This window comes from Cyrtonyx montezumae, unplaced genomic scaffold, assembly GCF_038088225.1.
Source record: "Cyrtonyx montezumae isolate F1298 unplaced genomic scaffold, pur_monq_1.0 scaffold_3, whole genome shotgun sequence".
Classification (NCBI taxonomy): domain Eukaryota; kingdom Metazoa; phylum Chordata; class Aves; order Galliformes; family Odontophoridae; genus Cyrtonyx; species Cyrtonyx montezumae.
The window spans coordinates 133,254,485-133,326,573 of record NW_027072034.1 but is presented as its reverse complement, the minus strand read 5'-3'; the positions used below and the strand labels follow the sequence as shown (position 1 = coordinate 133,326,573).

At 39.7% G+C, this 72,089-nt stretch overlaps 2 protein-coding genes across 2 annotated transcripts; one reads left to right on the top strand and one right to left on the bottom strand.

Annotated features, from left to right (window-relative positions):
- Positions 1–2,420: 2,420 nt before the first annotated feature.
- LOC136052949 (arg8-vasotocin receptor-like) lies at positions 2,421–4,580 on the bottom strand. The gene is made up of 2 exons (XM_065743446.1): positions 3,671–4,580; positions 2,421–2,620 (listed from the first exon to the last, which is right to left on the bottom strand). The coding sequence occupies exons 1-2, from the start codon at positions 4,578–4,580 to the stop codon at positions 2,421–2,423; spliced, it is 1,110 nt and encodes a 369-aa protein (XP_065599518.1).
- Positions 4,581–21,637: 17,057 nt separating this feature from the next.
- On the top strand, positions 21,638–53,870 carry PNPLA8 (patatin like phospholipase domain containing 8). Its single transcript, XM_065743437.1, has 10 exons — positions 21,638–21,759; positions 22,623–23,833; positions 24,295–24,444; positions 25,643–25,794; positions 26,617–26,711; positions 31,170–31,341; positions 34,993–35,050; positions 38,375–38,569; positions 51,751–51,946; positions 53,006–53,870. Exons 2-10 carry the CDS (start codon positions 22,718–22,720, stop codon positions 53,278–53,280), a joined length of 2,409 nt encoding a protein of 802 aa, XP_065599509.1. The 5' UTR covers positions 21,638–21,759; positions 22,623–22,717; the 3' UTR covers positions 53,281–53,870.
- The last annotated feature ends 18,219 nt before the right edge of the window (positions 53,871–72,089 follow it).

Below are 72,089 nucleotides of genomic sequence, written 5' to 3'. Positions count from 1 at the left end.
TGAGGGGATGATAACCTGGATCTGCAATATTCAATCCAATTCATTTGCTAGAAAAAAAATAAAAATAAATAATAGCAGGAACATCAGCTGTTCAAATACCACCTGATGGAACAAAAGGAGAAATGTTCGTAGCCTGTAGTTTGAAATGGTACTACAGACAATTTTTCTGTTTAGCAGGAGGACTGATACTCAGGGAAAAAATGAGAAAGAAAGCACTTGGGAATGTAAAAAATCATTGTTTTATAACATTAAAGTCAGTTAATAATTTCTTCTAGGTAGATTTGGCATTTCTTTTAGTACACGATCAAAATATCTGAAATATTGACACTTAATATTGCTCTAAGACTTTTGTAGAATGTATTGAGCTGCTGTTATTTGAGTAATTAAGCTCTGACAAATTATTTATGAAGTAAAAAGTATCTGAGCAATGCATAAATGTAAGAAGTTATATTTTTTGACAATCAGAGGCCAGAACAGATGAGGTAACATCAAATGTCTCCACTTCAGTCTCTGGACAGTACTGTGACTTATGTCAGCTATAGATCTGGATGTCTATTTGAAATAGTCTGAATATCTCTTTTCCTTGAATATATATATTTTTTTGAGGCTTTCAGTGTGTTTTTCTGCAAATCTAGTAGTGCCAGGTCACAGGTTAATTCCCTGAAGCCTTTCTACTTACACCTCCCTTTAACGCTTGTATTTTACTATGTAACTCACTGTAATCAAAGGAACCAGAAGGACAAAAAGAAACTTTAATCCCTGGATTAAGTCAAAAGGGAGAAGCTAATTGAGAGTTTGTTTGTAAGAAAGTTCTAGAACATGAATGGTTTAATACAATAAATATCCTATTGGTAGACAGATTACCTCTTGGATCCTCCCAAATAAGGACATTATCATTTAAGTTAATAATTGCTCTAATTTGGAATATGTTTAGGGGTATCATTAGTGACCATTAATCAAAGAGAGGGGTAAAAAAAAAGAAAGTAAAAACAAAACCAAATCCAATTGCAGAGTCATTCCATTCCTGTCTAGCTCTGGCACACTCTTCACCCAACTTCTTTCTCTTCCTTCATACTGGAGCCTTATTCTAGCATGTTGGACTGCAGCACTGTCTTCTCCTACCTGAAGGAACAGCAATATTTGTTTAGAAATTCTGTCTGCTCTAACTACATGAGGAATGGAAATGATACAGAGCTCAGTATCAGCACACAAAAACTCAAAGTATAATTATTCAATCAGTATTTACTCAGAATAACTTTAAATACAACTTAAAGGCTATCTGAAAAACACTCATATCTTTTCCATTGAAATTTGAGATAGCTAGGACTCATGAAATGAATAGCAACGACAAAACATTGATATAATGTGGGTAAATGACGTGCAAGCACTGCCAAGAATCTCTGCAATTGGGTCTTTGTTCTCACCTGAAATAGCATTGCTGATATTCCTTCCATACTGCTCTAATTGGAATTCAGACACTGCAAGGAGAAATAGCTTCCTGAACAAAAAAATCAACACACTAGAAATGAAATAGAGTTTTGAAAGAGACACAGATTTATTTTTACCATAAAGGTGAAATGATTGAATTTGAACCTGAATGGGTTCTAGCACGCTGCCAGTAATCACAATACCAGAACAAATGGGTTTGAATACAACCTGCACAAAAATATGCAGAATACCAAATAGAAGTGTACACCCATGTCAGTAATTTCTATTTAAGGCATATATATGTGCGTATAGGTGTGGAGAGTTTCAGTCAACAAGGAAAGCAGGGAAGAACACACCCTGTATTGATGACTACGTAATACGAAGCCACAAACCTGGAATGTCACCGAAGTACATTTGAAACCGAAATAGGTGTTCTGAGCCACAAGGACACTGAGTTGCTTTCCACAAGAGGACATAAAGCTGCTCAGCATTTTATAAATGCACATAAGGAGTGAATATAAAACAGGCACTAATTACAGCTGGCAATTGATTTTTCTGACTTTCTGCTGCTTTCTCAAGATTTGTCATGCTGTCCCCCAGACACATCAGAGTCACAACCAATTCAAAGTTCAGTTGAAGCACATATGTAAATCTAATTATGTCAGATTCTTTTCCAACTTTCTCCCAGTTTCTCGGTCAGGTTGTAAAATTTACATCTTAGAGATCCAGAATCATAGAAGTAGTAAAGACACAGAATATTCAGGTTGCCTTTCTGTATCTTCATCAATCTTCACAGGAATTCATTTTGATAACACAGAGATGACTGAAGTATTAAGTCAAACTTGCACAACACAGAAACTTCTACTTACGCTACAGAACTACAGAAAAATATATTTTTAACAACAAAAGACAATTTTACAGCTTCAATACAAAATATTGATATGTCTTGTGAACATAGAAAATGTAACAGAACAACAAATAACATTCAATATTTATGCATAAGTAGTGTTTTCCTCGGGGTCTCTGTCTACAAGATGAATACTTCCTGTGACCACTGACTCCTCTTGAGCTGATGTGTTCTCCAGCTGCTTATTTGTGCAATATGGAATGTGGCCACAAAAATACATGTAAATCCATGGGTTGGTGCAGCTATTTAAATTGCCAAGAAGCATGATAATGGTGAATGCTGATCCTGGAAGGAAATAGTTAAAGGAGTAATAGAGTAAATAAAACATTTACAGAACCACAGAATTGTACAGTCATACAAGTAAGTAACATTTTCACTGCCTGATGCTTTCTGGTGTAACTATGCATATGTTAAAGTTACAGTAATATTGGGAAATCCTCATACATTCAATGCAGTTTATAATTGTGTGAGTTACAAAGCATACCGTATGCTTTTCAGAGTTAAATAGTTCCATATAGCTCTTTGTTTGGTGTAGCTGCTTTAAATTTAGCATCAAATGTTAACCTGCTAGAGAGGTAGAGGCAGAGATATAGATATTGACATAAATCCATGTAGAGTAACACCCAAATTCACACAGAAAGATTTCTGAAAGATCTGTGTTGTTTTTTTTAATCTATATATCTATTTTATATCTATATATCTTTGAGTTTTCAGAAGATGAACTTAAAGTTACATACAGAATCTGCCATTCACAAAGAGCCAATAGTACAAGTCTGACAAGATTAATTCTGTTTTAGCATGGTGTTCTTTCATATCTCTCCTATCCTTGCTTGTTTGCTTTATAAATAGCCATTCCACAGCTTAAAATCGTTCTATAATGCAACACAGATATATCATAAAAATCATTTAAATATTAAAGTGAAAAAACAGATTTCTTATAACACAATTGCTCCATACTCTAAGAAATGCTTATTTTATTACTCTGAATAATTAACTAATTCTTTTCACCTCAAGAGCCCAAAATGCTGCTGCTATAATAGCCAAAGCCCCTAAAAGTCTGAAGTCCTGCCACAGCATTACTTTCACTGTGCTGTTTCTTAATCTTTGAATCTTTCATCACCCAAAACACACAGACAAAACACCTGCTTACATGATGTTTTCATAACATAACACATGAAGTTCTCTATATGTAAATCAGCATAGTAGGTAAACAACACATAAATCATACTCAAATGCTATTTTAACTTTTACACAAAAGCAAAGTCCACATATGAAGCAATATAGCAATGGGCTAGTCTGCCACGAAGCTATTAAGAAGGATGGAGAGTTTCTTACCTTCAGTAATGCCACTGGGGAACCACACAGACCACAGCTGTGCAATGAAGAATGGTGACCAACAGAGAACGTATGCAACAACTGTCACCACTGTCATTTTTACAGTCTTGATCATAGCCTTTGAAATACAGTTCACACTGCTGGCTCGGGATGGCAGGACTTGCTTCTGATTCGTTACTTCATATTCATTCTGTTTTTTCACGTATATATTTCTTTTGATTATTTTACAAATCTTAACCTGGCACGTGATAAGGATGGTCGAGGGAATGAAGAATATGACTATAAAAATCCAAGTCACATATGCCTTTGGGCCCCATGGTTGAATAAATTCAGCCCAACATTCAAAGATACCTGGAGATATTTCAGTCTTAGAAAAAATAAATACCTGTGGTAGGCTAAGGATCAAGGATATAGACCAGCTGGTGCAAATGGGAATGTTCCACAGAGCTCTCTTCTTTTGGAAAGTGACCATAGGGTAGCAAACTGCTTGATATCTGTCCACTGTCATGACCACTATCATATAAGTAGAGGCAAACATACCTAGCAGTTGTAGATACTTGATAACTCTGCACAAGAAATCTGGCCCTATGAAAACATCTGTAATATCCCATATGAGTTGAGGCAGCACTTGAAAAAAAGCAACCACTAAGTCAGCTATGCTGAGGTGCAGCATGAATACATACATCCTAGAGAGCTTCTTTCTTCTTCTCCACAGCACCAGAATGAGAATAAAATTGCCCACAGACGCTGTCAGAAATATCACCCCCAGTACAGCAATTTCTACTTGAGCTAATTGCTCATCTCTTTCCGGTCTTCCAACAGGATCTGACTTATTTGTCAAACTCAGGAATCTGTGAGGACTTTCGGTCTGATGTGTGCTATCCTGAATAGGAAATGAAAAATTCTTCATAGTGCACAGAAGCTACTCCCAGTAGCTGCTACTTGAGACTCAGGATGAAAGCTGTGAGGTCTGTGAGGTGCCAGCCAGCAACAAACCAGCACAGGTTCAGGTTTCAGGATATCTTCAAACAAATCTCCTCCTGCTCGTGCAAACTAAAGCAGTGGACTTGTGTCTCAATGAAATTCTGCCTCTTGCTGGAGTGCAAAAAGCCTTTATATAGGCTCTGAGTGGAGCCTTATGTAACTCCGGAGTCATCAAGTAGGCTGCCGGCACTCGAGCCAATAGCAGCGTGAGCCACACAAGTGGGCGAAAGACATAAATAAAGGGAGAACTTCACAGGCTCGACATAATTAAATTACTCACTTCAGTCAAAAGCTTAACTTGTAAATAGCTGTGGCCAAAATCATGCTTAAATGATATTACTCTAGGGAGCGCGTTCAAATATTTTTTATTCAATGCAGAAGTGTGTGCTTCAGCTTAATCAGAAGGAATGTTTGTACGTAGATGGAAAGTTAGGCCCCTGAGCTCAGATGCATCATAACTGCAGTCCCCTGGGTTCCTGGGGCAAGAACACATCCTAAATGCAGCAGAGACACATAAATACATTTTTCCAAAGTGGTTTGTTTTGTTTTGTTTATTTGAGTCACCTGATTCTGAAAGAAAAAAAAAAAAAAGCTTTAACTGCCCTAAAAATAATGCTTTTATATCAAGAATTGGAGTTTTAGGTGGTTTTTTTTCCTCAGTAAAATAAAAAATAACACATGTAAAATAGATTACTTAAATGGGACCATGAGTCTACTCAGAATTTCATATGAAAAGAAGTGAAAATTCAGTGGAAAATTAAACTGACTAAAAGGTCTTCACAATAAAATACTTTTCTATGGTGTCTATTCAATGACAGTGTTAAAGGCTGAGAGTCATTTTTCATTATCTAATCCTTTTTATTTTTGTGCAGTGGGTTGTATCACAACCATAAGAGTATCATTATTCTTTCAGTGTAACTTTTGCATATTGTTAGTGGCAGATAAGAATAACAATACTGATTTAATTTCATTTGTTCTCCCCCAGTCTGTCCTCCCAATCACAAAAAGATGGATTTAATAAAAAGAATTAATTTAACATGAAAGATAACACATATTTGTACACAAACTTTTCTGAAGATATAGCACTTGTATCCTTTTGGATAAGGTCAGAAGAGTGGTAATTTGAAGCTTTGCTGAAGAGGAAATTGATTAGGTTATAATTCTGTCCATGCTACAGTGAAGAGCACACTATACTTAGACACTGTAGTACCTCTATCCTGATTTATCATTGTGATCAAGACTGTGCTATAAAAGCAGCTAGGGAATCACATGAACAGATTTACATCTCTTTGGCACTGATGTTTTCATCAACAGCCAGGTAGGGCAAAATGCACAAACAGGATGCTGAAAGACTCCAAAGGTTTGTAGACACAATGCCATTTCTTTTTTCTCCGTCTCCTTTCCCCTTTCATCCTTCCACGGGACTGACATTGATACCTCAAGCAAGGGTAAGCTTATGAGAGCAGACAAAAGACAAGCAGAACCATATCCATAAATTTTGCCATTGACAGCAGCTATTAGTATCCACAGCTCAGATCTGTCTGAAAACTGCTGCAGCTGCCTGAGTCTCTAACAGCTTCTCCCTATCATCATGTTGCAAATACTATGAATCATAATCTAATACACCTGATAATTTTTTCCCCATTGGATGGTTGTCTGTAACACACTCAGATTCCAAAAGATGCTTCTTTTTATTTTCTACCCAGTCCCTAATAGATCCCAAGTAGTGGGATGCAGCATGACAAGACTGTAAGGAAACAAATACTTTTGTCTTTACCCTCCACTCAGTAACTTTCACAAGACCACAGTCAGAGAATGTTAGTCAGTTCTGGTTGCAAACGCTGCTGCAGAGCAGGCTGGCTGATCTTTAACTCTGCCTTCAGGTGAAGACAAAATTTCAGGTGTGTGCTCCAAGATCATTTATCCTGACCTTACTCCATGAGTTAACAAAAAAAAAAAAACAGGCATGTTTTTTGTTGTTCTAGCAGGCTGAGTAAATACCTACATCTAGGCAGTGTTAGAGCTAAGTGGATTGAAACATGAACATGATGAATAGAAAATAAAGCGCAGGGTTGGGTAAAGAAGATAAATTCACACTTTGTGATCTGAAAAATTATCAAGGAATTATGTCTAAAAATACTAGAGCATAAAACAGAAGTCACTTCTGGGATGGCACTGGAAGACTAGACAGAATATAGTACCATTTGTACAATTTTCACAATGCATTATGTATGAGTAGACATATTTTGAGCAAATATGCTTTTTCACCTACACCTAGGACAACAAGAACCCTGGAAGCACACATATCTTTGGAGGTTTACATGTGGCCTCAGCACCCAGAGCCTGGGCTGCACACACGCTGCAATAGGTGCCAGACCCAGAACGTGGACACGAGCTGAAGGGCAAGCACACTGCAACACATAACCTTTGTCATGTTTATAGAAAGGGAGGGGCCCTACTTGTACAAATTGTCCTAGTGATGTAAGACTCCACTCCATCTTGCATATAATTAGTTCAATATATGTTAATAGTTTCATAACTTCATAATCGCGCTCTTTCCAGTCTTTTCAGCCACACTAGCTGACATTTAGGATAATGTTATACAGAAATTGATCCCACTCTGGGAATATAACTGTCTGAGTAAAGAAAAACAGAATAACAGATGAAAATGTTTAAGCAGTCTTAGCTGTTCTTTTACTCAGATAGTTCTTTCTCCTCTTGCCCAGCTTCGTTTCATTCCCAACCGTATCTGTCCAAGTTAAATTCTTTCCCTAAATTAATTACTTTCAGTAGAGTGGGAAGGCACATTGTAACCAACTTCTGACTTTCTCAGTGTGGGCTCTCATCTAATGTTTGTGAGGTAGCTGGTAGGGAGGGATTCAGCTCACAGATAAGACACTTAAATGTAGGTGTCTGCTCAGAATTACAGAATCACATGGTTGCTTAGCCTGGAGGGCCTTTTTTCCAACCTCTTGCTCAAAGCAGGATCAACACTGTGTTCATACTAGTTAGCAGCTGTCCGGTCACACCTTGAAAACCTCCAAAAACAGGGATCCCACAACACTCCTGGGTAATCTTTTCCAAATACTTACTAATTGTCATAGTGGGAAAGCTTTTCTTCTGTCTCTGTTCTGCTGGGTCTTAAACTTAAATCTTGCGTTTTGTGTCGGTGAATGTTATGATGCAGATGACATTCTAGCTTGTGAGAAGATATATGCTTGCTAGACAAAAGAAAAGGCTCCATGATGTGGAAGGAAGGAGGAACCTCTTAGCAGACAGGATGGATGCAGCATGCTAGAGGAAGATTTTTCCAGTGCTGCGCAAAAGCGGTGTTCTCAGAATCTGATTAGATTTGATTTGCTCACTGCCTATATATATAGTTTTATCTTCTAGACATCAGAACACCTCCATGGCCCCATGCCAAGCTCCCTTACGCTCATCAATATATTCCTGTACGGGGACTCCAAAACTGGTGGCAGCATGAAGAGTGCTGAGTAAAGGGGAATAACTTTTTCCTGACCTACGGACTACATCTGAGGTATGTACCTCAATTCTCATCGCATCCTAAACAAACAAACAAACAAATACATAAATAAATAAAAGAAAATTAAGCCTTCACTTCAGTGCTTAAACACAGGTTTTGAGTACTCTTTGAATTGCCCTAGTGACACTGTCCACAATTTATTTAGAATCATAGAATTGTTTGAGTGGAAAAGGCCATTTAAAGGTCATCTAGTCCAATTCTGCACTAAACAGGGGCATGTACAGTTAGATCAGCTTGTTCAGATACCTGTCCAACCTGACCTTCCATGTCTCCGGGGATGGGGCATCCAACACCTCACTACCCTTATTGTAATTTTTCGTCCATATATCCAACCTAAATCTCCCGTGTTAGTTTGAAACCGTTTCCCCTTGTCCTGTCACCACAGACCCAGCTAAAGGGTCTGCCCCCTTCCTTCCTGTAGCTCCCTTTTAGATACCAAAAGGCCACTATTACATCACCTCAGAGCTCTTCTCCAGGATGAACAGCCCCAGCTCTCTCAGCCTATCCTCACAGTGGAGGTGTTTCATCTCTTGAATTGTTTTTGTGGCCCTCTTCTGGACGCACTCCAACAGGTCCTCTCCTGTACTGAGGACTACACATATGAATGCAGTACTCCAGGAGAGGTGTCTCACCAGCACAGAACAGAGGGGCAAGATCACCTCGATCACCCTGCTGGCTATGCTTCTTTTGATGCAACTCAGGATACAGTTGGCATTCTGAGTTGTGAGAGCACATTGCTGGCTCATGTTCAGCTTACCATCCACCTGTACTCCCAAATCCTTTCCAGCAGTGCTGTTTAATATTCTTTCATTTCCCGGCTTGTTTTAGTAGTGGGATTGCCATGACCCATGTGCAGGACCTTGCACTTGGATTTGTTGAACCTCATCAAGTTCTCCTGGGCTCACTGCTTGAACCTATCCGGATCTCTCTGGATGGTATCTCATCTCTCAAGTATATTGACTGCATCCCACAGCTTGGGATGTCATCCACAAACTTGATGAAGTTTTGATCTCACTGTTGATGTCACTGATGAAGATATTAAAGAACATCAGTCCCAGTAGAGATCCCTGATAGATGCCATTCATCACTGATGTCTATCCAGCCATTGACAATAGCAACAAAAATGCTTCTAAAATCATCAGTTGTTTCATCTCATGGTAGGCATGAAATACAATTTGTTATTAAATAAAACTTGTGAACACAATACATTTCCATTCCTTTATTTTTGATTGCATAAATTAATTTTAAAACCTTACTGTTTAACCAAAGATTAAGTGGAAAACACTGCTGTCTGCTTTTGATGTAAGAAACCTGAGTCTGTCTCTTTTACCCACAAGATTCTGTAGATCTGAAGAGCTAGTAGATAACTGCTACTGAATTCATCAAGTCATGAAAACCAGTTCATTACGAAAATCAAATGTTTTCATAGTTGGCTAGATCTTTAACAGAATTTTGAAGAAATAAAACATTATTTCCTTAGTGGTGATGCCATCCTATTTCTTTTAAAATCTTCAAACATAGAAAACAAATACCTTAGGACCTGTAGGATAAAAAGCATGCATATTCAATTATCAAGAATATGGTATAAACACTTAACTTTAAATGTTTTTATATAGAACAGTAATATGCTCTAGAGGAGACAAAAAAAATTAACTTAGTGTATTGAAATTACTGTCACTCTAGAGAATACATTATAGGAGATGCATTCAGTAACATAAATACATAGATACCAATAACAAAAATGTAACTCATCTTTGGTGTTGTATAATTGCTAGCAGATGGATTATTTCACGAGTACTCTGTCAAGATTCAGTCTGTAATACGGATGCATTTCTAACAAGGTAGATTCATATTTTTCAGTATAAAAATACAGCTAATTTCCAGATACAGCATGTAAACAACTTTGTTGTAAGTCATTTTTAGTGAACTAAAATTATAATCACCATTTTGCTGGTGTATTGGTACAACTTCGTACAGTTCTGGCTTCTTAAAAAAAAATCCTGACACTAATTCACTATTTATATTAATGTACATGGTTATTTGAACAAGGAATAAAGTCATACTCCAAAACTATATAGTTAAGAAGTTATTAGAGAGGATCTATGGAAGTAAAGCAGCCTCAAACGCTACAGTTAACCTCAAGTTTTAAAGACACAGAAAAAAACTTATTGAAAACAGTATTGCAGGCAGCACATGTACAGTCATTCAATAAAGACAGCTAATAATGCTGTTGTCACAACACAATAAGACCCAAAATGATGAATTGTGTCAATAACTCCATTCTTCAGAAGGAACTGAGCTTTGATTTGGACAAAAGAACTTTGGAGTAAGAAGCAGAACTCTTGGGAAACACAAAAGTCAGTAAGTTTAAACAATTCAAATTCTTATCAATATTCAATCCGACCTACATTAAACTATCTCAAATTTTCAAATTAACATTATAATAAATGTGGGATGACATTCTGTTCTGCTAAACATGTATATACACAGAAAGTGGAAATTAAACCCTTCAAAGATCATAAAGCTCTTAGTTGTATGCACACCTATGTTTTGAATGTACACCTGTGTGCACACACATGCAGATGTATGTGTGTGAAAAAGCTGCTCCCTGCACACACAGTTCAGATGCCTTTCACCTTTTTTGAAATTATGTTCAGAGTAGTATGCTAACTGTGTGTATCTGAAGGAAGGGGGAGTTACTTCACTACGATTAATAGCTACATTACAAATCCAGCTTTATATACTCAAAATGTTGGACTGCAACACATCAAATTACTATAATTACTCTTAGGCAATATTTTGGACCAAGACTCCCATAAACTAAGTGCAGGAGGAATTAGCTCCAGGCATTAAAGCTGGAGAAAAACAATAGGTATTGGTCCCCTCTGACTCGTAACTAGATTATTACAGGTACTCAACACAGAACAGTAAAGTCATCTACGTAAATTACTACGTGACTCTTTTTAATCCCTAAGGATGTTATGTGCAAGAGAATAACTTTTTAACCTTTTCCAGTAAACTTAAAACTTTATTATTCACCAGTGCTGACCTCATTCTTTGTGCATGTTTCTGATTTCAGAGCTGTTACTGACAGCAGGGGGTGAAAGTCCCACTTGGCCTGAAGACAAAGTTTGCTAGATTCACATACTTGAATTATGGTGGTAGAATTATTTTCCACAGACTATAGATCATTCTCTAAATAATAGAACAAACTTTAATAAACCGTGCTTAACTGCACAATACTGAGATTTTGCTGGTATTTTTATAACTTTCATCAGGCTACTTTATATTGAGACATAAATAAATCTTTATAATTTAGGTATGTACGCTTCTTCTACAATGTGTCTTTTTAATTTGCAGCATTCCAGGCAGTCTGGATAGCTCATTAAGATACTGAATGGCATGCCAGTTCATCTGCCACCAGAGAAGGATACCCACAGGAGCCTCACTGAGGCTCTGGGCAGAGCTAACAGAAGTGGTGAAATAATGTGTAACTTAGGAGAAGGAGGTCTGGCTTAGCGATTGAATGGTTTTGAAGAATAATGACATGTACTCCTTCAACAGATGAGAAGCTATAAATAGAGTTTTTGAACACAGGGACAAATGCTAAGAGGGAACCTGGCATAAATACCTCAAGACCTGGTACAAGTTTCAGACTTACCTCAGTGCTTAAAATAAAGACATAGTTAACAGCAATGAGTCAAGTTTCTCAGACAACATTGAATAAGCAATAGCAGACAACAAGGACAGTGAATTAATTCCAGAATACCTGAAAGAACTGTGTGTTTTGACCTCTTCCATTCTTGCCAAGAATTTTGTCTGATACTTACACAATTATATCCTCAGCCAGATGCTGCAATAATGAGATTCACATCTTCCAGCTCTTGCATGCTGAAAGATAGCAGAACAACTATTAATGTAATCACAGAGGGCTGAAAAGGAATTGTAATATGACCTCTAGCATGAATCTGAATTTAAACTTCTAAGTAACCTACTGCATTCATAATTACTATGTAATTATTTGATTAATACATTCTTATTTTTAGCAGCTAGGTTTCTAGAATGCACAAAGGCCCTGACCAAGGCCAGAGATGATTGACTATGGGCTGTGGGGGAGCAGGAAATCAAGGATAACTGTAAGGAATATTAAGTAGCAATAGAATCCAATGCCCCAGTGTAAGGATCCAAGTTCCTTTATTTTATGTGGGAAGCAGGAAACTGCTTGGAGGTAGCAGAGCATATAAATGAATTGAAAGGGACATAGAGGAAACCCCAGATCTAGATTCTAATTGAGTCTTAATTTCCAACTAGGGTCTGGTATCTTCATCCACTGAAAATGCAGAGCCTGTAATTCTAAAGGTGTCTTAGAACCATTCCTTCATGGAACATGTTGGGACTCATCTAGATCTTTTACATCGGGTGAGAATATGGAGGTCTGTGGGTAGGGAGAGGAGAAACAGCAGGAAAAGGAGAAAAGAATATTTGTCATTGACAATATATAGTATAAAACTATTTTGAACAGAATATTTGACCAGATGATGCAGGAGAACAGTTCAGTGCTACTTTGATCCTCAGGAAGTTAAATACATATTTCCGATTCTATAAGAAAACATAGTGCTCCTTGATGTATTTGCAATGCAAAGCATAAAATGCTTTCTTCTTCTCCTGTTGAAACTACACAGAAAAGAAGTTTCATGCAACCAAGACATGGAAGCCATAGGTGATGTTTAAAGCTCCCTTCCAACTCCAAATGTTCTATGACTGTCTGAAAATTGGACATAGCTCTACATTCTTGTGGCTAAAGCACACCCATTGGAAGGAGGACAGGCCACACTCCGGTGTTTGGTCCTGTATGTACTTTTTATATCAGAAACTACTGCAAAGTGAGAAGAATCTGAAGAAATCTGATCAGAAGGTATGGTCATCTTCGTAACTGACTTCCCAACCATGAGATAGAAAAGTCATGTACTTTTGAACTTACCTTCTGTATCAGTACATTTACTTCTGTAATTCAGAAAACCTTGATAGAAAAGATTCCATGACAATAATTTGCATCTTTTCTGGTTATAGCTCATCCGGTTGCCTGCACTGCACAGTGTTTCACTGAAGGGAGCCAGGCTGGTACAGAATCTGTGCAGCCACAGTAGCAGCACAAAGAGGGAAACAGCAGGTTTGATTCGGTGCGACTTATTATGGTTCTACTATTGTATATGCACATTGAAGTTTAATAGCAGCAAAGGATGTGCTGGCTACCAGTTCTATAAATATACCACACATCTATGCATAATAAGCAAAGCAAATTTCTGCACAGTAATTCAAGACTGTTTTGTTAGCTAACAGAAATTCATGCATGCACAGAGAGTAAGTGTTGCATCCATGGTGCAGCCAGCATCCCAGAGCCTGCAACAAGCAAAGTAACGTGGTGCTGCATGTCAATGGATTCACATTTTGAGGGATGATTCAGTGCAGATGTACCCTCAGTGACTATGACTCTCCTGATAAATGAAGTGTCAAACACTTCTTTTGGAACATGCAACTGAGAGAAGAATCAGGTAGCCCAAATATTACTGCCCAAAATACTACTGGCTGATTAGATGACTATATAACTCATGTTTAGTACTATGATTTCTATGAAACTGACCTGCCTCCTTAATAAATGTTACTTCTCTATTACTTTCTGAAATTCATTAGCAGCAAGGTGCAAAGCTACACAACTATGAGACTACTGGGCAAAGATAGCTGCCACTGAAAGATTTTATTCAATTTTATTTGTTTAAGCCCTTTTTGGGGCTTAAAGAATTTCAGTCATTCTTTGACAAGAGAAAAAATATAAAAGGGAAATAACTGAGATAAATAAAACAATCAGAAATTAATGTCAAAATGCTTCATTTGATTATTCGCAGTGTTTGTGCCAAAAAAAAGCTCCAAAAATCCAAATGAAAGGAGGTATCCAAGCTGCCAGAAGTATGTGGCCAATAGTCTTCATTCTCATTCATTTGAGAACAGTGTATGCTTATTCAAGTTGCAAATTAATTTTTCAATACTGTATCTGCAAGAACAAGGAAATATTTTCCCATTTTCGTCTGCCATCTAGTGTTAAAAGGCAGAATACCTGCATTTTGTATTTAGAAAGCTCAAAAACCTTGGGAGCACTACGCAGCTTCTGTCTGTTATACTACATTGATGAAAAAGGAACTTAACTGAAGATGTTGATTTAAGCAATTATCTCACATACCATTATTAGCAGAATACTGGTCTACCAACTCATGTTATTTTGCCCTAGAGATCTGAAATATTTGTGTTTGTTCCATAGTTCATGTGTCTTGATTGTTCTGTGCTTCCAGGACACATTTCACAATCAAAAGGGGGAGTAAAAAGCAAAAACATATATACAAATGCTCAAAAGAAATATGTGCTTATAATATCTTGATATTATGTGTACAACGAAAGAATATGAAAATATGTTTTTCAGAAATAACAGCTCGCCCCTGGAAGTTGATTAGGTTAAATTAATCTAAGTTGAAGACAGTGGTCTCTGCAACTGCAATAGCATCATTATCTAAAGGATTACTCAGCCTGTGGGTGTATGGAGATTGCAACTGTGGCTTCGTAGGATTCAATAATACAAAGAGACACAAAGGCTTTATCTTCTAAAAATTTCTGTTTATCACAGACCACAACATTTACACCACTAGGAAGTATGCTGTGATTAGTAAGGTGAATATCTATAGATATTCAAGCTATTACACATATTACAGGAAGCAAACACATACACAATAGAAAAAAAAGAGTATAATACTAATAACTAAATAATAGCAACAATTAAGAACAGTAGAAAGGCAATTAGAGGTAGAAAAATTGCTACTATAGCAGCAGATAGAGATTAGCATTATAGGTTCTACAAACTTACCAGTAATGCTATGGGACTGAATATACTTCTTATAGATTACAAACTTAACAAAGCTGTAAAAATATATTTATGATAGGTTGCACTTAACAAGAATATACTTAGATTGATTACATGGGAAGGCTGCTCTGAAAGTAATTCTTCCTATTTTAATATCTTGGCTCACGATGTCAAAGGCAGATACTTGTGGAAGTAGAGGTTGAACCTTCCTGCCAATATTCTGTTTCATTTTGTTGCCATGCAACAGATGGCAGCAGAGAGGGAGCCTGACAATATTGGATTTGACATGGAAGTGTATATGTCAATAAATTCCTCCATGTGGAAAAAAAATGCTCCCATTGACATTCATTGACACTTACTGAACAGCTATGGAGAACAAACAGTGGATGTGAGCACAGCGAGGCAGTGGGTGGTGAGTTTTAGTGCTGGCAACAGCATCATGAAAGACAAGACATGTTTTGGACAGCCACACGTGGCTGTCACAGCATGAAATGAGAAGTGTCTCCATCAGCTATCATGTGATTCAGCAGATTACAGTCAGAGAATATAAGCCTCAATACACTGGAAACATAAGTGGCAATGCTGGGATACTGCAAAGTTTACAATAGGTGGATCCCACAAGTGCTCGCACAGGATCTGAAAGAATACATTATTCAAGTTTTTCAGGACTTACTGAATCAATACAAGGCTGAAGGTGGCAGTTTCCTGGATTGCCTCATTATAAGACATGGTGCCACCACTATGAACTGGTGTCATAGTGGCAATGTGTGAATTCCCCATCAAAGAAAAACTTCAAGGCAGAACCCTCAGCTGGCAAAGTGATAGGCAGACTTTTGCAATAGGAAGGGGGTGATCCTTCTGGATTTCCTGGAACCTGTACAGATCAGCAGCTCTGACCACTACATAACAGTGCCAACTAAGCTGAAGACTCAAACTTGCCAAGTCAGGCCAGAGAAGAAGACAACCTTTCTCTTGCAACATATTAATACCAGATCCCATACCAATTTAAAGACCATGGAGCACTTTCCAGTCTTGTCCGGACTGTCCTACCACACCTACCATATAGTCTGAATTTGGTGCCTTCTGACTTCCATCTGTTTGAAACAATGGAAGATGGACTTCATGGGCAACATTTTCCTAATAATGATGCTGCCATAGCAGCTATGGAACAGTAGGTCACCTACACTGGTACAGATTTCCATGAGTGTAGCACACAGGCTCTTCTTCATTGATGTCAAAAAAAAAAAAAAAAAAAAAACAAACCACCAAAGCATAGCTAAATGGAGATGATAAGATTGAAAAATAGTGGTTTATAACTGAGAATTTGCTCTATTAAACAGCACTACAGTGCTTTTTGTACCCATTGTAAATTTCATGAAAATAAAAAGGAGGCATTACTTAAGTGACCTATGAATGTACGTATATATGCATAAGATCAACAGTACCAAATGACCAAATCAATCCAAGAAAAGATGTCATTGTCATATCAAACTCAAAGGTTTTAATTAAGAAAACTGATTCCAGAAGGCCCAAGAAGGGGACAAAAGTGATGGATGGTCTCACTTCAAATCTGATCAACATCACAGGATGTGGAGTGCCACAGAGTTTAGGAGTCAGTTCAAGAGTTAGGAGCCAGCTCAGTGGTCCAGTGAAGTTTCAGTCTATTTAAAATAAAAAAAAAATAGAGACACGTGGCACAAATGGAGACAGAAAGAGAGGAAGAGGGAGAAGGAGAAAGCCTTTGATTTTTTTAAATTGTTTCAAGGATGATAATCATTAAAATGAAATTACATTCAATATTATCTGAAATTAGAAACAGTCACTTTTTAAGGGACCAGTCTGACAGAGCTTGTGCTGCTAGGCATTCAATCAGATAGACATAAGCAGACAAAACACTGATAATCACAGAAAAATTCTTGGTTTAAGCTTTCCAAATAAAATATTGAAACAAATGTTCTTTTAAAATAGCACATGTACATTCTATTAAAATTAAAATATATCTCAGAATGTGAAAAATTGGAACATTTTCAAGCTATAGGAAAAGTACTTTAATTGGAGTTTGCCACTCTCAGAATACCTGGGGCAGATTCATCTCCCTTATCTAGAAATCATGCACTTAGTCAAACGGGGTGAATCAGCTCTCCTTTGAATTCTCCTAAGAGAATCCAGAAAATTAGTTCAGTGGAGGCACCTATCTTCTAGATAAATGGAGAACATTTCTTCTTAATGCCTCAATTAATTTGGGAATACACCTTACTTTACTTACATACTTTGGAAAAGAATGTGTTGTATAAGAACCCTTTGTGATTTTATAAATATTTGTGCTTTTAGCTTCACTGAAATTAAGGGATGCAATCTTCATTATTCAACTCCAATTATGTTTTACAATTATTACAATCTGATTACATACAGAGTCGGGATTGTTGACTGCTTCTATAGGAGTGAATCTCAAACAGGTGAAAAGACTGCTGCAATGAAATTAGCTAGGAGCGTGAACAGTAGTGTGAGCTACTGGTGTGTCTGAGACAACAGACTAAAAGCCTGAGCACCATTTATCATGATGCAGTGGAGATGTACAGTGTCTGGAAAGAGTAAGAAAAGATGGAAAGCATAATTGGTGGGAAACTCTTCTTGAGTGGTCACTGACAGCAACATGGATTTTTAATCATTCACTTCATCCAGTTCTGATTTTTATAACTCCAACATTAGTGTGTGTATGGGAACTGTTGAATCACAGCCTGAACCACTGATTGGTCACCTGAGGCGAGCACTGAGTCAGCTGCAGGAGCACGGGTGAAGGCAATGCACCTGTGTGACCAGAAGGGGTGGAGTCTGGCTTCACCTCTCCCAGACCCCAATTAAGGGCTGACCACCACTGGGGAAGGTTCTCTTGTTGGAAATCCTTCCCCTGTGGAGTCCTGGGTGAGCCTCAACCATCAGCAACAGGTGAGCCTTTATTTACTGGTTTTCTGTATATCGTTTAGATGAGCCATACCAAATATACCATCCACCTTCATTATTTTCTGAGGGTTCTTTTGGGTTATTCACCCTACACGATGTCTGTTGTTATACTGTATGTAAAAGTTTTGTATATGATAAACCAAATAACCCAGCTTCAACCACCTAAAACATACAAAACAGTACAGAACAAATAGCAACACTTCACTGTTAACTTACTATGGATCTGTAAGTGCATAAATTATCAATATACTATTAATGGAATGTGGGCAAGGGGTGAGCATATCATTGTTCTGTGAGGCTAAGATCAACTGACTGTAGTCATGGCATGGAGTGTGATGGTGTGACTCCCCCAGCCTGCCATAATCTGACCACCAACCCTTCTCAGGCAAAGACCATCACTGGCTCCAGTCCTATCACTGGTGATGACAGCTGAACTAGGGTCAAAGTGGGTTTGTGGGAGATAGCTTGCACCCCCCAAGTATGGCTGGTATGCAAATCTGACTAGTAGTCAATCATATTACCCTGTAAATAGGGGACAGACCAGAGTCTGCAGAGATCTCCTTGCATGGCAGTGGGTTGCATGTCATGATCTCATTTGTGAGCAGAGACTCAGCTCAAAGCTATTCCTCAAGGTCAAGAGATTCCTTATCTACAATAGATACTTGGTAAGTGACTAATAGTTTCTTGGAACTTCTTTCAAGATTGCACACATAATTCTTTAGACATAAACAGCTGTCTGGAGGTTCTCTAAATGTCAAAGGGTCTCCATGACAGTTTTGAGTAATACTGTTCTCTGTTCAGCACAAAATCAAGCGTTCTTAGCTTCACAAATCTTGTCAAGTAAACTCTGTTGAATCACTACTTCATAGAAATGAAATACGTACATGTTCACAGTTGACTGAATATGAGCCAGCAGTGTGCACAGAGGGCCAAGAAGGCCAATGGCTTGTATCAGAAATAGTGTAGTCAGCAGGACAAGAGAGATTATTGTCCCCCCATACCTGCACTTGTGAGGCCACACCTCGAGTACTGTGTTCAATTTTGGGCCCCTCACTACATTGAAGCCCTGGAGTGTATCCAGAGAAGTGCAACAAAGCTGTGAAGGATCTGGAGCACGTCTTATGAGGAGCAACTGAGAGAACTGGGTTCATTCAGTCTGGAGAAGAAGAGGCTTAGGGGAGATCTTATTGCTCTCTACAGCTGCCTAAAAGGAGAATGTAGCAAGGTCAGACTCTTCTCCCAGGTAACAGCAATAGGATGAGAGGGAATAGTTTTAAGCTGCACTGGGGTAGGTTCAGGTTGGACATTAGGAAAAACTTCTACTCAGAAACAGTGGTAAGGCATTGGAATAGGCTGCTACGGTGGTGGTGAAGTCACCATCCTTGGAGGTCTTCAAAGAAAAGGGTAGATGTGGCACAGAGGGACATGGCATAGAGGGCATTGTGGTGATGGGTTGATGGCCAGACTAGATGATCTTAGTGGTCTTTTCAACTTTAATGATTATGTGATTCTATGAAAGACAAGGCTGAATTGGCGAAACATTAGAGAAGGTGTGGATGCAGAATTTGTGCCTGGGAATATATGAATTTATCCCTTTTTGTCTAGTGTTTAAGTTTTTTTACTGAGTTGTGTGGTTGTTCTGCAACGCTGATGAACCATGGGTCTTTGAACGTGTTTAGACAATGGGTTTGGTCACACTCAGGGAGACCTGTAGGCAAGAATGTGTTTGCAATCATTCCTGAAATGTGAAATCCCTGAATCTCTTCCTCAGGAGAGATATACACATCTCAGTGGTAAAATGGATACCTGAGCTGGTACAGAAAGGCTTATGTGAGAAGGTGTAACTGCTCAGGAAAGTACTATGTACAGATAGAAGGGATCTGTAGCAACTTTCACTGTACTATTTGACAAAGAATAGCAGGATGTGCACCAGCAGTATAAGGCTTAAGGGGGCAGAACCTTCTTCTTACTGAAGTTGCTGGTCTTCTTTTGCCTATCCTTTCTTGCTATAAGAATGCAATCCTATTAAAGCCAGCTCAGACTGTTGCTTCAGATGGGCAAATGCTTCTTATGAGATCCACCTCCATTCACCACCAGGCAAACAAACAAGGAGTTTCAGGGTGTGCACCAGAGCAGACAAAGCCGGATAAGCTACTTTAGCTAACACTGCTAGACAAGAAACTACTTCTGTACCATAGCCAAAAATCTATCAGGACCATGATGCTCTTGTAACATAATAGTAAGAGGCCTTTACATATAAAATGTCATAAAACAACAGGCTTCCTGCAGAGCTGTGTCTGGCACTTCGGGCAGAAGCCATGACCATGTCATCTGCATCACAAATAGTGTGGCCAGCAGAACTAGGGAAGTGATGTTCCCATTGTATGTGGCACTGGTGAGACTGCACCTCACATACTGTGTTCAGTTTTGGGCCTCTTAGTACAAATAGGGCACTGAGTTCCTTGAGTATATGCAGAAAGAGCAATGAAGCTGGAAAAGGGACTAGAAAACTGGAGTGGCTGATGGAAGTGGGGCTGTTTATTCTGTAAAAGAGGAAGCCAAAAGGAATACTTGTAACTCTACAACTATCTGAAATGAGGTTGCAGCACGGAGTGTTTGTCTCATTTCTCAGATAACAAGAGACAGAACATGAGGAAATGGTCTCAGATTGCACCAGATGATGCTATGACTGGATGCTGAAAAGAATTAGGAAGAATGGGGTCAGACACTGGAAAAGGCTGTCAAGATAAGTGGAGAGGGTCAGGTTGGGTGTTAGAAACTAAGGCTCTTCACCAGAAGTTGGTGAGCATGGAGCAGGCTCCCCAGGGCAGTGGTCACAGCACTGAGTGCTGGAGTTCATGGAGAGCTTGGACAATGCTCTCAGACACACGCTTTGAATGCTGAGTGGACCCTGGTGGGCTCAGTGATCCTCGTGGGTCCCTTCCAATTTAGAATGCTCTCTGACTCAGCAAACATTCCAGAGTTGGGAATGTCCTGTAGATAGCTGAATCTGTTTTGACTTTGATACTGATCACAATGTGCAAATGACATACATGCTCCTAGAGCAGAGAAAACATCAGGTAAGGAAATAAGTGTTGCTTTTTAATTAGTGAGAAAGATCAGAAGTAGGGGACAGGATCCTACCCACAAACAAAACACTGCCTCTCTCTTTCAGAACCAGGGTGAGGAGCCCATCACCCCACGGTGACTTCACACCTCCTGCAATCAATGCTGCGCACTTAGGCAACGCCTGGAGAATTACACTTAAGCCAGGTGGAAAGACTGGACTCTGTGCCTCTGCACCTCACACCCCCAACGCCTCTACAAGCTGCCTGAGGAGTAGGCGAAGAACCGGCTGCACCACCACTTCCGAGGGGCGTCCCCCCAGCCGTGCCACAGCTCACGTCGCCCGCATGCGCCGTACTCCGCAGCCTCCACCTTGTCGCGTAAGGCCTACGTCACACTGCCCGCCCTCAACCGCGCCTGTGGGGAGGGGGCGGGGGAATATCACTCCCAGCTGTTTCCGGCGCGCTGGGAGCGGCGCATGCGCACTCAGGCAGCTTCCCCCCGCTGTCGGTGGTTGTTGTCACCGCCGCTCTACTCAGCCGGGAGGCACCCGGTGAGCCACGGCGGCCGTCTCGATCGTGAGGTCGGCGGGTCCCGCCTGGCGGCCCTGTGCGGCGGGACTGACAGGTACCCACCGCCGCCGGCGGGGTCATCTCGCTGCCGGACACGCGGGGGTGGGGGCGGGCCTCGCCGCCCTCTGACGCGACGCTCACGAAATCGTTTCCGCGAAGTGGTGAAGGTACAAACAAAGTACGCCCAACTCCTCCCAGCCTATATCAGCCCCGGGTGGGTGGCTTGCGGTAGCTCTGGAGCGGACGCGGCGTGGGGGGACCGTGAGTAGCAGCCGTGGGCCTGCAGCTGGGCCCACCTCGCCCCGCGGCTTTTCGTAGCCTTTGGGCCGGCGGTCTCCGTGAGCCGTTGAGGTAAATGATGGCTTGCAGCTCGTGAGTCCGTGCGACTCGTGAATACTGCGTAAAGCCCCACGAAAGCTTGTGAATTGGTCGTAGGACAAGAATTATGTGTTGTACTGGCTTTAGGATGGGATTGCTTCGTGGAACCTAACACTAATTTCAACTTTATGACCAAAGCATTGGTGCTCTTTCTGCCCTGAGTGGAATTCCTCAAAGAGGCAGCAATGCGATGTTGTTTTCCTTTTGAGGTTTGTTTCTTTGGTCAGAATCATTTGACAAAGAAGGTGCAGATTTCTGCCTATGGGAAGGACAGGCAACAACTTTGTGCCACTAACTGATTTTGCTAAGGGTTGCATGTTGTTGAAGGTGGACTTTAGCTTTTAAAGAATGTTAGGACTGTTAGTTGTTGGGACTTTGCTACCAAGTGTCCTGAGCACTAGCTGTCACCACCATACGATTATTTCTCTGCCTTTACTGGAGCAGTAAATAAGCTATATCAGCTTTAGCCAACTCTGAGCTTCTAGTGTAACTTGCTGTTTGTCTGATGTTTCCATTATTTTTTTGTTTTCCTTTTTTCAGGTAACACCACAATTTGAGCCTTATTTATTGAAATACTGGGATGTTTTCTGGGATGAAGTAGGCAAACAACGTAGGAGAGGTTTAATTTATAAGTAATGACAGTTCATTTGTCTTTAGATGCATATTTGTTCTTTGTGATTAACCCAAAAAGTCTTTGGTGGAAGCAAAGAAACAAGTACTTCTATTTGTATAGACCTGAAGTCTGCTGGAGGATAAGTCATGCCATTCATCATAGAGTTTTTCATACCAGCGAGCCTCAGTGTAAATGGGCCAGAAGCAGAACATTATGGTATAACAAACACATTTTCAGTCATGACTTCTGGTATTACAGAGTTTCTAAACTTTTAACTTCTTCTTCCAAAGGACTTACAAAAGTGAACAATCGCATGTCACGAATTAAGAATACTATAGAATCTGTTTCAAAGGCTGTGTCTGGCACTCACAGTGAACTGGTTTCACGGATAGCTCGCTTAAAGTTACACTCAGGTAGTCTAGGAAAAAACACTAAATGTAATGCAGATGAAAATAACTCCAGTGTGCATCTGGAAAGTGGTAAACAAGTCTCAGATGCCAGAACTCAGGAGGATTGCAACAGAGGCCTGGCTGCCAAGAAATCCAGTAACACAAATGAAAACGTGGAGTTTGTGTTAAACAGCACAAGTGGCATTAATCAAGATACTCCAGAAGATTCAGTATCTGCTAAAAACCACCTTTTTCATATAAGCTGCCTTTCTACAAGTTTTGGAGAGACTTATAACTTTGTAGCTGATCATATCAACTGGTACTTCCATAATAATTCTGCTATGGATCAAGAGAAGAAGAGGAATGCTTTGTTACAGGGCTCTAAAGGTGAAGCAAAGCTAGATTCATCAGAGAATACTGTAATTAGTGAAGAAAAGACAGTGAACTCAGCAGCTACTGCAGCTCCTGAAACAGAGACTCAGGGTGCCAAGTCAAATATTGCTCTTCCAGTTTCCCCTAAAAAAACCATTGCAAACTTTCTTTCATATCCCAGTAACAGTGTACAAGCTTTTGTAGACAGTTACATTGGTGGTTTGGTTCCCAAGTTAAGATTGGATACAAAAGTTGCTGCTCAGGAAAAGAGTAGACAGCTAGAACAAGAAGGGTCTGAGAAGGATGAGGAGGAACAAGTCAAGGAGACTAAGATTGCTGAAGAAAGGGAAAAGCATCTGTCCCTTCAGAGAGAAAAGGCAAGTCTTTCAGTGTTATTTTTACACATCTATTGTTTCTACATGTATTTTATAGCTGTGTATATATTCATGTGTACATACAGTGTGTGTATATGGGTCATCTCTGTATGCATTACGAGTAGATCTAGCTATTTATTCTTGTAGTAGTTATGCTTTGTAGTAGTGTTATGCTTTTTCATGATTTGTATACTCTAATTTTGGAGTTGTCCTGAAAATGTACCTCATTAGAAGTACTGTTTGTTTGCTGCTTTGTTCCTGTGAGTGTTCTTTACTTATTTTCTGGTAAGCAAAGTCTGTTACTTCTAAGAAGTCCTCACGTGTGTTCTGTAGCAGTCCTGTAGTACAATATGCTGTCCAGGACTTCTGTGAAATCTTAAAATAACCTTTTGCAGTTAGTCATAACAATTTGCACGTGTCTTATTTTAGCTCCATGTTCTTTGTATAACTTTTATCTGTTTTAGATCATAGCAAGAGTGAGTATTGATAACAGGACTCGAGCTTTAGTTCAAGCCCTACGAAGATCTTCTAATCGAAGAGTCTGTATCAGCAGGGTTGAAGAACTGACTTACCATCTTCTGGAATTTCCAGAGAGCAGAGGAGTTGCAATTAAGGTGCAAATAATTATACTTAAAACAAGCAATAAATATCTCTTAGAGGAATTCCTGTGAAGTTTTCTTTACTGCTTTTGTGGGCTAGGCAAATTTTCTACTTGTAAAGACTATGGTGTGAATACTTTTTTTTCATAGCTATTTCTTTAGCTGATTCAAGCAGATCTCTGCAAGCTATCAGTAATTTAGCTTAAGACTCTTAAGATTGTTATGTTTAATTTAGAAGCAAACAGCATTGTCACGTGGATAGATAGTATAGTTTATTCTAGTGGTAGGTGATGGTTGTACACAGTGTTCTGTTTTGCAATTGGCCAGAAGGGAATGTACGGTACAGTTGATCTGTGTGTACAATAGTTGTGATGCTTCTTTACGTGTTCCCTTCAGAGACAGAGGACAGGACTGGAACATAGCCATCAAATAATAAGTTAGAGTAATCTAGTTCTACTTGTTTTCTTTCCTGCATGCAGTGAGTGGACAGGAGGTAGGTGGTAGACTATTCCAGCAATACTAACTAAACCACAGTGCTGCATCCCATGTCTTTTCCTACCAGCCACAGCTTATGTGATCTGCAAAACTGGTGCAGTGAAGTTCTAGCCAGATGAATTACCCTGTCTGGGCACAGGTCAATTATTGTATTGACCTGTCAATGAATTATTTTATTATGAGAGAGTATGCTTGCTGCTCCCACCTTGATTGTAATCCTATGTATCTTTGTGGTGATAATTCCAGATGTGAAGATTAGTCATTGTGAGGAAGAATTTTAACTTTTGTTTTGATTCTCATGTACTACTTCAGATGCACTTCCTACTTTGTCACAGAGTGGTTTTTAACCAGTGAAATCTGTGCTTTTAGCTATACACTGATATGCACAGTACTTAAGTTTCTATTTGGCAAACATGACAATGTCAATAAAACTAAATTGGTAAAATAAAGCAACTAAAATACCAGTAAATGTATAAGAAAGATTCAAATTTCAGCTTGATTTTTGAATTGACAGCTGACTGTTTTAACAGTAATGAGTATACATCATAATATTAGAGGCATTTTTTCCCCTTGTTGGATATAGAGATGGGTTTAAAGCAATTTTCCTCTAATTAATTTACAGCTGTTACTCTAAAATGCAAAACTAGTAAATTTGAGTGTGGATTTTTTTCAGTGTAAGCATCTTGACAAATACAAAGTTATTTCATTCCAACTGTAGGAAAAGATAATCCCATGCCTACTGCGATTGAGGCAAGCAAATGATGAAAGTCTTCAGGCTGCTGTTAGAGAAACTTTAGCAATAATTGGATATACAAATCCGGTGAAAGGCTGGGGAATTCGAGTCCTTGCTATTGATGGAGGAGGAACAAGGTGAAACTTTTATATACTCAGTTTTTTTCTTTTTTTTTCTCTACTGGAAATAGAATTGCATTTTCTCTTTAATTTTTTTGGGCATAAACATACAGCATCCTGGTTTCCATTTCTGTTACATTTGACTACTCAAATTGTAGTTACTTGTTTTTGTGTATGTTTGTGCTTAAATTTCCATGAACATATATACCCCAAGTCTTTAGTTACCTGTGCTCTAATTTTGCATTCATTTTTGTAGCCACCAAGATTTATAGAGATTAGCATCACAATCGTGCATTAAATTGAAAATCTTGTTTACTGAAAGCTATGTTTTGAGGTGTATTTAAAGAAATGTTTTTAGCAAATAATTACTGATTGATTAATCTTCTTCATTAGAGAGAAGAGGTCCATTAAGGGACCTTAATTTTAGAAACCAGTAACTATATCTATACTGTGAAAATGAATCAAGTCTAGAGAGTAAGCCTGAGCACTGACTACTGTCTGTTCTGTGGCTTAATTAGTAGTGTTCAACTGGTTTTATACAGAGCTGAACAGTGCTCTTCAACACAACCCAGGTTAGGGTTAGAGGCAGCATGTAATGGGGCTGTTCTCAGCAGAATGTGTTGCCAAGGTAGTGCTTGCTTTAGTGCTTCTTCTGCCTTATGCAGTTCTTTAGCGTTGGACTGGAAAGGATTGATACAGTATGTTTTAATTCCTTGAAATATTCTCAATATTTAATTTTGTAGATATCAGTTACAATTAAACAAAGGTAGATTTAATTAAGTTTACATAAAATAAAACTACCAATTTACATTGAATGTTGGGTTTTTTTGTGTATTTCAGGGGTTTAGTTGCACTTCAGACACTACGGAAACTAGAAGAGCTCACTGGAAAGCCAGTTCATCATCTTTTTGACTACATTTGTGGTGTAAGCACAGGTAATTGTTAATCCACAAGTTGGAATTTTGTTACGAATACAGTATGAAAATCTGAAATTAGGTGCAAATTTTGATAATTTGCCAGATAGTGTAAGCTGGGAAAGTGCAGGTATAACTTCTAAAGGCTTTCTTTTTCTGGTTCTTGTACATTAAAAATCACGGGTGATTCATGATATACTTCCTAATTCAGCCTTAAGAGAAGGCTGAGAGGAAAGCTCTTTCAACTAATATGAAAATACAGAGGAAATGAAGCAAGACTCTTCTTGAAGGTACACAGTGATGGGGAAAAGTTAAGAGAGATAAACTGGAATATGGGAAATTACAGTTAGGGTAAGGAATCACATTTTCCTTGCAAAGATGATTGGACACTAGGAAGAATTGCCTGGGCAGACTGGAATATCCATTCTTGCAGATACTTGAAACTCAGATGACAAATTCTGAACAACGTGTTCTAGTTGCATCAGTTGTACCAGGAGGTTGGACTTGGGCCTCTAGAGATTCCTCCCATCCTTAGTATTACTTTGTGACTCAGTTGCTTCTCCCTAGGAGGCAAGAAACTCTAAAGATAAGTTTGTTTTAGAAAGATCATCATCACTTCAGGATGTTATGATAAACTAATTACAGTGCATTTGTTTTGTAACTTGAGAGGTGCGTTCAATTATGTTTCTTTAGAAACCCAAATTCTTTTTTCTTTTTTGCTTATCCTCCACTACATTTCACTTCTGAAGTACATTAGCTGATCACTATGAATAATCACATTGTATGTGTTTTCAAAGATGGGAACTGCTTAGTAGGATCAAAATAGAGAAGGGGAGGGTGTTTATCTGCTGGTCAGAATTTGCTTGTAGACTGCCTGTTTTTACCTTAACAAGATTTTTCTTTCTTTTCTTTTCTTTTTTTTTTTTTTTTGTTAGAGACTAATAACCTTATTTAGTAGTGGAAAGTTATTTCTTTTTGAATAATTAGGAAAGTTCTGTTATTGAAACTGTCACCTTCAATCATGATAAAGGTAGTTCACCTCTGATAGAGAGGCTTAGTTGGTTCAATTCCACTACTCTAACTGCTAGTAAATGCTTAACACATTCTTTTAAGCTTTGCTTCCATTAGCAAGTCTTTGTCTGCACTAGTCCCAGGTGCAACAGGTTGCAGTGCATGGCTGAGAGATTGTGTTTGTCAGATAAGAGGGGTGTATCTTACGTTACAGATCTTTTTCTCTGCTGCTCTGCTTATTTCTCTTACTATCCTACAGCTGTGAGGGTTAAGTTTTGCTGCAAATTCAATATCACAGAGTTTGTCTTTGTAGATAACTAACTTGTGCTTCTGTACAGTGATTACGGAGTGTGTGGCAGCCATACAGAAAGTTCCTATAATGATACTGTAATACTTAAGCACCCCCTGCATACTTAACCCACTTGCCTGTTGGTGAACATAAGATCTGGGTCTGGGAGTACCAGAAAATCTTCAAGCCTGTGAAATACAATAATGGCCACTGAATGTTATTTTATTTTATGGAAAACAAGGTTAATGTAAACTGTATACTGAGTTTGTGCTGTACAAAAGTCCAAAGCAAGAAGTACTATTGCTCTGTGAACTGACCTACTGGGAATTCTGTGTTTATCACAGAGCTGTGGAGTGTGGCATCCTTTCATATGTGGACACAGCATTTAACTTGTTCAGGACTTCTTACCTGAGTATTTGCTTGTATTCTCTTCTCCCATTCTGCAGTCTCCAAATGCATCAGTCAGAGATGCTTCTCAATAATCAAGCACTTATAACTCAGTCACATGGAGCAGTTTACAACATCAAGAATATGTGATCAGGCCAAGTGCATGCAACAGTTTTCCATGTGTGGATCCCCTCCAAGAATGTTAATAAGACTTTTCCCTGAATCTTCATGTTGCACTAATAAATAGTGCCATTCTGAAGTGCTTTATGGTGGATTGGATTGTTGATGTGCTCTGATGCACTGGAAAACAGTATGCTTAGAGAATCACTCATTTTACTACCAAGACATCTGAATTGTAGTACTCTGTGGTCACCATTTTGGGTGTATATGAAGTTTGCATAAGAACTTCATAATGATCTCCAAAAATCTTCCGAAGTTAAGAACACTATATGGCTAGTTTCCTGGCCTTTATGGATTTGTAGGTTAGGAGCCTCCTGAAACTAAGTTGGCATTTCTGTTAATGGTTTGGGTTTTTTCCCTTGTTTTCTTTCTAGTTTTAAAATGCTTTTTGAACACTTGTGGAAGAATATGCTTTCAGGAAAACTCATAAATAAGTCAAGACGTGGTATTACAGAGTTGGAATTGACCTTAGGAACCTATCTCATTTCCCAAGAGATGAATAAGCTATGTCTGTTTCACTACTGACAATTGTCAGATTGTGTATTGTAACAGATGTCTTCAGAAACCTCGTTCTAGTGCTCTGTTGTCATTAGACAACAACATTTCCAAAAGGTATTGTCAATCATCCTTTTGCAGTTCAAATGATTTTACCCATGTCTTAAGTCCCCAGGGACAGGGATGACATTGTTTCCTTTCTCTTTGAAGCAGTCTGTGGCGCATTTAGAGGCTTGTATCATTTATTTGGGTTTTCCTTACAGATTACCTTCATACGTGGTGTTTTGTTTGGTCCCTCTTAGGACCAGATACAGCGCTTCAGCTGATGTCTTACTGATGCTGAATGAGGAAGGAATGCTTCTGTTTTTCTGCTTACATTATTGCCTATCTCGTGTCTTATTAGCCTGCTGTATGCTCATGTTCTTCAAGATATTCTCCTTAGCCTCTCAGGGTTTTTTTATTCTCTAAAACATTGGCAGCCAAGGCTGAGATGGTAGCTGGAGTATAAAGGTCTGTGATAAGAGGCCAGAATGTGGCAGAAGCATTAGATGTGTTTCCATCAGTCATCAGGTAGAGCCCAGACTACATCTTTCATTTTTGACTTTACTCTCCTGAGAGTGTCTTGTTACCATCCATCAGGTTTCAGCAAAGCCCTTTAATGGGTAACTCAACTGACAGTATCTGTTTGCCATTTGTTTTCTAACAGACTGTGGCTTTTGATGGTGTTTCTCAGGTGGTAATGGAGAAAATGTTTTTGCATTTGGTATTCCGGCTCTGTGCTTTTTGGGTACTTTTTTTTTCCTACAAGGGTGTTTGGGTTTTTTTTTGCACACACTAGATGGCAGTGTGAATGAGTAGAACATTCAGTTGGAAGAGACCTTCAGAGATTAGGTCTTAACTGCCTGACCACTACAAGGTCAACCAAATGCTAGAGCATAATGGTGTAACACAAATGTCTCTTCAACACTGTCAAGCTTGGGGCATCAGCCACCTTCTGAGGAAGCTGTTCCAGTGTTAGACCACTGGCACAGTAAGTACGTTTTTCTTAACATCTAATCTGAGCCTGCTCTTGCACAGCTTTGTACCATTGCTGTATGTCCTATCATTGGTTCCCAGGAGAAGAAACTGCCATCTTTCCCTGCATTTCTTCTCCTCAGGGAGCTGCAAAGAGCAGTGAGGTCACCTATGAGACTCCAGACTAGACATGCCAGGAGTTCTCAGCCTCTTCTCATAGGACACATCTTGCCACCCTTTTAGCAGTTCTGTTACCCTTTTCTGGAAGTTTTCAAGGACCTTAATATTATTTCATTATGAAGACCAGAACTGCACACACTATGGTGAAGCTGCATCGATGCTAAATGTAGTGGGAGAACTGTCTCAGCTGGCATGCTCTGCAGTATTTAATGCACCCTCCAAAATGTACTTTTCCTTCTTGGCTGCCAGGGTGCACTGCTAGCTCATACTGAGCCTGCTGTCACCAGCACCCCCAGGTCCCTTCCTGCTGAGCTGCTCTTGATCCACTGTTCAGTCCACAGCAACTGCCATTTTACTTAGTGGAAATCGATGCCCCAGTGACCACCCAATGCTCTGTTCTACCTAGATCCTCTTGCAAGGCTTTCATCAATGATTAATTATAAAGGGTTGCGTTCAAATATATTCCAAAATAATCAAAGCTCCCTCCTGACAGAATTTGCTAGAAGTTTTCTTTAATGAATCAAGGAGTTTGTAAGATAGCAAGTAATGCTCCAAGTGTTTTTAAGTACTACAGCACAGACTACTCTTACACATTTCTCTTTCCAAATAAAACAGTGGATTTAAACTGCTTTCTGACATATTTTTTTTGGCAGGTATTAAATCTACAAAACAGAAGACTAGCCTTTGTCAGCATCCAAAATACTGTTTTTAAAAATAGACTCTTCCTATCTTCTAGCTGTTCTTTTAAAAAATTTTTTATTATTTTTTTTAACATGAATTTGGTGTTAGGAATGTCAATTTGACATTGATTGCCCTTCTGTTAACCTATGAATATCTGTTTTGAGAATGTTATGGTAACTAGTAATCCAGTGTTATAATCTCATTATGTTCTATACTTAACTTTTCAAAATATTTATTTTCAGGAGCTATATTAGCTTTTATGTTGGGGTTATTCCATATCCCTCTGGATGATTGTGAAGAACTGTATCACAAGTTGGGATCAGATGTTTTTAAGCAGAACGTTATTGTTGGAACAGTCAAAATGGGCTGGAGCCATGCATTTTATGACAGTGGTATCTGGGAAAAAATGCTCAAGTAAGTTGTTTGCACTTTTTTTCTTGGAAAAAAAATATATAGTTGATTACTACAAGTCTGGCCTTCATTTTTGTTACTGTCTCTTTGGTAAGCAAATTTTTAAAACCAAAAGAAGTATTAGTGTATATAGTCTCACTCATTTGAAATAGTTGTTTTAGTATTGAGTAGAACATTGAAAGCCTTTAATGTAATTTTTTTTTTCAGGAACAGAGTAAGCTGAAAAATCAGTGCACTGATTTCTGATTATATTTCTGAATGCTTGCCATCTACTTGATCTGACTCATGGATCTGCATCAAATTTTACTTAGCCACGTGCTATGTTTTTTTTGCAAGCAGATATAATAACTGAAATAATAAGTTGCAATAGGGGTATTAAATCTTGGTTAAAATCCCTCAATAGTGCAACTATTTCCTATTCCTATAAAATAACAAAAACCTGTCAGAATTGTAATGGAAAAAATATTCACTATGTTGAAGTTGGCAGTGTAAAGGTATATACAGATGTGTTGACAGATATTTGGGGATAAAGGTTATCAGAAGAAATAATTATTTACTACGTGCTCTGTTATTTTCATTCATTTGTATTCATATTGATAGTTCAGTTCTGTAAAATTTGTAGTGTAAGCTGGCACTTCTACTGAAAGAACAGAGATGACTTAATGTGAGGTAAGATGTAAAATGGTAAAAAGCTTATCTGGATAAGTAACAAGTTTCTGATAAAGGCCTGTACTTCCCAAGTTGTAAGCATCTCACTGCTTTGCTGAAGAGAAGCTTCCAAGCATTTTTTTTGTGCTTTTGCATGTTATTAGGAATAAATCTATTGATGAAATCAATATCACTTTTTTCTTCTGAGAAATCTAGAATTTCTTGTTTGCTCAGAGAATAGGTTCGATTCCTAGAGGTCCCTTCCAACCCCTATGATTCTGTAAATTAGGAACCTGCAAAACACTGTCACATGAACTAATTTTTGTATACTTTAATTAAAAGTGAAACTTCTTTGCAGCTACATATAACACAAGGGAAATAAAGCATGCTACTCACGTACAGTACACAAAAGCAAGGCAATTATATTATTCATAGATTATATTAAAAATTAAAATACTGAGCATAAAATCTTATCATAGAATCATAGAATGGCTTGGGTTGAAAGGGACCTCAAGGTTCATAAAGTTTCAACCCCTCTGTCACAGACAGGCTTGCTAGCTGCTAGATCAAGTACTAAATCAGATTGCCCTGGGCCCCATCCTGGTGTTAAACACCTCCAAGAACAGGACATGCACAACCTCTCTGGGCAACCTGTTCCAGCACCTCAGCTCTTTCTGTTTAAAAACTTCCCCACTGCATCTAACAGAAGGGATATTTAGAGTAGTATAAAACTATTCCCTCTCTTCCTGTCACTAACTTCTCTTGTAAAATGTTTTCTCTCATATTAAATTATTTTCAGTCTTGGAAGGCTGCATTGAGGCCTCCACACAGCCTCTTCTTTTTCAGACTTGAACAAACCCAGTTCCTTCAGACTATCATCACAGGAGAGATGCTGTAGTCCTTGGATCATCATCTTGGCCTTCCTGTGGATGCTCTCCAAATGCTGTGTTGGGGGCCCCAGACTTGCACACAGTACTCCAGCTGGGGCTTCATGAAGGCAGAACAGAGGGACAGTTGCCTCCCTCTCCCTGCTGGCCAACCCTCTTCTGATGGAATGCAGGATGTAGTTGGTCTTTGGGCTTCAAGCACACATTGTTGACTCATGTTAAGTTTTTTAATCAACTACAACCCCTAAGTCCTTCTCAACAGAACTACTCTCAAGTTCTTGTCCCAGTTTGTATATGTGTCTGGGATTACCTTGCACTTTGCTTTTTTGAGCCTCATTAGGTTCAGAAGGGCCCACCTTTTGAGTTTATGAAGGTCCCTCCAGATGGCATATCTTCCTTCTGCTGTATCAACCAGGTTGCTCAGCTTGGTGTCATGAGCGAACTTGCTGAGGGTGCGCTTAATCCCATCATCTATGTCTTTAATAAGAATGTTAAGGAGTATCAGACCCAGGGTGGACCCTTGGGGAACACTGCTCATTCCTCGCCTTCACCTGGATGTCGAACCATTGACCACAACCCTCTGGCTGTGAGCTTCCAATCAATTTCTTATCCCCCAAATAGTCACCCTTCAAATCCTTCTCTCTCCAATTTAGAGATAAGAGTTTATTGGTGGACCATCTCAAAGGCCTTGCAGAAGTAGGTAGATGAAATCAGTTTCCTTCCCTTTGTCCTCAAATGCTGTCACTCTATCATGAAGGTAACTGGATTAATCATCCACTCATGCCTTGTATGCCTTGATGTGTCTTCCAGGAGGATCTGTTCCATGATCTTCAGAGTTGAGACTTGCTAGTCTTTAGATCCCTGGGTCCTCCTTCCTCCTTTTCTTGTAAATAGGAGTGCTGTTTCCCTTTTTCCAGACCTCAGGAACTGCTTTCTTATTCTGAGGGATGGAGAGCTCTTCTGCTCTCAGAAAGGCATCCTTAAAGAGTAGCCAACTTTGGTCCACTCCTTTGTCTCTAAGGACTTTTTCCCCAGGAGAAGTCATATTGACAAATGACTGTTAACCGAATTTTGCAATGTTGAAGGGAGATGCTATGCCTACACAACATTTCATCCAGAAAGTAATCTTGCTGAAAATAATCAATTAATGCTGCATTCATTCATGAGGCATATTACAATATAGGTTCAATTTCTGGAAATTACAACTGATTTTTCTTAGATTAACATTCAGAGTGTTGGACGATATTAATTTTCTTACGTATGTTAGTTTTATCTTACTGATTCCTTCCATTACAGTTCGAAGAATGATTCTAACCGTTTATTTTCACTACTTGGTGAAGAAAATCATACTTGCGTATCAGTTTTATAATGCAGTATTGAATTGCATTTTCAAGGAGCACATGGCATATTGTTCTTGTTTTTCTGTTTTCTTTTTAATGTTTACATGAACTTCAAATTACGTTTAAGCACCCGCTCCATAGGCTTTTACACCTTTACTGTAAGCAAACACCAGTCAGAGTTGCTAAGAGATTATTATCTAGCATGCTAATAGCCTCCAGTGTCTAGTACCTGCTTACAGTACCTGGAAGGTTATGTTCTCATTAGTGATCAGAATACAGAATATAAAAAAAAATTGTCTATAAAATGAATGCTAAATGCAAACTGAATTATTGTTATTGAAAATATTCTTCTAAATCGTGAAGGATAGCACATTTATTTTCTTAGTTTTTGTTCTCAAAATGGAAAACATTTACTGTTATTCCTCTTGGGCTTCTTGACAAGGTTGCTGATTTTTTGTATTATTAAATGCAGCCGAGTACTTTGTTTTGCTTTCATGAAGTAGTTGAGTAATCGTGATGATTTTTGGTTATGTGATATAACGTTTTGGTTACGTGAGTAGCTGAATCAAGACCTCAGTCACTTTCAAACTCATTTGCAACACCCTAGGAAGTATGAAGCACTGGTCTATTGAAATTAACTGCAAAAACCTGATTGTTGAAGTGAGATCCAAGCACTGTTTCTTCTAAATGCAAAACTCTTATAAGGGGTTATAAAAACGTCTTTTTTTTCTTTTCATGATAAAACTCATGGAGTGTTTTAATTTCACTTTTATTTGTAGAGAAAAAATGGGCTCAAATCTGATGATTGAAACTGCAAGAAATTCTAAATGTCCAAAGGTAAGTACAGTGTTCTAATGTAAATACTAATTGTATATCCCATGAGTACTTGTTAAGAGTCTTGAAGTATTATCAGGAGAAGAATATTGTATAAAAAAAACAAGAGTACTGATAAGCTCTGCAAGCATCTGCATAAGATAGCCTATGCTTGTGAAGAAATTCTCTAGAAAGTTTAAGTTTCTGTATCAGATTCTCATGTTTTCAGTTAAAACATCTTCTAACTTACAGTATTAGGTTTGTAAGCAGAAAAATGGTTAATGGTTCTATGTTCAGATGGAGGCTGGTGTGGAGTGATAGCTCCCAGGGGTCTGGTCCATCTTGGGATCAGTATGCTTTAACATCTTTATCATTGACATAAGTGATGAGATTGAGTGCACCCACTGAAGATTTGGAGACAGTGCCAACTTGAGTATTACAGTTGATATGACACAAGGAAGGGATGCCATCCTAAGGGACCTTGACAGACTTGAGGTATAGACCCATGTAAAACTAATGAGGTTCAACAAAACCAAGTGAGAACTGTTGCACTTGAATCAGTGCAGTGTCAAATGTATACGGACTGGGAGAAGAACCACTGAGAGGTAGCCCTGCCTAGAAGCACCTGGGGGTCCTGGTGGATGAAAAACTGGACATGAGCCAACAGTGTGCACTTGCAACCTGAAAGGCCAACAGTATCCTGGGCTGCATCAAAAAACATGTGGTGTGCAGGGTAAGAGAGGTGACTGTATCTCTACTCTGCCTTCATGAGGCCCCATCTGGAGTACTGTGTATGGATATGAGGCAAAGAAAGGCATGGAGCTTTTGAAGTGGGTCCAGAAGGATGGCCACGAGGATCATCATAGGGCTGGAGCACCTCTTGTGTGAAGACAGGCTGATGGAGCTGAGCTTGTTCAGTCTGGGAAAGAGAAGGCTCTGAGGAAACCTAGTTATGGCCTCGCAGTATTTAAAGGGAGATGTGAAACATGAGGAAAATCAACTTTTTACCTAGTGATACTGCAAGGGGGAATGGTTTCAAACTAATGGAAGAGAGATTTAGATTAGATGTCAGGGTGAAGTTTTTGACTGAGAGGGTTAGTGACGTGCTGGAGCATGTTGTCCAGAGGTGCTGTGGATGCCCTGTCTCTGAAGGTGTTCAAGACAGGGCTGGATGGGGCACTGGACAACTCAGTCTAGTGTTTGATCTAGGGGTTGGTAACCCTGCCTGCAGTGTGGGAGTTGGAACTAGTTGATCTTTGGGGTCGCTTCCAACCCAAGCCATTCAATGAAATGCTTATGTCAACCTCCTTAAGTTTTGCAGAGGTAGCTTTCAATAGAGGAGAATTCTAGTGTCTGGAGACCCCATTGTGTCAAATGTCGTATTTTTTACTGTGCAGTAAGAGAAAGGAGTCTCTATTCTCTTCATCTGGATAACCAGGTTTTCTCCAGTCTTGTTTGTTGGCCCTGAGGTCTCTTCCTCTGCCTGACAGGCACCAATTAAATGGAGAGACGTTATATACAGAAACAGCATGCAAGATGAGAAAGCATGGCTATTTTATTTTTGGTGAAGGATAGGGTGTGAAGAGAAAAAGAGAAATATAATAGTGTATATTTCAGAACAATCTGTAATTAACAGGTGCTTTGGTGTCATAGGACTATATTCAATGCTTTACTGTTAAATGGAAGATATTCACATTTTTCTAAACATAGAAACACGTGCTTGACTGACTGCGTTCCTAGTCCATGTCTGAAACAAGGACATAAAAAGGATGGAGTGGTGTGTTACTTTCTGAGAGAGAAGCTATCCTGCATTGACTTGAAAGTTATCTTTGAACTGGGATTTTGGCCCCATTCCATGTTCTTCAGTAACAAAATGTGAATATAAATAGAATTGAAACTAGATGTTCCTAGTAGTGACTCCGTAGTGCCTGCACCCTTTACAAGGCCAGTAAAATCAAAATAAAATATACAGTTGTGTAAACTGTGCTGCTATTAAATTCCTAAAGGGATGGGTACTTTTTTTTCAAAATGTGCTCAGCATTTTAAAAGTTACACTTCAAGAAATTCAAATTTGAGTATAAAAAAAAAAAAGGTAAGAGCTCAAGCATCGATTTAGTAGGGTTTTTTAGTTAAAATTTTTGAAGTATTTTTTTCCTTAAAGTACTTAAAACCTGGCCCTCCTTTTGACAAGACAGAAGTATTCCTCTGTCAAATGGTGGAGTGTGATCATGCATACAGTTTCCTTCTGTCTTTTCACATACAAGTAATACTACTTGTTTTTTTAATTTTTTTTACAAAGGTGAGCTTACTGTAAATGAGATGACTTACTCTGATGAGGAATGGAAATGAAAACAGTGATATCACAGTGTCAGCTGCAAGTAATGCTGGTGCTGAGTAGTGTTTCACAGGGAAAAAACCCTACTCTATAATAAACAGTACACAAAATAGAATTGAACACCCACTTGTCTGCTGTAGGGTATTGTTCTGAACAGTGTCAGGCAGACTGGCTGCATCATCACTGAAAGGTCTTGCATATTCTAATGCTTATCCATAATTATAGTTACACCCACCTCATGTGATTATATCTGGAAAATATGCTGAATTTTGCAGCCATACATTTTTTTTAATGGAAATACAGCTTTGACTTTGTGACTTGAAGATGTTTTGGTATCCTTCCAAAAATAAAAAAGGGAAAAGATATTGAAAGAAAATCTTTCAGAGATTATTCTTTTTTTGAAAGAGATTCTTTCTGCAGTCCTTTAATTCCAGTTGCAATGTTAGGTAATTATTTTCCAGGAGAGGTTATTGATGTGTCATATACGTATTTCATGCCATGGTTATGTTGTTGGATACCAACCTGTGGGGATTGTACTTGGTTCTTGTGCACTTCTCACATTTTTTAAGGTTGCTCTTTTAAAGCACGTTGAAGAAATTGGATTTTGATGAACTAGTATTTCAAACAAAACATACAGGGATATTTTTTCTACATATTTACCAAACATGGAGAGTATTGGGTTGGCATGTTTTCTGTAGCAGTAACATTAAGTCATTTATAAGTGTGAAACTTTTTAGTTGCCTAGCTTTCTGTCTAAATATTGGTGGATAGATATTGGTAGAAATAAAATAGAAACAATGAGAGGTTTAAAAAGGCATTCTCTTTAGGGAGGTTGTGTTGTTCTGTTAGTGGTTTTTTTTACTTTATCTTTTAAAATTTAAATAGACATTTAAAAAGTTAGTAAATGTGCACTCAGCATAGTTCCTGGTAAGTATTGAATGTATTGAATTTTTTATGTTTGGAAATTTGCCCTTATCTATTATAACTTGATTTTCTTTCTTTTAATTCACTAGGTAGCTGCAGTAAGCACCATTGTAAACAGAGGAACACCGCTGAAAGCATTTGTTTTTAGAAACTACAATCACTTCCCTGGCGTTAAGTCTCATTATATGGGAGGCTGCCAGTATAAACTATGGCAGGCCATTAGAGCATCATCTGCTGCACCAGGGTACTTCCAGGAATATGTTTTGGGCAATGATCTTCATCAGGTAAGCTGAAGTCTGATCATTGAGTATTTTCCAGCATTATACGTGGAAAAATCAGAACTAATCAAATACCTTTGTAGCAGAAAAAAACTCCTGGGGCAGTTAGGAGCAAGGAAGGAAATTTCTTTGATGTGTGTAGCATTTACAAAACAGGAGAATGGTATTGGCTTAAAAATCTTAGACTTCCTGATGCAAACTTCAGTTCTTCTAATGTTCCTTTCTTCTCTGCCTGGAAGGGAACTTTATATGAGTTGTAAATGGCCTTGGACTTCCTGCTTACAACTGGTATTTCATTCAGCACTATTTCACTAGATGAATGGTGTGGCTCAGAGTGTGAAAATTTCAAATTGCATGTTTCAGTGCTCCTTTTTATTTCTGAGTTACTTGTTTATGGTCTGCTCTTACTTCTGAAAGCTTAAGTTCTACGTTGATTCTCAAAAGTTCAAAAGCCAAAAGAAATAAGAGATGGTATGGCAGTAAGATTAAAGTCAGAGGACAACTGCAAAAGAAATTCACTTGAGTACGAAGTAAAGCATCCTATTAACAGTGAATGCTATTTTACTGTATTACAGCTTGTTTTGGTGACCATGAGTGGTAAATCAGAGGAAAATTTAACTTCTTACATACATTTTTATAAAAAACTTTGTTATTGTCCTCCAGTGCCCCTTGATTGTTTGTTCTATAACTCTGAATTTGAAAGAATCCTTTTTACAGCATATATTTATTTAAAAGTAGTAGTGCTTATTTTGGAAAAGCTGCAATGACTGTGAAGGATGACTGAATCCAAGACCTTGAGCAAAGACAGTGTAGGATTGCTGTCTTTCTAAAGAAAGCATCTCTTATATTTCCATCTTATTAGTTCACATGATGGCGTTAGTCTTAACTAATGGAAAGCTATGCTGGCATGTCTGTGTGAAGTGTACCATAATTAAGCACAAATATACTTGGATCACATCCAGAATTTCTTATGGTATTTATTAAAATACTATAGAATCTCATTAGCATTATCATATACATAAGTGATACTGGAGTTTAAGACTAACAAATAATATGCTAAGAGTCAATAAACAGAAGCATTGATAGAAAGGTAGAACAGGTAGAATGTAACTTGAAAAATCACTGTACTTAGTCTGTAACAGTCCTGTAAAGAAACTGAAAGCAAGTCTGTGCATTTTCTGCCTAGTTTGAGCTCTCCTGCTTTATCAATGATATTAAGAGAGGGTAAAAATACTTGAGGAAACTGTAGGCCATGGTTTGGAAACTCAGAGCAGTGTGAGTGCAACGTACTAGGGTTTGAGGGTATCTAACATTTCATATAGATTTATTTTTCCAGTGCTCAGTTTCTTGTTCTGTAACGTACACAGTTGCAGTTGCTGAGGTTTCTGGAAAGGCTAATGGGAAGGTCTGTTGTAGACCTTATCCATTTCTTTTAGTGTAAGATAACTTTTTAGTGTGTCATGTACTTAGATTCATCCAATCTGAGTGAGTTATCTAATTTTAAACATTAATTAATGGAGGTTGTTCATATTGACAATTGTGTGTGCATTCCAAGAACACCAAATGCTCATTAAATGTAATGATGGAAAATGTGATCACAAAAGGTAAGGTTTATTTCAAAATAACATTTGTAAGGAGCTGGCATAATTACATTCAGATATACAAAAATTATTTAAGTTGTGGGTCGTGTTCTCATGAAGGGCAGAATAGTCTTAATGCATCAGCCAGATTGAGAGTGCTTGATTTTCTTCATCTTATGTTTTTTTTCCTTTCTGTTTAGGGCCTTTTAGTGTTTTTTGTTTTTGCTTTTCTTTTGCATGCTACATCTGATCATCCCCAAAGCATTATAATCAAATACTGCCTGAAATAAGCAAATAAGTCATCTTAACTTTTTGTAAAGCTAAAAAGGGAGTGACATCAGATATTCTGAAATCTTGAAACATGGTTATCTTCCACCTGTCCAAGCAGAACTGGAAAGAGAGCTGGTTTAGTCTTTGGAGCTGCTCCAAGCTGCTCCTTAACTACTTGATCGGTCAGGGTTAAGCTATGCAAGGCACTTTTCTTTCTCTTCTCACCATCTTACCCCCTCTTTCCTTGAACTGAGAGCACATCAAAGTCTGTCTGTGCTCCTATATGAAGAATAGCTGTATAATATGGTTTTAAACTTGTGCAAAGTACTTAACTGCCAGACTTGTGTGAAATGTATTACAGTGAATAGTAGTACTGCCTATGTTCACTTGAAGTCCATTTTTCCAAACTAAAGAATATAATTATGTTTAATAATATTACAGATCAGGTCCAATGTTCTCAGAGATATGTACAGCTAGAATGACATCTTGTTCACTTTCCTTACCTGGAGGTCTTTAAACAAAGCCCTTCCACGTGATCATACCAACACTGCCCCACAAACTCGATGCTCTTTCCTTAAATCAGTCTATTTGATGTGTTTGGATTGCTAGAGAGCTTGCTTAATTCTTAAGGCTGTAGATTTTGTATTCTCTTTCCAAGGAGTTGTTCACCTTGGTAAACTGTGAATTAAATATGTTTTCAGTATTAAAACAGTTTATTGTAGAAGTACTGGATGCTAGGTTTTCTATTTGTTCTTCTGTCTCATCTGAGAATCTGTATTCTTTCCAAGCATGGTATCTTAACAGTCTTGAATTTTCAGGTTCTTCTAATTTGTTGTCTTTTGCCTTTCAAACCTCACTGATTTTCTTTCCCAGATTTCATTTTTCTTAGCACATGGGATGTGCTTGTTTTTTAATAGACAGCAGGCTAGCAAGGTGCTATATGGCAAATGCTACTTAACTATTTGCATGCAGATTTGTATCTCAGATATAATTTGCATCAGCACACATTCAAGCTACCTTGAATTACCTTGTTTTGACCCTGAGGGAAGAGCATTCATATCTTCAGGAAACTGTCACATACATGTCTTTGAATGTAATGGTACTGCAGTGGAAAATGTAAGATGATCAAGGGGATTTATTTCTATTAAGTATCCAAGATGAATTGAAAGCTATGTATGCAGAAATATTTCTAAATGGAGTACTGAATTCAGTAATATTCCTTATTAGCTTTGTTGCTAATATTTCAGTTTCATGACTTTTTTTCAAATAGGTTAATTTAGCCCTTAATTATAGCTCTTGTTAAGTATTAGTAGCTGCTGTCAAGCATCATTATTGTGTGCACTGTGAGCTGTAACTGGCCAAGAACCGTAACGTGATGTATTGTGTATGATGCTATCATAGCTTACATGGAAATGCTTATTCTGTTTAAGCCTGCACACAAACAGACGAGGCTGCTTCTGATCTACAGAAACAAATGAAACACACCATTGTTGGGCAGCAGCACCATGATTTTTTTTTTAATTCATCAATGCAGTATGCATTCAGTGTATGCCAAAGGCTCTGGCACTGTAGTACAGTGTAAGAAATATGGTATTTTGTGTTTTTTTTAATCAATTGGAAACTTGTATTAATTTATCAACATAATCTTTTCTGAACATAAACTATGCTAGTTTAACCTTTGTGTAAACTGCTTCTGCAATGCTCCTATTTCTGCATGATTCCAAAAAATGGAGGAGGCCAAAATCTGAAAACACTTGTAAAAAAAAGCCTTTGAAAACTCAGAATGGTAAAATCAATGAGATCTGTTTCTCAGCTTTGAAGTTTGGGACTCTAAAGGATTTTTGTATCCATACCAGGCTTTGTATTGGCTTATCACTCAATTGTATGTTTAAAACTGAATGAAAGGCACTCTGTCAGTTATTTGACTTCAGATGTGTGGAAATACTGATTTGACAATGGAAACAGTGGATTTCTTTTTTTTCATAGTCAATTCTGCATATTCTCTTCTTATTTTATCTTGATTTTGTTAAAACTTGATGCTTTTCTCAGGGTGCATGAAAAAGCTGGATGAGAGCTATGCGTATGGCTGAGATTAATTCTTAAAGATTTTGTCTAGCTCTGGCTGTATGTGCTGTAACCGTGCCTGAGCTGAACTGTGGCTTTTCACTTTAGCACTCGTGTTTCCATACGTACTTATATTTATACATGCATGTGTATTTGTGTGCACACACTCATGCCCTTTCTCTGGGAACATTCCAGTATGACTTCCTGTATTAGCCACTGTAAATGTTTGAGAGGATTGTGGTGTTTTAATTTATTAATAAGTTAATAAATTATTTCTATAACTCGTCTGATACAACTGCTGAAAGATGTTTCTGGGTGCCTGAACGCTTTGTTTTTATTTGAGCAGTTGATAACTTGATGCCAGATTTATTAAATTTCCACCAAAAATAAGCAGTTCAAAAAAGACAAATAGCAATATTTTCATTCAGGTCAATCGTGCCATGCTATCTTGTTCCACTCTGTCAAGAAGGGAAAACAGTGCAGCTGTTGGTAGATGAGGGGAGGAGGATTAATATTCTTTGTGGTTCAAAAGAGGAAGACATTAACATTCAAAGGGATTTAATCCCTGTAACATGCTTCTCCAGAAACCGTGCCAGTCGAGAGAGACCAAGTCATGATGTCACAGTATAGAAGCTGTATTGCCACAGATCAGCTTTTTGATATTCAAATCTATTTAAGAAGTGCAGAGGATCTCTTAAGCTTCCTCCAGGCCTGCTACAACCAGTGTTTATTTTTTCCCCTGCTTCTCACAGAGGGATTCCTCTTTTCTTCCGTAGTGTAAAAAGCATTTCCTTTTTAGCTATTTATCAGTGTCATTTCAGTAGACAGTGCAGTATGCTGAGCAAATTGCCAATTAATTAATAGAGCAATTTGTGATTTAACAATCACTATGCATGCTTCACTCACTTGATTTTATGGTAAAATCTAAACTTGTACCACAGGACTAATAGGGCATCGAGAGGATGGGAAGAAACTTCACAAAGCCATGTATATGTATTTTTTTCTCAAAATAAAATATACTCTTTAATGCAACTTTTTCTTGTAGTACGTTCCCATGATTTCACTGCTTTGTTACAATTAACTGAATAAAACACTAGTGCTGACTTACACTAGTGTTCAAATAATATTTTCCTGACTTGAGTAAGATCAGAGACTGAAGTGGTTAAGAAACAGGCAGCTAGTCTGTTAGCTGAGCTTTAATAATCCAAGAGTAACAGTAAATATGGTGAGAATATGACCTAGAAATAAAAATACATATACAATAATATAATATGTAACTAAAATTTCAAGTTTCACCTCAGTAGAGGGGGAGGAAAAAAAGCATTTTTCTCATATTCTTCAGGCTTCTCCTTTCCTTTTAGTTGAGGGTAAAACTGCAGACATTTCATGTTTGTTGCTTGTTATGGGAGAGGCCTTCAGAAGTGATTCACTTAATAGATCCCACCCTAATTGGTTTTACATGGTAGCTTTTAAAATTAGATGCAAGGGTACTTCCCAGGCTCTAAGAAGACATAGAATATAGGTCACACTGGAGTTCTTTTCATTCTTAGGATATGCCACGGTGATCAACATGCACCAGAGCTTATACAGACTGTGCTTTAATAGGTGTATCTTGTTCTCACAATGACAGAAACAAATATTTCTTTGTTTCTCTGTCTACTTGTTGCCATACACATTTCATTCACTACATGGGTATATGCAGTTCTTTTTCTCCTGCAGGTTCTATGCTGAGCAGCTCTTTAAGGTGAATAGCCAAGGGGCATCTTAGCAGCCTTCATAAGCCATCTTAAAGGACTATTTACTGTCTGTTATACCTGTGGTTTTTATTTTAAGCTGTACATCTGTTTAATACAGACTTGAAAGGAACCTTATTTCCTTAGGAAATAGCCTTGTGATGGTCACTGTGGAGGACAGCCTAAGAAAGTGCCGTTGCTATTGATGCAGTTACCTCTTCCTTTAAGGAAAGCTTGTTTATGATATATGGTGGCCTGATGCATGTTGCAAGTAATCACTTCATGCTTTGTCACATGCCATCCACTCTGATTTGCCTTCTTCACTGTAGTTTACTTTAGGAAACTGCCCTCTTTTTGTCATGGATGTAGGTCTTAGTACCACAATGGTGATAGCTTTCACCCTATATAGAAAATGTGCACGAATTACATTGGTTAACGCTGAGTACATTCATATTAGTTGAATAGGGTACAATGCCTAAGCCCTGTTGCCTGTGCTGAGCTTTTCTTTTAGTGCTATAGATTAATCCATGCACTAATTTTGCAAATCCCAAGCAGGCTGGAGATCTCTTTAATGATTCTTTACCTTGCAGTTTTTCTTTTACTGAGCATTTGCTCAACTGTGTCTTTAGTAGTGTACTCTTTTATATATTTTTGTCTAATTTTTGAGAATTATTTCAGCTGGCACATCCTCACAGGAGAAAAATAGGAGAGAACTGATCAAAACAGCTTCCCTTGGGTCAAATCCAGTCGTCTGTCATCACTGCCAGCTACATTATAGACTGTAGTTCATAAACATGTAAAGCTGCCTTTGCTTGCTACCCTTGTAGAAGGTTATTTTGAGAAGGATATTTCACAGAATCACAGCCAGAAAATTTCTGATTTTGTTTATTCATAGCTGTTCATAGTGGATATGAGTTCTCTTTGTGCCTGTGCTGTTTTCCAGTTTAACTCTTCTTTTTACTGCTTTTTACAACCCCTCCCCCAAAATCGGTGATACAGACACTGAGCAGTTCATATCCAAATGCTGAGCCCTTCATGTCAATTATCTCCAGTAATTAGTTCACTTTTTGTTAAATTTTGTCCATTCTAAGATCAAATTCTATAATTATGAACCTGTTTTGTATCATTTTCAATGCAATGTAATCTAATATTTGCATCACAAAGAGTAAAACCGTATTAAATAACAGAAGTAATTTGAGTAGGTTTGTTTAAAAAAATTAATGGACTAATTACATTTGACTTTATAGTATGAAGGTAGAACTCCTCTCTAATGCTGCCCGTGCTTCACAGACATAGCAGGGAGAACAGAAGCTGGGCTGTGTATTTGGGACCAGTGTAGATTCAACCATGACCCAGCTTTTTTCACTTAGATTGCACACTGTGATCCTTTCTTGTTTGTTGTTGGGGAACCGCATTTTAAATTCTTTCATTCATTGCTTAATTAATGTGATTAAATGTGATACACAGCTTACGCCCTTAATTGAACATCCAACTATATATTTCATTGCCCGATAATTCTTTCTAGCACGTCTTCACCAATACAGTGTAAGTACATTTTTTTGTGTCTGTCATAAAAAACATTAATTGAGTAATGTTTTCAGAGCAGCTGGTCGTTTTCTGTGAATTAATGACTTGCTGGGATGAGTTAATAATTTAAGGTAATCACCTAGTGCTGTACCTCAGCCAACCACTCACTCTAAAGAAATGTAAGAGCAAACATGGCTAATGTAGAAGAAAATAATGTGAAATATGTTATTAAATATTTAATAGTAGCAGTAGCAATTAGTAGCTCTCGGAAGCATTTTGCATATTTGTGTGTATGTAAATGATGTTGTATGGCATTGCCGATTTTTAGCAAGATAAGTACTGTATTCAGTTACACTGAAAATCAGACTTAGTAAACTTTCAGTCTTTATTAGATGCTTTCTATATTTTATGTGATGTGATCTCAGTATAGGGTGTTCTTTTTTCAACTGATGTAGTGGAAGTACAAATGTAGCTTTTAGGTTTTTTTAGTTTTTTACTAATCAGAGTCAGAAATAATGGAAGTATTTATATTGTTGTCCTTTAATAATGAAAATACTGATGTGTTATATTTTCTGCACAAGTATCTTCTAAAGAGTTTTTGTTGGCCAGTTCAACAAAAATTCCGTTCTTCGCTCCAAACTGGAGCAGTTGTTTGTCACAGTTCCAGTGTTTGTAGTTCTAGTGTAAAAAAAAATAAAGTAACTTGATAGCCTTATAAAACACTGAGCAGGAGACATTTATGTAATGAATATTAAAGGAGCATCTGAATTCCATTCAGAATTTTGTTCTTAAATTCTTAGAAATTCGGAGTCTCCTTCTCTGGAGACGCTCCAGACCCGCCTGGACGCCTACCTGTGCAACCTGGGCTAGGGAGCTGCTCTGGCAGGGGGTTGGACTCCGTGATCTCTGGAGGTCCCTTCCAGCCCATAAAGTTCTGTGATTCTGTGAAATCTGCTGTACAGGAGGAATGCATTAGTATTCTCACTCCTGTCTGAGGACATTTGCTGCTGCTCATATAAGCACATGAGCACATATAACACTGAGCTGATTTTGCAGAATGATTTGGCAAAGCTTACTTGTGTATTTAAGGAAGCCGGACTAAATGTTTTTGGAATAGGTGTTTTCATTTTTTACAAGCACTAATCTCTTACAGTAGTGCGGAGAGTCTTTAAATCCTCATTTGAAACAGTAAGCCTTGCTCTTAATCTGCATCTGTTAATTATTTTTATGTGGATTTTAAACACAGAATTTGAAAAATACTGTTCAAAAGTCCCTTCAGAATGTTTGTGTTGTCTTAGCCTGTGATAGCTTTGTGCTAGTTCTTTTTCCAGTCCTTCCATAAATACAATGAAAGTAAACAACAGAGCAAGTCTGTAAAAGTGAGCTGAAATGCAAAGCATGTCTGCACAGGCAGCGAGGTGAAATGGTTACTATGGAGCCTGCAAACCCTGCTTCCAAAAATCAGACTTGGCTTTCTTAAGTCATATCCTCCACCCAGTGCTAGATTATTTTCTTTATGAGGCTAAACATCACTTAAGTGAAACTTAAGGATGCTACTTGGAGCAATTAGAAGGCACAACTTGAAGCTGACAATTAAGAAATACACAATAACCTCTCCATAGTGAAGTGTGACTTGAACTGATTTCTTAACATCTTCAGTTCAAAAACTTTTTAAATTAGTGACTTGAATAGCTGAGTGTTCAGCATAATTATTTACACGAGACAGGAATTTTCAGAAGGTTCTGTGTTTCCAGGCTCCTGAGTGGTCTGCAGTGCTTGTTTTATTTGAGATCCCTGTGTATTTTCAGTCAGATTATGAAATAAATAGGGAAAATTTGGCAATATTTAACCATGCCTACCTTAATGACTAGAACTGCATGAGTGTGGAATCTTGACCAGAGAGATTTCCCTGGAGCATATGCCTATGAAAAGTGCACTTCTGCTGCTTTAAATGAATTGATCCTGTAGTGAAACCACAAGGGACCTCCTCTGTTCTGCAACTGACAAAATACTTGGAGAAAATATTAACTACAACTTCAGCGTAGCTAACTAACACCGGGCCCTGAAGTATGGTTACACTTGTATTGAGAAGTTCTAGAAAAATCTGTATTGGGAGGAGGAATGTTTCATAAAGTTCACTTGTGAATTACTTGATAAAATGTTAAGCAAAGCATAACGATTGAAAGTTTGCCACTTGGAAAGCCTTTGGCAAAAGGCTGAAAGCAAAGTCCGAGTGCCTGACTTCAGTGCTCTGCTGCAGTAGCCAAGCTTGTTTATACATGTATTAAGTTCTGTTTTAAGATTCATTTATTTGATTACCTCCATTATTTTTATCAGATTTAAATAAAAGCCTTCTTCCCTACTGTTAACCTGCACGATGTCACTAGGAACGTTACATGCCCCTCTCCAGCACTTGCTTGGAGCACTTGCTTGTCCTACTCTGGCACTTTGTGGTCAGTGTACTGTCTGCAGATTGAGATGGCTTCAGTGTGAAGTGGTTTTGCAAAGTTCAGAGTGTGATAAGATTTTCCAGTGCATTGACTGTAGCAGCACAGGAAAGGGGTAACTCTGTATGTATCTTCTTTCACTTTGGGAAGTGAAAAAGTTTGCAGTTTCACTGAGAACTAACTGAAGGGGAGGGAATGGTGAAACATAGTCAAGGGCAATCTAAGAATGGAAGAATTAAGCAAATGAGTCTCTGGTCTGCTCTGACTGGTTGCCTGGCACATAGTCAGAGCTCAGACAATTACATTTTTTTGTGGATTTTGATCAGCAATTTTGTCATTTAAAGAGTTGCTGTAAGTTGAACTTTCAGCCCATTTCCGAGGTATGCATTGTGTGTGAAAAATTCATATTTGCTTTTTTTTTGTTGTTGTTCTTTTTTAAGACTCCAGTCTGTACTGGTGTACTTCCATTTTACATAAGAAAGGTTTTTATAAGTGTTCTACAGCTAAAACAACAAGCATCTACAAGGTCTTAAATGCTATTTCTTTTAAAGAGGGTAGAACCTTAGGAAAATGAAAGCGAGTGAGGCCTCAGGAGGTTGTGTGCTCCAGCCTCCTGCTCAAAGCAGGATCGTCTTCAAAGCTGGGTCAGGTTCCTAGGGCCTCACCAAGCTGAATTTTGAAAATATCCAAGATCAGAGATTCTACAGCTTTCTCTGTCTGCACTTTGTTCTGCACTTTTTCAAGAGTCTAGCTATGTGAACACTCCCCCTTAGACTGAAGGCTGGGATTAGGCTCCTCTTTTTCAAGCTAAATAAATCCAGTTCTGTGCATTTTCTCCTATGTTTTGCTCCCAAACCATCTTTGTGGTTCTTTACTGTCCACATCCCATTTATTCAGTGTCTTGTAACTGAATTTCCAAAACTGGATGCAGTATTCTCAGTGTGACCTCCTGAGTAGTGAATTAAAGGGAATAATCGCTTCACTTCACTTACTGCTTGTGCTTTTAGCCCAATATGCCATTAGTATTCATTCATGCAAATGTATGTTGATAACATATCTAATATACTATTCATGTTGTCTCTCTTACAGACAGTGCTATACCATAGTAGTATAGATAGAAGGGGAAACATATTCTACTAGGAACTTAAAAGGTTTGGGGCCCGGCTTCTGAAGCTTGAAGTGTAATTAAAACTACCACCAGGGCAGTTGACCCACTGTCACAGTCTTCACTGCTGAAATGCAGCACCTTTTGCCTCACTGTGCCTCCACTGGTTGGTTTTCATAAACATTCAGCGAGTGTTGATCAGTGACAATGGGTACCATCTTTTCTACATGGAGGAATTCAGAGACACACCTTTGCTTCATCTGCACTTCCAGATGTGAGATGCCATTGTGAAAGACTGCCCCTCTGCTGCCATCTGTCACATGGCAACAACATGTAATGGAACATTGGTGGGAAGGTTCAGCATCTACTGCCATACCACCACCGTCTGCCTCCAACTTTGTGGGCCAACGTAATAAAATAGGAGGCACTGCTTTCAGAGCAGCCCTCATAAAATACGAGGTGTTGCTTAGGGAACAGACCTCATACATTTCAGGAAGGACTTTTTGTGCATTTATATGAAGACAGAGAAAAAAAAACAATTATTTGGAATCAGAAAAGTCAATCTCTGATTATTTTTAATCTTTGACTTAATGTGTTCTAATGTTTCTGGAGCTGCAAATCATTAGTTAAATTAGTGCAGTGATTTCTTCACTGAGTCTTCTGAAGTCCAGTTTCTGTGAGAGCAAGCTGAAAGACCTGGGGCTCTTCATCCTGGAGAAGAGAAGGCTCTGGGAGACCTGCTGGAGGTTTTAATATCTAAAGGAGGGTTATAAGAAAGGAAGGGACAGACTATTTAGCCAGTGTCTGTGGTGACAGGGCAAGGGAAATGGTTTCACCCTAAAATAGGGGATATTGAGATTGGATATAAGGAAAAAAATATTTTTCAGTGAGGGTGGTGAGGCACTGGAACAGGTGCCCAGAGATGTGGTTGATGCCCCATCCCTGGAGACTTTCAAGGCGTGGTTAGACCAGGCCCTGGGCAACCTGATCTAGCTGTGCTGTCCCTGTTTATTGCAGGGCAGTTGGACTAGATGGGCTTCAAAGGTTCCTCCCATCTCTAAGGATTCTGTGATTCTACGTTATCTTTCTTTGGCATTTTATTTGTAGATTTGATGAAAACACTGTGGTGTTCTGTTATTATCTGCACCCTATATTGTGGTAACACTAAGCTTTCCTGTGGTGGAAAAAAAAAACATGTTCAGTTCAGTTATATTGGCGTGTTGAGTGGATATGATTTGGTAAGCATTTTTTAATCTAGGTTATAAAGAAATAAATATGCACCGTAAAGATAAGAATTAAGATTCAAGATTAAGATTCATGGAGAATTGTGTCAAGGACAAAGACATCCTTGTATTTTGTGTTCTGTGTAGAATTAAATTTATACGTAAGCAAGGATAATAGGCTCTGAAAAGACTATTCATTTTAGCAATGTTTTGAGCAAAGCAGACAGTAGTCCAGAGCAGTTCAAAGCTCTTTTTGTAAGTTGAAATGGAAGCTTGAGAAACAAAAAAAACCATCTCTGTCTCAGTAATCCTCTTTCTTCAGGAGCTTTTTGTGTAATGCTTATGTCAATATTCATCCATATTCGGTTTCTTCTACATTTATATGGTTTTCTGAATGGCTGTAAAAACCTTGGTCTCTGCTATGATTAACTAAAGTTGTTAATTACAGAAATCTTGAAAACAAAAGTCTCTCTCATGTTCATAGATGCTACTGCTTACATGTCAGAGTTATCTCTTAGTACGCTCCTCTGAAGTTGGCTGTCTTAGAAGCTTGGAAGACAGAAGTACATACTGAAGTAGCAGAGATGTACTAATTAAGTGAGCGAGTTCAGTGCAGGGCCACAAAGACAATGAAGGGACTGGAACATCTCATATGAGGGGAGACAGAGAGCAGGGACTGCTCAGCATAGAGAAGAGATGGCTCATGGGGGAGGGGGATCTTTCCAATGTGAATAAATAAAGGAAATGTAGAAAGGGGAGTACGCTCAGAAAAGACAAGAGGTAACAGCACAAATTAAAACACATTCAGTTCTACCTGCACAGAAGAAAATCGGGAGGGTGGTCAAACATTGAAAGAGATTGCCCAGAGAGGTTTTGAAGTCTTTAGGTGTGAAGATACTCAGAATCCAACTGGGTATAGCCCTTGGCAGAATGCTGCAGCTGATCCTCCGCGAGGAGGGGGTTTGGACGAGAGGATTTCAATAGGTCCCTCCTAATCTAAACTGTTCTCTCACACCCATGGAACTGACCAGAGATTCAAGGTGTCCATAGGCCCAGGAAACAAACTTAGTTATGCAGCTGCTGCATAGCAACAGAGCAGTTGCACAAAAGCTGGAAATTAGTGCCTGTTTCATTGAGATGTTTTTTATAAAAATGCTACTCCAGTTCAGTTTGCAATTGCAAATTTGTTTTATTCACATCATATATTATTAACCTTTACATTTATTCTTAATTTACAGGATGGAGGCTTGCTTCTAAATAACCCTTCTGCACTCGCAGTTCATGAGTGCAAATGTCTTTGGCCAAACGTCCCCCTGCAGTGTCTGGTGTCGCTGGGTACTGGCCGATACGAAAGCATGGGGAAGACAAACGTCACATACACCAGTTTGAAAGCCAAACTCACAAATGTTATCAGCAGTGCAACTGATACAGAAGGTTAGTGTCTTACGTTGTCTTTGTACTGCGGCTCTTTTCAGCTTTTTGATGATTCTTACTATTTCAGTTCAGAGAGCAGACTGTAGTGTTTTGTTTTCCCCTTCTCTCTGTCTGACCTACTGAAACTTCTGCCTAAGTCATGTAACCCATAGTGAGATTGTATTTGCTTGACTTCGTTGGCATCAAAATCAAATGCAGACAAAAGGAGAACTTGAAGTGGTTCTTTCAGGAAGCAGTTTTCATACTACAGGTACCTGAAAAATGAGAATTACACCGGTAATCCAACACGATGTGGACAAAGGGATATTGAGAGGGCGAGTGGTCAGAATGCAAAGAAAGAAATAGAGTGAAAGCTGGAAGTGGTCATGGAAATGGCAGTTTAAAGGAGATAAGAGAGATCTTAAAGGAGAAAAATGAGGTTATGGAAGGAGAAGAAAAAAGGAAGCAAATTGAGGAAAAAAATCATCTGTTATATGGCCAGTTTATTTCTGTACTGGTTAACTTGTAGAATTTAGTTAACTTTCAGAATTCAAGCATTTTTAATTAAATGAAGATTTCAAAACCAAAACCTGTATTCATATTTAATAGTTGTAGCCTAAAGAAAGCTTCAAAGCTGTACGGTTTTTTACCTCGGACTTTGAGATCGGAGTTGAATATGTAGCTCTGTTTTGTAATACCTTCTGCCATTAATGAGTGTAACAGACAGTGGGTATCCTGAATGGGGATATGTAGGTTACGTTACTGCTGATCAGAATGTGTTCGTTCATCAAGGAATGAGCGTATGTGTATCCGGAGAGCTCACAAACTATTCTTGATTGTCACGAGTGCAGTTGTCTTCGAATAAAAGATGAAGCTATTCAGCATGGGCAGAGCTATAGGCTTGTTTGCAAAACGAGTTTCATCTTTTTGTTTCAGACAACAGTGGAAGAAAATGTACTTAGCAAAGCAGCACATATTTACTTCCTGTGCCACGTCCCTCCAGAGCACTCGTTCGGGTTGTAGGGCTGCTTGCCTCCCTCGTGTAAATGTAACCGTTTCCTACATCTGTTTTCAATGCAGAAGTCCACACCATGCTGGATGCACTGTTACCACCAGACACTTATTTCAGGTTTAACCCTCTCATGAATGAGGACATACCTCTGGATGAAAGTCGGAAAGAGAAACTCAGCCAGCTGCAGACGGATGGAATCCGCTATTTGGAACGAAATGAAGAGAAACTGAGAAAAGCTGCAAGAATATTAACACAAGAAAAGTCAGCTTTACAGAAATTTCATGACTGGATAAAATTAAAGGCTGATATGTATGAGGGGTTTCCATTTCTTTCCAAATTGTGAATATGTCATGCATGAAAGTCTGTCAGTGTAAATCTTGTTTCAGAGAACCCATTCAGTACTGTAGAGGAACGGTGTTTATTGTGGGTGAGCAACATCTTTGGAAGCTGTGCATGCAACCCTGGTGCAATTTGGGATGGCTGTTCTGTGCACACTTACTTGATATCAAGTGTTACGGTGTTAATTATTTTGGAGCCTTAGGGCTCTTACTGTTGTCCTTAGTAACTCTGCTAAAGTCGGTACGGCTGAAAATTATGAAAACAGTGCATTTTTCAATGGATGTACCATAATTATGGTTGGAGCAAGACTTTGTCAGCCAGCAGTTCATGCAGAATAAGTGAATTAATGAAAAAATAAAGTCCTCATTCACCTTTCAGTGGGCAGCATAGCTGCTAGGCTCCTGCGTAGCCGGTGAATTTAACAGAAATTAACATCTTGGGAAAGAAACAACAAACTTTGCCTGTGTTAGTTGTACTTTTGCATTTGAAAGATAACATCTCAGTTCTTGTTTTCAATGGTTTTTGTACATAACTATTCAGGAAAGTGTTTGGATGACTCTAAGTGGCATATTAAATTATGAAGATTCACTGATATTTTTAGGACTTGCTGCCTTTTTTTTCCTGATGACTTCAGATTGGTTTGTTTGTTATTTGAAAGTAATCCCAAGCCCCCCAGCTTCACTTGAGCAGCTCTTCTTATCAGAAGGTAAAGGAGATAAAATGTTAGGACGGTTCACTAGTTACACAAGTGAGAAGCTTACTACAGAAGCTTCAGTTTTTGCTGCCAAACTTCAGGTGTCAAGAAAAATTGAGCAGTTGGTACCTGAAATAATGAATTATGCATTGCCTTTTCTCATTCAACTCTCATACATGCACTCTCTTGAAATTATGTTAGAGCTGTGAAGTTTTATTTCCAACTTACTACAATCTTCCTACTCATTCCTTTGCCACTTCTTGCTTAAGCTGAGCAAGGTGGTGCGGTGAGCAATGCCGACGCTGTACATGAATGAAACGTTTTCAACAACACTCTTAGAAACACTGTAACTGCCATGAAATTTGAGTTAGCTGCTGTCACAGGTTGGGCATGGATACAAGTCAAGCACAGCTCTTCTCATGGTGAGCTTTTGCATCTTAGCAGAGAGCTGCATGGAACTATTTGCAGCGTAACGCGTCCAGGCTCACCAAAAAGCAGTGTTGTCCATGTGGCTTGCTGCCACGTAGCATTTTGTGACTGTGTGGGAAAATATTTGATTTGGGCTGGTTTTCATTCAACGTGAGATGAAGTTTGACCTGTCTGAGTGTTTGGTTTGGTTCTTTACTTAAGTGCCCATTGTTTTCTGTGATGTTCCCTCAGTTCTGGCACTTGCTTGGTCAGTGAAGCCAGTAGTTGTCATTAGCACGTAAAAAGCTGAAAAGCCTTCAATTTTTTTATCTAACTTCCCAATGCAAACAAATTCTAGGTGCGTGAGGATTAAAGAAACCTTTATTGTCCACCATGTGAGGAAGAGAAAAGAGGAGAAACTGAAAGAAAGACAAGTTCTAAAGCTACAGCTATTTAAAGAGAAGTGGAAGAATGTATGGTTTTAATTCACCAGGGTTTTCTGTTTTTTTTTTTCTTTTTTCTTTCCTGTGTCGTTTTTGTGGTGGTGGTTTTGATTTTGTTTGTTGTTTGTTTCTTTTCTACTGTGAACCAAAATAGTTCCTTGAAATGGGCAATAAAAAGTTTGATGATCTTGATACAACTGTACTTCATACCGGTACAAAAAGGACCGGGATCTCCTGGGAAGAGTCCAGCCAAGGGCTACAAAGATGAAAAAGGGTGTGCAGCACCTCCCTTATGAGGAGAGGCTGAGAGAGCTGGGACTGTTCAGCCTGGAGAAAAGAAGACTCAGAGGGGATCTGATCCACCTCTATAAATATCTAAGGAGCAGGAGGCAAAGGGACGAGGCCAGACTCTTCTGAGCAGTGTGTGGTGATAGGACAAGGGGAAATGGCCACAAACTGAAGCATAGGAAGTTCTGCATAAACATGCATGGGAACTCCTTCCCAGTGCAGTGCTGGAGCAGTGGCACAGCTGCACAGAGAGGTGGTGGAGTCTCCTTCTCTGGAGACGTTCAGGACCCGCCTGGACGCCTACCTGTGCAACCTGGGCTAGGGAGCTGCTCTGGCAGGGGGTTGGGCTCCATGATCTCTGGAGGTCCCTTCCAACCCCTACAGCTCTGTGATTCTGTGAACTTCCCTTCTATATTCCAGTTACTAAGAACTGATTCATAGAAAATGAGTTCAAGTCTTTCCAATTGGTGTGAGTTTAAGCGTATCGAAAGAAATGTTAATGTTCTTTTGATCAAGATGCATAGCAGCATGCTGCATTACCTGTATCCAGAATCAGACAATGTGGGATATTCTCTTGTCACAATGGATGCAATACACTTCCTCCTCTGGGAAAAGGGCAGAGTCAAGGCCTTATCCATGAGGATTCTAAAGACAATATTATGAATTCCTAAGTTTCCTCTCATAGCTTTTTGGCATTACCGTCTATTTAAGAAAGCACCAACAGTGAACAAAGTAATAAAATCTCCATTTGATGAGACCCATGAGCTGCTGGTGTTAGACACTCAGGTTGGTGTAGATGCTGATTGCCTTTATTAATAGGAAATAACTATGCAGGTGCAATAGAGTTTCTGTTTTCTGTAATGCAGGAACCGTTCTTCATTTGGAAGTCCTCAGAGTACTCTGTTCTTTGCATTGATAACTTTAACATACTAGAAGTTGATTGAAGAGTGTAAAGCTGTAAAACTACTAGCCTTTTGAATGGGAACAGCATATCTCAAATTAGCTTCACTTACACATCGAGTTATTTCTTCTTTAAGCTTTCCCTACAGATCTGTTAAATATGTATATATATATATTATGTAGGGCCTTAGCCTTTAAGCCTTTCAGAGAATGCATTAAGCATATTCTTGGCTGATGAGAGCGGTTATATGACTTCTGAGATCCCATTTTTAAGAAATCACAATGTATTTGCTGCGGCATCTACCTTGCCTGATGTTAGAAGTGTCCCTTCCAAGGGGATATGCATAAATGCATTTAATCGGTGTTCAGGAGTGGAGGCAAAGTGGTACCTACAACTGTTTGCATTCTCCTTGCAAAATCCCAGTGTCAGCCCACAAGTGGGGACCTATGAAGCACGTGGCCTCATCTCAGACCTCAGCAAAGCTTGATGTTCACCTCTGGTGTGCAGTAAGGGAAGCTGGATTATGAGTTAAATATTTGAGATGAAGTACATGAGCATGAAGGTGTGTAATAGCAGCAATAGAACATAAATCTCATAGGAAGGAACGGTTCTCTCTTGGGACCAGACTGAAACAATCATAGTTCTTAAATTGATGAGGCCGATGCTATATAGAAAGAGCAAGAAGTGTCTGTTTAAAGCAGCTTCCTTCTGTGAAAAGCTTCTAGTACAGTTTAAATCCTCTGGTACTTTTTTCGTACGCCGCTGTCTGGAGGGGGCAGAAGGAATTCATTGCAGGTCTGGATTTGTGGTGACACCGGGGTTTTCTTGGCTGCTACTGTTCCTTTTCCCCCATCCATTCTTGATGCAACTACATTTTTTTTGGTGTTATTTTTTTGTTCATTTGTTTGTTTTAAGTACACATAAAATAGAGTTGAGCTACAGAGTAATTAATTCAGGCTGTTCTAGGCCACTGTGTATAAATTCACAAGATGTGGGTATCCAACCCTTTCAAACTGAATTCTTTGATCCTCGGTACTGCCAGCGCTGCGCTGTCTGTCAGGCACTAATGAGAAGTTTGCACTCCCTCCTGAACCATTTCAAAATGTGCAGGTATGAGAGATGTATCACTCTGGCTGTGATTAGTTTTTAGTTACTTAAAAATACGAGCAGTTTCCAAGGATTCCCACTTATCCCATTCCTGCATCGCAGAGTACAACTATTCACAGCAAGTTTATAGAGGCATTAGATGTGGAATCCCTAATAGAAGAAAGTGGAATAGGGAAAGTTGTAGAGGAATCAGAACCGCCCTGACATGGAGAAAGAATTTAAAACAAAGGGGGTGAATAGGTAGGCAGCAGGTGGTGCAGCTGTGGATCACGGACCAGCATGTTTTAACTAAGCTGAAGAACACAACCGCTGAATCCTTCATGTTTTAAACAGGGAGGAATTCAGTGCAGCTCGAGTCTAAGGAGAAAATAGGTTAGAACGAAAGCAGCACCTTTGAAGAACACCGGTGTAAGATCAGCAATGGAAGGAAGATCACTGTGATGCAGAAAATCGAGTTAAAGGAATCCCACTGTGGAGAAGTACCCTCAGGAGTGAGGTGCATTTTCCACTACCAGACGCTGAGTCAGCAAATTCACGGCTCCAAAACCAGGGGTGTGTATGAGTGCACCTCAGGGAATGCCACGGACTGACAGAGAGTCAAAGGGGGATATGAGAACTAAAACTAAACCAGAAAAGTTCTGCCCAGATGTCCGATCACATCTGAATATGCCAAGTTTGCATCCTGAAAAAAAATAATAATCAGAAGGCTCGTGCTTTAGATGGTGATAATGCCAAATCTTTGTAAAACTGACATAGTATCATCACTCTGATTTTGAGGAGCAGGAAGAAGGAGTCCAGCCAAGGAAATGAAAAGGTGAAGAGGTAGAATAATCTCCCTTAATGCAGTGTCAAATAGAGAAAATGCCCCTTGGACACATCTTAGTTCCTAATGATCTATGCAGCAGAAAGTCAAACTTTTACAGGGTGTAATGTGAGGCATTGATTTTAGGTTATTTCCTGTGAGTGGCAATTCAGAACTAATATGAAGATACCGATTGAAAGGTATTCTGTACAGCTATCCTATAATCTTCAGGAGAAGAGGAATCACCTTCCTTTGGCTCCATTGAGCACCCATCCTCTGGATCCTATAGACACGCTTAAAGTGTGGAGGCAACAAAGATGATGGGAGACGCCAGCGCTTCCTTTAGTGCCTTCCAGCAATTGTTCTGTGCTACAATCATAGAATCAAAGAATCCTTAGAGTTGGAAGGGACCTTTAAAGGCCATCTAGTCCCACTCCCCTGCAATGAACAGGGACACCACAGCTAGGTCCCCACTGCTCAAGCCTGTCTAGTTCCCTCTGGATGGCATCCCATCTCTCTGGTGTACAGATCGCACCCCACAGCTCAGTGTCATCAGCAAGTTTGCTGAGGGTGCACTCAAGCCCACTGTCAATGTCACTGATGAAAATCTTAGAAGTATTGTCCATGTCTTTCCAATTTGGAGAGAAGGATGTTGTGGGGACCCATGTCAAAGGCCTTACTAAAGTCCAGATATTACATCAGTGGATTCTCCCTTGTCCATTGATGCAGTTATGCCATCATAAAAGGCCACTAGGTTGACCAAGCAGGATTTGCCCTCCCATATTTACCTCCCTGTCTCCCATATGCCTTGGCATAGCTTCCAGTGGGATCTGCTCCTTCCGGCAGAATCTGCTCTATGATCTTCCCTGGCACAGCAGTTTAATGGCTAGATATTGAAGAATAAGCAATGCAGTCTAAAAGAGGTAAACCTAGAAGCTCTGCACCCTATCTGCCTCTATACCAGACTCACAGAAAGGGCCTTTTAACAATTCCTTCTCATTAGGCCACGGAGGTGAAGATCCACCGTGTGCAGAGCATTTCATTTATTCATCTTTTAATACAAGACACTTGACAGTAAAGGAAAGATCTGGCATGTGTTCATTTTTCATCAGAGATTAAAATCTCTAATGTGCTGGGTCAGCAGATAGTTCTGATTTTCCCTGCGATGCCATCTCAGGGGCTGCTGTCCCACTGCTGCCCTCGCTCATGGCTCAGCTCCTCATCCCCATGCTTGCAGTTGGGTATCTCCTGGTACTACTCAGTATCTGTGTGCCACCTGGCCTGCCTTTTATGAAGACAGTTTTATGATTGTTTTTAATAAAGCTGGCAGGCATCACATAAAGGAAACCATCAGCGATTTTCAGTGTGACAATTTAAAAATGAAGCTAGTACTGACACTATCCAGTACTGGTAATGTGTGTTTAATCTTCAATAGCAATGCAATTTTGCTTTTTCTTTATGATTTCATTTAATTTATAGCATTCTTGTAAGACTGTAATCTATGGCTATCTCACCATGCAGTAGCATAAAAAAATACATGCCAGTGCTCTGAATTTTTCACTTTTCAGGAAGAGGCTGTAGCACAGTATCTTCATTTAAGGGCACAGAGACAAACAGAACATATTACTGAGATCATTAAAATGCAATGCTTGAGCTCAGCAAACTCATGATTTTAAGAATGAAAGCTCTCTTGGTTTTGTACGCTGGAAAAGGAGCAGCTTCTTTGTGCTCACACCATTATTTCATTATTAATTGAGACAACAGACCTCACAATAAGTATTGTAAAGAAACATACTTTCAGAGTGTCCAAAAATGTAGACAGCAAGTTCCCAAAAGTAATTTCTTAAAAACAACCTGTGTCCACTCCCAGGAATAATCTCAGAATAACTGCTGTTGCTCCTTGCCTCCTCACTGGCTGCTCTGTAGAAATCAGAAACCCATGGTGTCCTTCTGTACATAGGTCTCAACTGAATGCATTTTTAGGCAGGTGGGTCAGGCACTCAGGGAATGCTCTTAATAGCAAAACAAGAAAACAGGTATTGCAGAGAAAAAAAATCAGAAATGCAGAGAGCTTAAAAGCCAGGGACAGAGTACTGCTGTCTTCTTACAAGGTATGGCAAATATACCACGCACTGCTTAAACGTAGAGTCACAGGATGAAACCACGGGCACTACAAAATCTGATCTTCAAGGATTGCTTTGCAAAGTTTTGGAAGGTGTGAGCATGTCATGACTTCACAGCTTGTGCACTGTGTCCATTCTAGCTGTTTCACTTCTTACTGTGTATTAGATTTAAAGCCCTCACCAAAAAAAAAGTGAACAAAGCTTTGAAAAGTTCTGGTTATAAATACAGAAAGGAAGACAATAAATAACACTTCTTTAGCAGACTGGCTGTTCATGAATTTGCACTAGATATGTCACAAATCCTTGGGAAGAACTGCAGATCAGCAAGGAAAGCTTAGATGAGATTAGCAGGACAAAACATGCTCTGAACAGCTGTTTGTTGTGTGGGTTCATACACACACACACACACACACACACACACACACACACACACACATATAAATGTATTTTAGAGAAAGTAAAGAAAACAAGCAAGATGAAATACTGCCAGTGCGATGCTGTTCCCATGCACTTCATGTCTAGCCTGTATGCCTCAGACTGCCTTTGAGGGAAGGGAAGCTTTTCCTCATCTATTATGCAGTACTCAGCTTGCTGCAGCCTCCCAGGTAAATGTCAGCTCTTTTCAAACTGATGCAGCAGCTTCATCATAATGCAACTTCAAACGAGTATTATTAAAAAACAGAATAGTTTCCAGAACTGTATATACTCAGCATGCTGGATGAAAATCGAGGGACTGCTACCATCTTTTGTCAGCAACCAGTGTGAGTGGTAGACCCAGGAGCAGCATCGCTTCGTGCAGTCGCTCCGTACTCAGGCAGCAGTCAGTTATTAGGCAGCCACTCTGTTCCTTCACATAGAGTGTACTTCATATTAGTAGTCAGTGCTTTCAAAAAGGAAGCTGTACAGAAAAAAGACGCCTCTCTTTCCTCCTGGAGATAATGGGGAAGAAGACAGAGATCATTACAATCCAGGACACAATGCCTCTGTTTTCCTCACTCACAATAGCTACTTAGAAAGAAGCAGCTTGTGCATCCAGGCCTCACAAAACAATACCCCATAGTCAAAATACCCTATGGTCACAATAGCCTGCAGCCAGCTAAAACTCACTACAAGTACCAGAAAGGACACTTGCTCAGATTCTCAAACTACTTTGAAATGTCTGATTTTCAACAGAGCTTAGATTGTCTAAACACTAAAGGCAATAGGAAAGACTGGAAGTATTGACTATCTGCAGAATGTCCTCCATTGCAAAAATGCTTCAAAAGTGTCAAGACCCCAGAACAAATAAACCTCCAGCTGACAGTTCATACCTTGTTCTGGTAACCTTATTCTAGCAGGAGTCCTCCTGATGAATGCTCATCTCTTGGCATCAAATGCCCAGCATGCACATAGAGCTATTCATCAAACAGGCATGGAGCTGATAATAAGCCTTCTGCTTTCTGCCCTGGGTATTTCAAGAGCAGAAGGCTCCCACGGCAGCCCTCTGGAGAAATCTGCTCTACAGTGAGACAAGTCAGATTCATTGTTGGGATGAGGGCTGTTAAAGCAGGTTTTCAGGGGTACTAAGGAGAGAAGACTGTTTCCTGAGCAAGCAAAAAGAGAAGCATGGGTGCTGCTCTGCTAACCCTACAAGCCCCTTGTATGATTTCTCGTTGTCATCACAGGGTGACATGGGGATAGGTGGGCTGCTATTCCAATTGTGATCCATTGCATGGGAGCACTCTCTTCATGGAGGTGGAAAACCATAATTGGTCCCAAACCAGTGGTAAAATGGGAGCATAAAAGTCTTGTTTCTTGAGGAATATGGCTCCCAGAACATCAACTGGGTCACTCTCCAAAACCCTCAAACATTCTTTAGATACACACATGGCTCTTCATGGGTGCTCAGGGGTATCCTAAGGGAAAACAATTTGTGTTCCTCTTTGCAGTGAAGGAATCTGAAACTGCAGCGCAGAGATCCCGCACATAGCAAGAAACAGAACTTCTAATTAGGTGCTCTTAGAGCTTTATTGAAAAAACAGCTCCAAAGAATGTACTTTCTTTATCATGACAGTTCCTGGACAGCTTTTCTTTCCCAGTCACCTAAAAAGAAACAAAAATAAAGACTTTCTTCAGAAGGTAGGTCACCCTGTCACACTGTTTTTGTAAAAACAAGCATATCGCATCTCATAAATCCTCTCTCCAGAACAGTAAACATCATTAGAAAATAAATGAATACTGTTTATTTTGTAACCTGATGCAGATATGCTCAAGTAACTTTGTATAGATAAAGCACGGCAGCTTTCATCTGGCTTCAATTAAATACCTGCTACTCCATGCCTTAGTGTTACCCCATTGTCTGCAGTCACATACTGTGAAGGCCACGAAATCACATCGTGGGTTCCCTGTGGGTATCTGGAATCTCTGGGATTTCATTCAGGTATGCATGTCAGAGAAGTGCATCTGATCTCAGAGATGTGCATGTCTCTATCATTACTAAAACATGACGTTATGACAGACGGTGGCAAGCACCCAGCTGTGCACTCAGTCACATCTGTTCCTCAGCTCTGGAGATGTCTAGGACACCACAGAACTGCTCAGAAAAGTCATCCTGCCTTGCTGAAGATCTCCAACAGTATTTGTTGTGAATCGAGGTGTAGGTTTACTCCCCTAGAGACGTGACATAGAATAGCATTTCCGTACAAGTTCCAATGGGTGATGCCTCCAGATCTTCCATTTTGCTTTCCCATAAAATATCTTTATTTATTTATTTTTTCTGTGCCATTGTTTCACATTATGAGGAATTCTGCTTTTTTTTTTTTTTAGCTTTGTCCTGTAGGACTCTATATTGAACCTCTGACTCCCCTGTACATCTACTGTTGTGTATTTTAAAGTGCTTTCATTAATGAGCACTTGGCTAATGTTGCTGCTACAGACAGTAGTTAAATGGCTTATAGAACAGCCTTTGTGCTCATCCACTTCTCCATTTCTTTCTGGACAACAGCGTACTTTCCTAAGATAGCTCTCTTCATGTTACTTCTTGACTTTGTGCCATAGAACAAAACACGATAAAAGTGTTACAGCAACAGCAAACACAAAAAGCACTGGCCTCGTCCCTAGTGCTCAAAAATGTCAGTGTCACAGCATTTCTGAATCTCTGAGCTGAGCTCAGATGTTTCTCAGAACAACAGGTGAGAGGAGAAATGAGAAAACCTAGGATGTTTACAGAGAACATTCGTGATGACAGAAAAATCTACTTGCCTTGAAGGCATACACTGAAATAGTGAACCACAACTTGTCTATAGATTGCAGATATTCATATATAATATGGAAATCATTATTGAAGTCCTACATAAAATGGTTATTTAACATACCTAAACATGTGAGGAAACTCAAATGTTTCTTTCATGCACTGTAGTGAAAAGAGTGAACAAGTGCGTGTCCGCATACCAAAAAAAATGGTCTGTTTTCCATACACAGTTACAGTTTTCTATGAGGAGTACTGTCCTTCTTCTGGCTCTATTTTTGTCACTGTGTTGGATTAAGACATCAAGACGTCAGTCCCATGGATCCAGAGATTTCCTTTGCCTCTCCTAAAGCTGGCTGACCCACCTGGCCTCCAGTTCCGGGTGTCTGAGCTCTGTCCTCCAGACCGGTGAAAGCCTGTGCCATATCTCTTGTCACCAGATGGGCTATGCAGCACCAAGGAACAACAAAAGTGCATTCTTTACCTTTTTAGGTTTGCTTCCACTACATCTTTATTAATAAGGCAGTGAAAAAATCCAGCTGGTATTAGAGACTTTGTGCTCTGTCACTTCAACCATCTGATTTAAGAGCATTTAGCCGGTAACTATGCTAATACATTTGGCATGTTTTCAAAGTATTCAGGGGAACTCCCATGCTGAAAGTGTTGGACTCCTGAAGCAGTTGGCATCACAGCCAGCAGGAGGTGAATGAGTGTCCTTTTCATTTATTTTAGGGAGTTGCAGCACATAGCTGGGAGATACCCAAACTTCACAATAAGTGCTGTATATGACACTAGCTCTTCTAGTAAAGTGTAAATCAAGAGTGAGGCAGAGAAAACATTTCCAGTATTCTCATATATTGTGTTATATTCCTCTAGTTTGTGAAAGGAAAATGACACGTTCTTCCTGGAAGAGAATGGAAAATGATGAGGCTCAATGACCATGCTGCAGAAGGCAGGGGATTGGGGGAGAAGAAGCAGAAGAGGATGTAGTGGTGGGTTTGCTTGCTTTACTGAGAAGTGCTATGCTGGTACACTGTAAAATGAAAACGATCAGTCAAAATCCAAAAACACAGGCCAGAAGCTAATCTGCCCATGACAGAATGGCGTAATTAAACAGGTATACTTGCACAACTTTCTATTAGGAATGAGGGGATGAAAGAAAGGTATTTCTCCTATTTATGCTGAGGTTCCCACCTGCAGATACAGCAGGACTTTGTGACCTTGCTGAACCTCAATTTAGTCTTCAAAGTAGAGTCGCTTCCAAAAAGGTGGCAACTGTCAGCACTCTGAATATCCTAGCGTTTCATTTTCAAAACATTTTCTTTTCTTAAATGTATATACGTTACATCTCTTGTGATGCTTGATTACATTGTTTTTAATTCATTTGCTGTGTTCCAGGTCAAATATTTTGAGTATGTTTCCTTCTGAGTACTTTGAAGCATTTTGTCTGAGACAGATTCCTTAACTCTTCTAAACTTCCAACCCATTCCCAGAGGTCCGTAAAAGAAGTCTGCACTAGAACATTTCAAGAAATTCTATCTCATCTTCTATGCTCTCCAAAGAGTTCATGATTAGAAATTCCAGTGATCACTGCATCTTATAAACACTATTTGGTGCTGGGACTATGACAAAGCCTTTGAACTGTTATCTAACTTATTCCCAGTCAAAGCTAAGAATTCTGGCCTAGATTGTTACTGAGGTGATGGGCTGCTGCTGTTCCTCCTACCCTTGGTGCTTTGCCCAACATTCTTAGGGTCAGATCTGTTTTTCTTTCCGTATTTTGGAGTGACAAACACAAACAAAGTGAGAAATTTTTCCCATTAAGTAATCATAGTTTCCTAGATCTTTCAAACTACAGTTATCCTGATATGAAGACCAATGCAAAAGAATCTAAGAAATATGTTTGGTTATTCAGACACAATGTCGATTGTTCACTGGCATCTGTTTTCAGAAAGCTGTAAGGACCATGAGCAGCAAACCACTGATGTCTCTCCTCTGAGAGTCTAGTAGAGCCAGCAAATTTATCCAGATTTTCTCACTTGAAAAGCTTCAAGGAATCCAAACATAAGCCTTTCAGTCAAAAGTGTGCTTACAATTTAAAAGCAATCTCACACTCAGAAGATCCAAAAAACTTAGAGAACAAGGTGTATCTTAAGCAGACTAGAAAAGCCATGTGGGCATTTTTTCTAGTTCAAGACTAAAGGATAACTTCAGAAAGTCTCAACTGATGTAATTTTTCACCAAACCTTTTGTCTTTTTCTTTTTAATCACTCAGGCAAAAACTTTCCTTCACTCCAAGCCTACATGTGGTCAAAATTCATACCCATGCGTTGGGAAAAGGAGCAGACCTTACTCTTTCACCAACTCTACTCTTCTTACTGTCATCTGAAAAGGCCTGAATACATGAATACGTGTGTGTGTGTGTGTGTGTGTGTCTATCGTTAAGTTCTCGGTTTTCTTTCTTGACACTGTACATATGCACAACAAAGTGCATGAATATTTGGTGGACTGGAATAAAGAGTTCAATGAGAGCAATAATAGCAATAGTTCTAATGTTTGTTATCAGCCATTTTCCAGAATCTTGGAAATGATTCCTAGCTCATCTCAGTAGTGGAAGACTCTCTTAACCTGTATGATACTTAGCAAAAAGACAGGTTAAATCATAAGGTTGGGCTTAACCTTAAGCTCCTGCTTTTCAACATGGAGCTACTTAGTTTTCTGCACTTCAGAAGTCCCTTGGAATAAGATGCCTGGTGTCTGTAGACTTTTGATCTTCGCAGAAGCAGTTTTTCAAGAATTATGAACCATGAATTAGGCCAGCAGCAAGAGATTTTTAAGAGACTCAGCCAATCCTTTCAAATGGAAAAATAAGAACACTGATCACGTACACAAACCATGTTTGCTGTTTGCAGAAAGTTTAATCTGCAGTGTGAAGGACTTCCTTCTTCGTTTACATTCCAGATACTTGGATTCTGTTGAAATCAATATCCAACCTCCATCAAGTCAAGTCATTTCATCATATTGAATGCATCTGTCAAAAATGACTGTAGTTTCCGTAGTACACTACAGATCCCATTAAATATGTATTTCATAAAATCCTTTTTCTTTCACGTTCCTGAAAAGTTACGAAGATCTTTTATGTCCCTTGAGATCACCTTCTGAGAATGGCCAAAAGTACCACTCTCTCTATTTTTTGGCATCTTTGTGTGTTTAAAAAGTTCATCTCCCTCTTTTACCTCTCAAAATTGCTCTCTAATGCATTTTCAGAGCACTTCAATCTGATTGATTAAGCTTCACACAAAACCAAGATGATAACATATTCCTGTAACTACAGTTGCCCAGAGTGTTGGAGGAATATTTTCACTCCTTTTTCAGCCTTTGCTACCCAGCAGCTAAAAAACCAAGTATTTCAAATTAAAATACTGCTGTCACCTCTCCTTCCAAAGGCATTTCACTTTGCATAGAATACACGAGAGAATGCTCTGATCATTAGTTAAATTGTCAAGCTGCTGGGAAGAAAGGAGGCCAAAAAAGAAAAAAAAAAAAAGTGCCGTGAAATATCTGGTGTAGGTATAGGATTAACACATTTCTTCATAAATAGGCAAATATATTAATTACAGAGTTTCTGTGTGCTTTTGTGAGATGTATTTTACATGTGTAAGCTTACTTTCTCTCAGTATTTAACTAGCCTGTACAAGGCAGAAGAGCATGAGGAGGGTGGACTGAAAACATCTCATCCTCAGATTCTCCTAGATGCTGTTCTAAGCTTTCTGCCCCGAGAAGTTAAAATTCATTAAAAAAAGTTGACATTCTGCTTCATTCCTTTGCATTCTCGTGGCCAAATTAATGGAAGACAGGTGAGAGCACTTGTAGCTCCTTCTCTCCATCTACTCCTGGAAAAACAGGACTCACTCCTTGAGTCTGAGCATCTAAGTCCTGAAGGAAGTTTCAGCCCTGTGAATCATAGAAACATAGGGGTTGGAAGGGATATCTAGAGATCATTGAGTCCAACCCCCCTGCCAAAGCAAGTTCCCTACACCAGGTCACCCAGGTAGGCGTCCAGGTGGGTCTTGAATATCTCCAGAGAAGGAGACTCCACAACTCCCCTGGGCAGCCTGTGCCAGTGCTCCGTCACCCTCACCATAAAGAAGTTCTTGCGCACATTCATGCAGAACCTCCTGTGCTGCAGTTTCTGCCCGTTCCCCCTTGTCCTGTCTCCACACACTGCTGAAAAGTGTTTGGCCTCGCCACTTTGTCCCCCACACCTCAGATATTTACAAACCTGGATCAGGTCCCCTCTCAGTCTTCTTTTCTCAAGGCTAAACAGACCCAGTTCACTTAGCCTTTCTTCATAGGGGAGATCCTCCAGGCCCTTCACCATCTTTGTGGCCCTCTGCTGGACTCCTTCCAAGAGATCCCTGTCTTTTTTTATACTTGGGAACCCAGAACTGGACACAGTACCCCAGATGAGACCTCACCAGGGCAGAGTAGAGGGGGAGGATCACCTCCCTTGACCTGCTGGCCACACTCTTTTTAATGCATCCCAGAATGCCATTGGCGCACTTGGCCATGAGGGCACACTGCTGGCTCATGGTCAACCTGTCATCCACCAGGACACCCAGGTCCCTCTCTACAGAGCTCCTCTCCAGCAGGTCATCCCCCAGCCTGACTGGTGCATGCAATTATTCCTCCCTAGGTGCAAAGCTCTACACTTGCTTTTGTTAAATTTCATCCAGTTTCTGACTGCCCAGCTCTCCAGGCTGTCCAGGTCTTGCTGAATGGCAGCACAACCTTCAGGCGTGTCAGCCAATCCTCCCAACTTCATATCATCAGCAAACTTGCTGAGGGTGGCCACTATCCCCTCATCAAGGTCATTGATGAAGATGTTGAACAAGACTGGACCCAGCACGGACCCCTGGCGGACACCACTGGTTACAGGCCTCTGCACCACCAACGACAACCCTCTGTGCTCTGCCAGTCAGCCAGTTCTCAACCCACTTCACTGTCCACTTGTCTATCCCACAGTTCCTTAGCTTTGTTATAAGGATGTAATGGGGGACAGTATCAAATGCCTTGCTGAAATCAAGGTAGACTACATCCACCACCCTTCCCCCATCCACCCAGCCAGTGACAACATCATAGAAGGAAGGAATGGCAGTACAATATGTGCAATGCTTAGTTATTGTCTTTTGAGAAAATAGTTCTGAGGCCTAAAATTAAGTATTATTTTTTTAATTCTTGACAATTCTGTATGATTCTCTTGCTGACGTAGTTCTCAACATATTTCATATCAAAACACATCCTTTGTATGGTTCTCTGTGAAGGCTGATTTTGTTACTGTATACCAAGCAGTGCAACTTTTAATATTGGACACTATAACTTAAGCTTTTGATATTGTCTTTGGTCTCCTTTCTGCTTAGAAATACTTACATTTTATGCTACTATAGTAAAGAAATATTAGCTTCAAAAAAGTATTTGTCCACAGTTAGTATACTTAGTTTATTATTATGGTACAAGAATATCTGACATACCAATAAATAAATCAGATTAATTTCAAAAGATGTTCAGTTTATGACTGGGAAGGCCTCATAATCTACCAAGTAAGATTAGCCTAACTTGTGCTAATCTTTATGTATTCAGTCAGCTATTTCTCACCAGTTTACTTTGTGTAAAATGCATCGTGGTACACTGTACTCCATTCACCACTCAGACCAAGTGAAACAGTGGCATAACTCACATAAAAATCACATGAATGATATTCAGCTGAGCAAATTTAGAGAATTAAAATACAGACATTTACAGCTGAGTGAGACACCCGCTGGTCCTGTTACAGTCAATGGAGAGAAACAGGCATTTCTAGGATGCAACTCAGCTCATCCTAATGTACACATCTAAAATAGGCTACATGAATCACACAGTAGAAGCGTCTATTTCTGGTTCCCTTTATGCTCAGTGGAGAGAGCGACTAGCTCAGATGCAGACATTGACATAGCAGACATCTAAAGTTAGGTGAGATGAACAAACCAAGATGTCTTTCAATGTCCCTTAAAAAGGTCTGGCCTAGGAACAAAATGTTAAAGCTAACCTGAGTCTCTTCTTTATCAAGCTTCAGAGTGTTGAGGTGGTAAATTCTTCCTGAAAACAGTATGCAAATACTCAGATCATTACAGATAGCAATCACAGACAAGCTTTTGATGTCACAATACTGCGACCACGTGTATCAATTTTGTGTATCAATTAACTGGCTGTATCATGCACCTGATCACTGCTTCCCTAAACAAAGATGACTAAATACTCGACAGATTTTTTCAAATGTGGAAGACGGTGACAGAAAACTAAATGAATCGAGGTTGTTGACAAAGCATCATGAGAATAAAATACTTATTTTGGAAATGCCCATTCACGGATATAACTGTAGCAGGCAAGGTGAGGAGAAATGCTAAAAAACAATACGGAATTATGATTCCAGAGATGACGCAAGGCAGCAGTGAATTACTGTGAAAGGTAATAATCCTTCAGCCATACAACTTCTGCTTACATGCTTCTGCAACAAAACCACTTATTTTTGCTTGATGCCACCAAGCTACTGCCACTGTTGATGGCACTGTTCCACAGCAGTAGATGCCATCACCAGCAGAAGTAGCTCCTTGCTCTGCTATCTGCTGCATAAACACTACATTTTTATGTAATACTAAATAATAATAATCATATGGATGCCACCATTTGGAAAGAGATGCTGTTGAATATATATATTTGTTTATATCAGTAATAAAAAGAAAGGAATTTAAATTCTATGAGCTATCATGTAACCATAGCAATGGCAACATTTCAGCTTAATCACACCTCAAGGTAGAGCTGTCTGTTACACCCTTCATGCGATGCTTGAAAACTCTCCATTTATTTGCTTGCTGAACGCACCAAGGGGTTTGCCACAGCCCAATTGATTTGTGTTTACAACATCCATCAGATGTGGTTTCTACCATCCAAATACAAAACAGATCTCCATTTCGACACTTAAAAATAAAACAAATAAAAAACTTTCAAGTCTTTCCCCTTGAAGTGTGCTAAGTTTCTCAGTCCACGTCCTGAAGCTTTGGCTTACCGTGTTCTCCAGAAATCTGGCAATGATGCAAAAAGATAGCTGAGAAATCACGCTTCTCTCAGCATTTAATGCCCACGTTTTCTTGAAGCCAGAACTGGCTACATATTCTTATGAAACAGCATCTTGTGTAGTTAGCCAATATCCTCACATCAGGCTCACTTAAGCCATAGTGTTTCTGTATTAAATAAATTAGTAATGGGAATTTTATGCTAAGAATAAAAACAGATGAAAATAAAGAACATGTAGGGCTACAGAGTAAATTCAAGCACTTACTTCCCTCTCTTTATAAAAAGGATTTTCTTCACATCCCTCTAATCTTCTTTACATATTCAACAATATCTGGCATCAGATTGATAGGAGCCTGCATATCTCCAGAGTCTGAAACAGTAGTGTCTGACTTATTATTCATCCCTTGGATATTTATATGCATGTGCTATATCGTTTATAGCATCTGTTATTCATCCGGAGTGCTGTTTTTCATAGGTCAGCTGTTCAGATGTAACTTGACAGCGTCAGAATTGGTTCTGTGCAGAGAAGCGGCCGGAGCTCCTGGCTGCGGTCCTGCAGACACCCGCGTAGAACTGCACGCATGGGGAGCAGCGCTGCCGAGCTCAATGGGGCTATTCTCGAGCGTAAAATAATACCCTTGTCTCCCGTTTGGGAACTTGCTGAGAACGTCTATTTACAGAGGCAATGCCGGGCTAAAATAATGCCTCTATTTAAAAGGCCGGCATCGCACGGCGGGGAGCGGGGTGCCCCGCGGCGGTCCGCGCCGAGGATCCTCCAGATCCCCCGAAGGGCCGCGGCCAGGACGGCTTCGCGGCCCGCTCCCCCGCGGTACTAACAGCAGCGGGGCGCTGCCCAAGATGGAGGCTGCCGCCCCTCCGCCTCAGGTGCGAGGGACCCGCACATCGCCAGCGCCGGCCCCGCTCCCTCCTCCGCTCGCCGCGCGCGCGCTAGCGCAAGCGCGCTCCTTCCCCGCCCCCCCGCGGGAGCGCGCGCCCCGGTACGGCGGGGCGGGGGCGGCGGGGAGGTGATAGGCGCGGGAGCGCGCCCGCCGCCGCTCTTCTCGTCGGGCTGCCGGGCGTGCGGCGGTAGGAGGCGCGCGGCCGCGGCTCTCCATCGACTGTTTCTCGGGCGGAGGGGCCGCGGTTTCCCGTGAGTACCGGACCGTCCCCCTCACCCAGCTTCGACGGCGGGGAGCCGAGCGGGACCTGCCCTCCGCCCCCCCCCTCTCCCCGGGCGCGCGGCAGATGCGCGGTGCGTGCACCTGGCGGGCGGGCGGCGGCAGCTCCGGCTGCAGGTGCGGGAAGCGGCCGACGCCGGCGTGCACGGACGCGGTGGGCCCGGCCCGGCGCGGCCCCCGCCCGGTGCCCGCAGGTCGCCATTTCGCGCTCGGAGGCGGCCGGGAGCTGTCTGTGCTGAAGTGCCGGCAGCGGTCGCCGCTCCGCTCCGGCCCCAGGTGAGCCCCGCAGCGCTCCCCGGGCGGAGCGCCTCCTCCCGCCGCTGCTCGCGGGGTGGCGGGGGAAGGAGCCCCGCGTCTGGTGGCGACCGGAGCAGAAAATGGCAACGGGAGCGCGAGCGGCACTGCACCTGCTCCTCCGTTATGGAGTAGTCATGAAGTGAGCGTTCTGCTCAACTTTTCGGCACGGTTGTGTCGGTTCCGAAGTCTGAAATGCGTTTACGCTCGGTCTCGGGTGCCTGGGTTTAGGCGCTGTC

Coding starts and splice junctions, on each gene's coding strand:
- LOC136052949 (XM_065743446.1), bottom strand. CDS start 4,580: ATGAAGAATTTTTCATTTCCTATTCAGGATAGCACACATCAGACCGAA. Junction 2,621..3,670: donor CCCCAGTGGCATTACTGAAG/GTAAGAAACTCT, acceptor ATTTCCTTCCAG/GATCAGCATTCACCATTATC.
- PNPLA8 (XM_065743437.1), top strand. CDS start 22,718: ATGACAGTTCATTTGTCTTTAGATGCATATTTGTTCTTTGTGATTAAC. Junction 25,795..26,616: donor ATTGATGGAGGAGGAACAAG/GTGAAACTTTTA, acceptor TGTGTATTTCAG/GGGTTTAGTTGCACTTCAGA. Junction 26,712..31,169: donor CATTTGTGGTGTAAGCACAG/GTAATTGTTAAT, acceptor ATTTATTTTCAG/GAGCTATATTAGCTTTTATG.